Source organism: Salvelinus sp. IW2-2015, linkage group LG6.1 (assembly GCF_002910315.2).
Source record: "Salvelinus sp. IW2-2015 linkage group LG6.1, ASM291031v2, whole genome shotgun sequence".
NCBI lineage: Eukaryota > Metazoa > Chordata > Actinopteri > Salmoniformes > Salmonidae > Salvelinus > Salvelinus sp. IW2-2015.
Window position 1 is genome coordinate 9,028,580 of NC_036845.1, and position 51,561 is coordinate 9,080,140.

General features: G+C 42.7%; 2 protein-coding genes and 1 long non-coding RNA gene across 3 annotated transcripts; 2 read left to right on the forward strand and 1 right to left on the reverse strand.

Moving 5' to 3' along the window:
• Window positions 1-4,294: 4,294 nt before the first annotated feature.
• On the reverse strand, window positions 4,295-9,238 carry LOC111964637 (mothers against decapentaplegic homolog 4-like). Its single transcript, XM_070443809.1, has 5 exons — window positions 9,116-9,238; window positions 5,211-5,385; window positions 5,032-5,055; window positions 4,427-4,512; window positions 4,295-4,303 (listed from the first exon to the last, which is right to left on the reverse strand). Exons 1-5 carry the CDS (start codon window positions 9,209-9,211, stop codon window positions 4,295-4,297), a joined length of 390 nt encoding a protein of 129 aa, XP_070299910.1. The 5' UTR covers window positions 9,212-9,238.
• A 1,804-nt stretch (window positions 9,239-11,042) lies between these two features.
• On the forward strand, window positions 11,043-43,943 carry LOC111965011 (uncharacterized). The gene is made up of 4 exons (XR_011480031.1): window positions 11,043-11,132; window positions 21,556-27,041; window positions 42,821-43,094; window positions 43,204-43,943. It is a non-coding gene; the product is annotated as an uncharacterized lncRNA (long non-coding RNA).
• Window positions 27,033-31,583, forward strand: LOC111965001 (thioredoxin-interacting protein-like). Its single transcript, XM_023988931.2, has 6 exons — window positions 27,033-29,244; window positions 29,650-29,725; window positions 29,834-29,981; window positions 30,295-30,654; window positions 30,770-31,084; window positions 31,239-31,583. The coding sequence occupies exons 1-6, from the start codon at window positions 28,989-28,991 to the stop codon at window positions 31,296-31,298; spliced, it is 1,215 nt and encodes a 404-aa protein (XP_023844699.1). The 5' UTR covers window positions 27,033-28,988; the 3' UTR covers window positions 31,299-31,583.
• Window positions 43,944-51,561: the final 7,618 nt, after the last annotated feature.

Genomic DNA, 51,561 nt, shown 5'->3' on the forward strand with positions numbered 1-51,561 from the left:
GAAGTATATTTGATCAACAACCACACTATTTCTGTGTAGTGATGAAGAGAAAGAAAAGTGTTTCATTATTGAAGTAATTCATGACTTACATTCAACAGTTTTACACTTGAGATGCCTGTGGATATGCGATTTTAGTGACACGTATTTAAGTGATGGTGAAAGCTATATATGAGAACTGTACTGCTCTATTATCTCTGTTCAGGATTACGTATTGTGTGTTGTCAGATGTTTGCTGTAATTGGCTGGCCACACTCTGCCGAGCTCTGACTCTTTGTACAGAAGGTCACATGTTTCAGAAGAAAGATTAATACAAAAAAAAAGTGTATAAACTGTACAGATATCCATTCTGCTTCTCTTGCTGTTGAGTGCAGAAAGGTATGTGGATGATCCCAAATACTGATCTGCTGCACCCACACACAAACACACACACCACAGCACACCACACACACACACACAAGCACACACACACAACACACACACAACACACCCAACACACTACACACACACAGCACACACCACACACCACACACGACAACCACACAACACAGAAAAGTGAGACAATGTCACTCCTCTTCAGCTTCAGCTCTGCTTGACGTCAACCCATACACCACTCTTCTCTTTGTCACACTCACACTCATTCCTCAATGAGCAAAATACTCAGACAACTCCTGTAACACACTGTGAAGCTGACAGCACCACAATACAAGGACAGGTAACATTGGTATTCCTCAAGAACATGGATAAGCCTAACCACCATTGAATACTCATTAGTCGACTATTTTTGTGCATCACTCTGTCTATGGTAATTTAATGCTCCATAGGCTTATTCCTCCCGCACCCAGGATGGTGCCTGGGAGGGGTGCTGTTTAACAAATTGATGACATTTCCATTCATGACCACCGTTTCTCGACCACCTCCCCTGTCTACCAGCTCCCTACTTGCAATCTCTCCTTCCTCAATCCTCCCTCTCCCATCTTTCCTCTGCTTCATTTACCCTTTTCCCTGTCACTTAGATCCCACAGTTCCCACTCCCTCCCCGATTTGTCTCAAATTCCACCCTCATGCCTCCGAGTGAGTGTCCCCCATTTCCTATCCTGAGACTCACTCATCCGTAAATCATTCATCCTCGTAGAAAATGCCCGATGATAGGATGTTCGAAAGGATACCTTCCATGCCTTTGCTCCATTCTCTCTCCTATCGTCCCTCACGACGATAGGCTGGGATAGAAAGGTCATCCCCATTTATTCTATGCCTAGGCATCTGGCGCTGGCCCAGACCCCACCAAGATTTGATACGAGCACGTCAGTTCCTGCCAGTTCGCCTTTGCCTAAGTATGCAGACGTGATGTGTCAACACCCTACCACTCACGCAGGAGGTACGCCAGGCATCGTTGCTCTGTTTCACACTTTCACCTCTCCTTCTAGATGAAAACGAGCACAAATGCGGAGGAGATGAATGAATTTTTTTAACCAGGCTCTTTGGTCACAGGACTTTTCATAATACCAGCTGTGTTCTAACTGTTCCCTTTCTCCCTCTCCTCACATTGGGTCTCAGCAGTCAAAATGCATTTAGAGCGAAAACACTATTTTCCAGACTCCATCAAACATCAATCAAAAGGTATAAGCAATAGCAGCTCATTCTACATCCGGTTTTTATCGCTTCTCCCAAAGTGCACACCCAATACCTACTGTATTGTAAAGATTAATTGACTGCTGATGTGCTCTTGGCAATCTGACCGAACAAATTTGCGAATGCAGAGCTTCCAACCAGCCAGATTCAACCTTGCTGAGCTAGTCTACACTACAAGAAGGAACACCTCAATCAAATTGCAAGAAGGTGTCACAGCTGCATGACAGGGCAAAAATCACTCCCACTTGGACAATCAATGCCATCCATCAATTTGATCATAAATACAAGTAAAATTCCCCGGAACTATATCAAAATGTTACCATTTATGAATCGAAAATATAATAAATATGATACTGACTTCATGCCTGATATTCTCCCGCCTCGGCCTGTCTCTCTCTCTCCTCTGTCTCTCTCCCTCCCTCCTCTCTCCTCCCACCTCTGTTCTCTCCTCGCCCCTCCCTCATCAAAAGGTCCTCCAGGTCGACTGATCAAAGAAGTACTCCATGACTGTATTTGAGATGGACCTCCCCCATCCAGGATCCCCCCCAGCACAGCGCTACAACCAGCCCTCCCCCTCTGCAGATGCCCCCCGAGCACACCCACGCCCATCCTCCTCAACCTCTACCTCAGCGATCGCTCCTCTCGCCCGCCACTGAGATCCGAACTCTAAAGCTGAACTGTAATAAGAATACTACGTCCAAGCATTTCACTGAGAACGAACGCAGACTCTTTTTCATGATCTAACTACTCATCCCTTATCAATTCCCATACCTTCTATCTCCAACTTCCACCCACTCCCTCCTCCAAAGTAGCAGCGTCCAGAATGAGGGGCCCATGTCTGGCCACGCGAGGCTGCTCCAGATCCGCCTCTCCCCAGACAGCGCTGCCCCACGCCGCCCCCCACACCCCCAACAACGACCACCCCCAGCCCCCCTACCCCTCACAGCCAGATGATACAGCAGCAGCTCCAAACAACCACCACAGACTCTTATCACCATGAGTACTAACAACCAGTTTGCATGTCACAGAAGATGCGTCAATTCCATGTTCAGATGTCAACTCTGTTTTTCTTTCCTCACAATTCTGCACACTGACAGCACCAGACGCCTCTATCCCCTTGCTAGGACCCAGCAGAATGCGCCACCACAACCACCACTAACACACCTCAACCACTTCTGTATGTCAATCACCGTTCATCATCTTTCTACTTCAGAATGCAGGACTGACTATTGGTATATGTAGGTTTCATATTTGCTAATTAGTCCTTAAAAGGTCAGCAATCACGCGCATCCGCCTTCCTCACCAGTCTCCAACCATCCATTCACAACCACACGAACACCCAATCCACACACACAGGATGTAGCATCTCACCCCAATCCATCCACCAATGTTACATACCCACCATGAGACACATGCAGCCATTTGCAGTGTTCATATATATTCATGTCTTGTGTTTCCAGCCAGATCTGGCTCCATTCCTACTTTGAGAGGACATCCAATTTGGAATGTTCAAGTCTGCTGAGCCCCGTTGTACATGGAACGATACGTTACGCCCTCGGGGAGCGACCGCTTCTGCCTAGCCCGCTCACATGTGCACCACCCCTCCAGGAAGCCAGTGCTAATCAAGACTTCCCCTAAATACCCACCTAACGCTAGCTATTGGAAACTTTGGTTGCAGAATTAACACAAATATATTTTGCGCCTCGATATAGAAGTTAAAATACAACCCAGCTGTTATTTCTCTCACAAGATGAACCCTATCTCACTTCCAGGTCACACTGAAGAGTTCAATTAGAGAGTCATCGTGAGGGAGTGGATCGTGCCTTACACCATGCACTGTTCTATCCAAGAGCTAAAATACTGACGGAGCAGGCGAGCCACCAGGAGACACAGCTTCACAAGATCTACCTAGGCGCTACCATGAAGGCTCGTTTGACCTGCTCCATGCCACACGGCAGATGACAGCATCAGGCAGCCACACTCACGGCTGCAGCAGCAATATCAGGCTGCTCAAGTGCAGGCAACATCCCAGGAACCTGGGCAGTTGGGGAATCGCCCGCAGTCAGTGAGGTGCTTCTTGTCCTCTCTCCTCCTTCGCTCTTCTCTTTCTTTCTCTCTCTTCTCTTTCTCTCTCTAGAATCGCATAAATCTCATTTATCCCAGGTTCTGCGCGGCCGGGAATTGACGACCTGCGCGCGGATCGCGGCTCAGCTTTGAAGGCTGGGCACGACCCCCGAATCAAGCACACCCCTGCTGGAAGTCACTGCACCGCCAGCAGCTGCTGGATGAGTGACACACATGCACCTGCTACTAGGGACACTATTTAAGCTAATCATGTGGGATGTGAGATATGGCTTGTCTCAGTTGCTTGTTGTATATAACTGCCCCTTTCATGACACTACAGTATTGATTGGATACCTTGTTCCCCCACACCGAAACAAAGACGTAGCTTTAATAACTTGTATCCCTTTATGAAAAGGATTTATGCTGTTATTATATTTTCCTGTTTGATCGCCTATTTTCCTGAAGCAGTTAGACTGCCAAAATTACTTGTCACAACATCTTCACAACACGACTTCCAACTAAAGATCAATGTTCCTATTGTAGAGAACTTGTAAGGGAATGGACTGTGTCACAACATGGAAACTGCCTGCACCCCAATGACCTAGGTAACCTGCTGGATAAAACACTTTGGAATTGTCTCAGAAAGTCAGAATTAACATTGATCAATGGATTCTCACTTAACAGTGTTAAATACCTTGATTAAGCTGCAGCAACTAACAGAGGATATGCATACTGGAGATGCACGGGGCATCCTGGAGGGGAGGTCCATCTCAAAACAGTCATGGATGTACTCCTCTTTGATCAGCCGACCTGGAGGACCTTGTAATGAAGGGAGGGGGAGAGAGAGAGACAGAGTGGGAGGGAGAGAGAGGGAGGGAGAGAAACAGAGAGAGAGAGAGACAGGCAGGCGGGCAGAAATCAGGCATGAGTCATATCATATTATTATATTTTCGATTCATAAATGGATACATTTTGAATAAATTCCGGAATTTACTGTAATTTAGATCAAATTGATGGATGGCATTTATTGTCCAAGTGGGAGTGATTTTTGCCCTGTCATGCAGCCTGTGACACCTTCTTGCAATTTGATTGAGGTGTCCTTCTTGTAGTGTAGACTAGCTCAGACAGGTATGAATCTGGCTGGTTTGGAAGCTCTGCATTCCAAATTTTTCGTCAGATTGCCAAGAGCACATCTACAGTATATCTGTATCAAAACAGTAGTATTGCCTGTGCACTTTGGGAAATGCGATAAAAACAGATTGGTTAGAATGACTCGCTATTGCTTATTACCATTTTGATGATGTTTGATGATGCTGAAAATAGTGTTTTCCTCCTCACCTGCATTTTGAATGCTGAGACCAACTTGAGGAGAGGGACAGAAAGGGAAACAAAGTTAGAAACAGCATGGTAGTTCTGAAAAAGCCTGTGACCCAAAGAGCCTGTTAACAACTTCATATTCTCCTTCCCCATTTGTGCTTCTGTTTCATTAGAGGAAGTGAAATTGTGAACAGACGCACCGATGCCTGGCGATACCACTCGCTCGTAGTGGTAGGGGTTGACACACACGTTGTCATACTTCAGGTCAAAGGCGAACTGGCAGAACTTGACGTGCTTCAGTTCATTCTTGTGGAGGTCTGGCCAGCGCCAGAGCCTAGCATAGATCACATGGGGGAACCCTTTCCTTCCAGCTACCTGGAGGGACAAAGGAGAGAGAATGGAGAAGGCATGGAGGTATTCCTTTCCAACATCCATCCGGGGCTTTTAGGGTGATTATTTACAGTAGGATGGTGAGTCTCAGGAAGGGAATGGGGGACAGTATGGAGGCCATGATGGGGTTGGAATTTGAGCATGGAGGGAGTGGAACTGTGGGGAATCTAAGTGCAGGGAAAAGGGGAAAGAAACAGAGAGAAAAGATGGGAGAGGGAGGATGAGAAGGAGGAGAGCAAGAGGGAGCTGGTAGACAGGGAGTGGTCGAGGAAACGGGTCATGAATGGAAATGTACATCAATGTTAAACACACTCTCTCCAGGCACACACTCTGGGTGGGGAGGAATAGCCTTGGAGCCATTAAAACATCTCAGACAGAGCTGAATAGCACAAATAGTCGACTAATCTGAGTCATCAATGGTGGTTAACGCTTATCCCATGTGTCTTGAGGAAATACCAATGTTAACTTCTGTCCTTGTATGTGTGCTGCTCACTGTACACAGTGTGTACAGGAGTTGGTCTGAGTATTTTGCTCATTGAGGAAAGTGTGAGTGGGACAAAAGAAGAGCTGGTGTAGGGTTAACTCAAGCAAGCTGAAGCTGAAGAGGAAGTGACATTGTCTCACCTTTTCTGTGTTGTGTGGTTGTCGGTGTGTGTGTGTGTGTGTGTGTGCTGTGCTGTGTCGGTTAGTGTGTGTGTGGTGTGTTTGTTGTGTGTGTGTGTGTGTTGCTTGTTGTGTGGTGTGTGTGGTGTGTGTGTGTGTGTGTTGTGTGTCAGAGATCAGTATTTGGGATCATCCACATACCTTTCTGCACTAACAGCAAGAGAAAGCCAGAATGGATTCTGTACACTTTTACACTTTTCTTTTTTATTAATTCTTTCTTCTGAAACCAAATGTGACCTTCCTCAGACAAAGAGTCAGAGCTGGCAGAGTGCCAGCCCAATTACAGCCAACATACTGACAAACACACACACAGCCTACAGTCCTGAACAGAGAATAATGCAGTACATTCTCATATATAGTTCTCACACATCACATTAATACGTGTCACTAAAATCCGCATATCCACAGGCAATCTCAAATGTAGAAACTGTTGATGTAAGTCATAACTTACATTCAATAATAAACACTTTTCTCTCTCTCTCACACACACACACACAGAAAATACTGTGGTATGTCTGAGATTACAAATATACTTCCACAAACTTTAACACTGGAAAAACTCCAGACACAAACACACACGCACGTACGCACACACACACCAGAGACAGACAGGCTTAACTTAACCCTGCCCCTTTCCTGTGTCTCAGACAAAACAACCCGCGCTACCCCTCCAGTACTCCCTCCCTCTCTCTCTCTCCCTCACAAGAGCTGGGGGAGGGGAACTCCCTCTGTCTCCTTCTCTCTCATTCCCTTGCTCTCTCTGTAAGCAACTCGTGGGTTACACTTCTAAGTATTCGATACTACCTTCATTCTCTAGAAGTTAGCCTATAGGGAGACCTAAACCCCTTTACTTTTTTCTCCCGTTTCTCCTCCCTGAAGTGTGTAAGTAACCCATGTGTTGAATGATTCACTTGTTGAGTTCGAATCTCATCACGGACAACTTAGCTAATTAGCAACTTTTCAACTACTTACTACTTTTTTGCTACTTTGCAACTACTTAGCATATTAGCTAACCATTCCCCTAACCCTAAACCTTTTAGCTAACTCTTCCCCTAAACTTAACCCTAACATTAACCCTAACCCCTAGCCAAGCTAACGTTAGGCCAGCTAGCTAACGTTAGCCACGTAGCTAGAATTCGAAACATATAAGTTAATCAAATTCATAACATATTGTACATTTTGCAAATTCGTAACATATAAGAATTGTAATTCGTAACATATCATACGGAATGGGTGATAGACATCCACAAATTAACACATACCATACGAAACGTTACATATTATACTAAATGGAGTGTCTCGGATTTACGTACAGAATAATATGAAATCCTCTGACACCAGGTTGCACACACATGGTATGGGCTTTTTAAAAAAGTACAACACCTGTACCAAGTCAGATTTAGAGTTGAAATGTATTCAGTTTTGATTTTGCGTCACAATATTACACTTTATACACATCATAGAAGACTGAAATATGACAAAACCGTTTGACATAGAAACACCGGATTTTTGCACAAACAAGCGTGTCTCTGTGAAATGTCAACGGAGCACTGAGCGTATAACAAGCTTTTTATTTTCAAAGCGTTTTACATTTAATTCATCTTGTGTCATGAGAACTTTGCGACCAGCAGAAACAACTTTGAAGACGACGACCTCAAAATGTAAAATCCTCAAAAGTTGTTACAAGAAACAAGCTAGCAACAAAACAAAACATTGTCAGAAAGTTGCTTTTAGTTGCCTGGCTTGCTAGATTTACATATTCTAAATACATTTTTTAACGAATAGGTTTTTTGGAGAAAAAAATAAGAGCAGGTAACGTTGCTGCATGCAGACTGACGTTTTGTTTATACTTTTTCTTTATGACAAGGACAAGTTTGATGTCTGAGAACAACAATAGAATGTTCATGATTTTATGTGTTCCAAAACCAGTAAAATGATTAGGGACGTTTACTGAGGGGTTGGCAGGACTCATAAACATACACTATGTATACAAAAGTATGTGGACACCCCTTCAAATTAGTGTTGGGCTATTTCAGCCACACTGTTGCTTACAGGTGTATAAAATCCCACAGCCATAGACAAACATTGGCAGTAGAATGGCCTTACTGAAGAGCTCAGTGACTTTCAACATGGTCAGTTCGTCAAATGTCTTCCCAGCTAGAGCTGCTCCGGTCAACTATAAGTGCTGTTATTGTGAAGTGGAAACGTCTAGGAGCAACAGGGCTCAGTCGTTGCATAGTGCCAACTGTAAAGTTTGGTGGAGGAGGAATAATGGTCTGGCGCTGTTTTTCATGGTTCGGGCTAGGCCCCTTAGTTCCAGTGAAAGATAATCTTAATGCTACTGCATACAATGACATTCTAGACAGTTCTGTGCTTCCAACTTTGTAGCAACAGTTTGGGGAAGGCTGTTCCTGTTTTAGCATGACAATGCCCCCGTGCACAAAGCAAGGTCCATACAGAAATTATTTGCAGAGATCGGTGTGGAAGAACTTCACTGGCCTGCACAGAGCCCTGACCATAAACCCCATCGAACACCTTTGGGATGAATTGGAACGCTGACTGCGAGCCAGGCCTAATCACCCAACATCAGTGCCTGATCTCACTATTGCTCTTGAGGCTGAATGGAAGCAAGTCCCCGTAGCAATGTTCCAGTGGGAAAGCCTTCCCAGAAGAGTAGAGGCTGTTATAGCAGCAAAGGGGGAACCAACTCCATTTTAATGTCCATGATTTTGGAATGAGATGTTCGACAAGCAGATGCCCTACAACCTACTTTGGCTACATGCTGTGATATTACACAATCATGACTGTCTGAAATAAAAGTATAGGCTTTGTTGCTGGCGAGTACCGCAAAGGTGTATTAGTCAGTCATCAAAAGCCGACCAGCTATTGTCCTAATGTTGACAGAGTCTTTGTGCCATACCACCAATAACAATTCACAGTGAATAATTTATTAATGAGACCACTGATTCATAAACACTATACTCTACGTCCCTCTATAATCAGTGATACTACCGGCCTAGGCCTCATTCAACCCAACATAACAGTAGACTACCTGCAGGCGTCCATCAAGCGTCCTCTGGATGGTGACACACCTGCTGGGGTGAACCCCTGTTGTGGTGATGGCAGGTGATGAGCGAGTCCAGCTCATCCTTCTTCTCCTTCAGCTTCTTTACAGGCCTCTCTATGGCACGCTTGGCAATCTACTCTATGCCGCCTGCGTGCTACATGACTGCACGCTGCCAATGCTGAGATGAGCGCGGTGCCATGAGGCTCTGCACGATGCTCAGCAGGCATCGTTGTGGTGGGGGTGTCACTGACATCTCCCTGGGTTGAGGGGGTTGGGAGGAGGAGTGGAGAGACCACTATGTGAAGAACCAAATGCAATTGATTTATTTTGATTGATTTGTTTGATCACTGACAAACACTGAAGTCTGGACCTGAATGGTACTTAGTCAAGGTTCAAGTCATAGGCTATCAGCAACCAAGGTCCTATAACAACCAATAACAACTTTACCAGTATTAACAACACACAATGTATGGGACTTTACAGAGCAGAAGATACAAAGCAGCCATGTAAAACAGAATTGAGTAGGCCCAAAATACTTTAACCTTAAATAGTATTTACTACTTATTGAAAATTACATTACATTAACCTAAAGAAAATTGACATTTATGATCCATGTTGAAGTGTAGCGCGGCAGGTAGCCCTAGCGTTTAAGAGCTTTGGGCAGCTAACCAAAGCGGCACTGGATTGATCCCAAGCCGACCAGGTGAAAAATCTGTCGATGTGCCCTGACCATGGCACTTAACCCAATGCTCTTGTAAGGTGCCGCGTTCCTGACTAAATTATGTAAATGTAGGACTAGGGTGTGACATATGTTGTTTACAAACATCCCTCCATGTGTGTCATACTAGTGATGAAGTTGAAGTTGTTTTGCTTTGCACAACTAGCTCGAAAAAACAATAATGCAGAAAAGTTGCTGATTCTAAAGTAGAATAATTTAAGCGATATATTACAATCCACTTTGATAACAATAATACAACTGTAATAAACTATAATAAACATACATGCTCCACTCAAGAAATTSTAAGAGCATTTAGGAGGTCAAARGTAATTTGTTTACATSTTTACAAAAGCATGTAGGCCTACTGGGGGAAAACACAATCACCTCTACAAGCAAAGCAACTATGTGTAGGCTACTTGTAGGCTACAGTGTACACAGTACTTTGACAGAGGATAAACACATTGACTTGAGAGTAGTTGGATTGGGAGGGGGGGGCTCTGTCTGGCTGTCTGTCTGTCTCACTATGTTGACCTAACTGTAGGCTATAGGTCTGTCAACAATCCATGTGACTCAGACTGGTTTGGTCAGCTAAAAAATCCCTATGGGAATAATCAATACCAAAATKTAGTTTACTTACAAATCAACAGGAGAACTGGACAAATAAGTAGAGGGAGATCTGAAGCAGTATTCCAAATGTATTTCCCCCTTTACCCCTCTCTCTGTGGAGCTGTCTGTCTCGACTGTTATCAGTCTATCGCCCTCTCTCGCTCCCTTCGTTCATCCTGCTGCTCCCTCGGCTCTTCTCCAGTTTGCTTGCAATTACAAAAGCGGAGAGAGAGTGAGTTGTCTAGGGCAAAAAGTCGAGCCAATCGCTGCGCCCGTTTCATTCCAGACGGTGGGGCTCTCCGCCAACTATGACGCTGCTCTCTTACAGCTCACAGCCAGCCACCGGGGGCTGATGTCTGTCTGGGTTGCTTGTTGATTGACAGGTCTGTGCGGCTGCTTTTTTTTATTAAGGTGGCGCCGGTGAGATTACCCCGCCCATTCTCGCTCCCCCCTCGGAGCAGGGGGGAGCTGAGTGCCTGTGTGACCAAAACTGAGTGCCTGTGTGACCAAACTCTGGGCGCCGTTTCCCGATAGCTAAACAACCGTGTGTATGTAGAATGAAGTTTTTAACAAACAATACGGATTGCAGCACAGAACAAATTAAGTGTTTAACTAAAACCACAGATTGCAGCACCAAAATAAAAAAACGCAGTTACACTGGACAAACATGCGTACAAGGTAAGCATTAACGAATGGACATTTTTAAAGTATCGACTGATTGACTCGATGGTACACTCCGCCAACACTCATCGCAGTTACATAAAATAACACAAGATTAACGCAAGACATTAACGCAAGATTAACATCATTTTATCGGTAAATTATGCAATTTAAATTTGACTTCCGCTTGAAACCCAACCCCTCCAAAAAGACACGCATATAAAGGTTTCACATTTTTCCAGTTGCTGGCTCGCCTCTAACCGCTAGGCTACCTGCCACCCTGTATGCCCAACACACCCGTATGGTTTTCTTAGCTAACCAGAGGTGGTAAAGGAACAGTACTCTTGTGAATTTCAATAATGTGTTGTCTGTCCATCAAATCGTGCGGTGTTGTCCTGAATCCTCTACCTGATTCCAGGTTACAAATGACTTGTCATTGACGGCCATTTCCGCTGGAGGGTAACTGTCAGATAGTAGTATAGACAGATGTCGTAAGTATGGACCCATCACCTGTAGGTGTTTTTCTGTATATCAATGGCTCTGGATCTTATGGTCTGTTGCTGCTCTCTAGTGGCTAGTCCTGGCACTACCACGGACCGCGCGCGCGTGTGTTTTCAGATCAAATTGCCATGTAAAAATGTGTATGTTTCTTAGGTCTGAATCACATTTGTATGTAATGGAAAGACTGAAAACCAGCAGACACTCAAGCCTAGAGTAGTTGACTTTGCTAACAGCCTGTTTAGCTGCTTGGGGCAGACTGCACTAACAGCTGAGTGAGGTAGTGTGAGTGTCATGAGGTGTGGCCTTATGCTTGTAGATTACTTGGCAATGGTCTTATGGGGGGTGATAAGTGCTAGAATTAAGCCTTACCACCATGTGGCTGTCGCCTACCATTGAACGTCTGACTGACACCATCACCTTACTAACGTTTACATATTAATGAAAGCCATAAGATGCATAGTTTATATTTATATTAATTAAATCTCAACCATAAATGTTAGAAATGCAAGCCGACATTCTGATTTAGCCACCTTGAACTATAGTGTAGCCTATGGCTTGTGTGTTTCCTGTTATCACTATAGGTAATCTGTCTTTCCCTCAACACCTCATGGAATGGTATGTTATCTTATCTCGCTGTATACAGATCTAAATGTTGTTAGCCAATCACAGACTGTGTTGTTCCCAGTATCAGTCGACCAATAAGAATTGTGTCCGTGGCTTTCAGTTGAATAGAGGAGTTCATAGGCTTTCCCAGAGGGTCCGTGCTATTCGGGTTCCTTGATGTCCCTAACTCAATCAAGTATAAATGTAAAATAGTTACGTTTAGTGTTAGTTAAGGGTTATAGTTTAGGGTTCAAGGTATGGATGTAACAAGGAATCCAGATAGCTGTGACCGTTCATAGAGTGAGAGACAGGCACGATATTTGAGAGCTCGGCGGCGAAACAGACATACATTTTTTTACAAGCGGCAGAAGTGATTTCCGAGAGTGTCTGCCCCAGATAGTTTCCTTAGAGACAATGAAAATAATTTCCAAAATGTCCTTGATCCGATTGAGGAGTAAGTAGGCAATATTTAAGTTGTGATATTGTTAGGAAATATTTAGTCCTACTGTGTTAAGGTAAAATTGTTTTATTTGAAAATAACTTTTTGTTGATAACGAGTTGTACGAAAGACTATTGAGAGTAAATATTAGTTAATCAGAGGAGAGCTGTAGCTCCGCTCACCGGTGATGTGGCGCAGAGCATGCTGGGCGATCTCTAACTAAGGAGAAGGAAGTAACTCGAGAAATTACACAAGCCAAGTGATAAGTTCCACCCATCTTCTGTGATTACCTTTAGTTGGCATTCTTTGTTTTAGCCAATGCCAGTGTGCGTCTGTAACAGTATAACTTTAGACCGTCCCCTCGCCCCGACACGGGCGCGAACCAGGGACCTTCTGCACACATCAACAACGGTCGCCCACGAAGCATCGTTACCCATCGCTCCACAAAGGCCGCGGCCCTTGCTGAGCCAGGGGAAACACTACTTCTAGGTTTCAGAGCAAGTGACGTAACTGATTGAAACGCTATTTGCGCGTACCCACTAACTAGCTAGCCATTTCACATCCGTTACACGTCTTTCAGAAATGTGTGTTCATATTTCTTATTATTCATGTATTGTGGACGCACTCCACGTTGTTATGCTAATTAGCGTTTTTGCCGTGAGCTAGCAACTGTAAGCTTGCTAACCCTGTTTCTGTTATCTCATTTCAGACATTTAGCATTTCAGTCCAACCTGTGTCTAGTCTTATATGCGCTGTGGTTGTATGGATGTATACTCTATATATTATGTGTGTATTTTGTTAGCAATGAGCCTTGTGCATGTAGCTATATACACTGCTCAAAAAAATAAAGGGAACACTAAAATAACACATCCTAGATCTGAATGAATGAAATATTATTATTAAATACTTTTTTCTTTACATAGTTGAATGTGCTGACAACAAAATCACACAAATGATCAATGGAAATAAAATGTATCAACCCATGGAGGTCTGGATTTGGAGTCACACTCAAAATTAAAGTGGAAAACCACACCACACTTGGCTGATCCAACTTTGATGTAATGTCCTTAAAACAAGTCAAAATGAGGCTCAGTAGTGTGTGTGGCCTCCACGTGCCTGTATGACCTCCCTACACAAGCTGGGTCATTGCTCAAATCACGCGAGCGTGCGGGTTGAGTCCTCCTAGGGATTCCTCCAGACCTGGACTAAAGCATCCGCACAACTCCTTGGACAGTCTGTGGTGCACACGTGGCGTGGTGGTAGGAGCGAGACATGATGTCCCAGATGTGCTCAATTGGATTCAGGTCTGGGAACGGGCGGGCCAGTCCATAGCATCAATGCCTTCCTCTTGCAGGAACTGCTGACACACTCCAGCCACATGAGGTCTAGCATTGTCTTGCATTAGGAGAACCCAGGGCCACCGCACCAGCATTGGTCTACAGGGTCTGAGTGATCTCATCTCACGGTACTAATGGAGCAGTCAGGCTACCTCTGGCGAGCACATGGAGGGCTGTGCGGCCCCCCAAAGAAATGCACCCCACACCATGACTGACCCACCGCCAAACCGGTCATGCTGGAGGATGTTGCAGGCAGCAGAACGTCTCTCCACGGCGTCTCCAGACTCTGTCACGTGCTCAGTGTGAACCTGCTTTCATCTGTGAAGAGCACAGGGACCAGTGGCGAATTTGCCAATCTTGGTGTTTCTCTGCAAATGCCAAACGTCCTGCACAGGTGTTGGGCTGTAAGCACAACCCCACCTGTGACGTCGGGCCCTCATACCACCTCATGGAGTCTGTTTCTGACCGTTTGAGCAGACACATGCACATTTGTGGCCTGCTGGAGGTCATTTTGCAGGCTCTGGCAGTGCTCCTCCTGCTCCTTCTTGCACAAGCAGGGGAGGTAGCGTCCTGCTGTGGTTGTTGCCCTCCTACGCCTCCTCCACGTCTCCTGATGTACTGGCCTGTCTCCTGGTAGCGCCTCCATGCTCTGGACACTACGCTGACAGACACAGCAAACCTTCTTGCCACAGCTCGCATTGATGTGCCATCCTGGATGAGCTGCACTACCTGAGCCACTTGTGTGGGTTGTAGACTCCGTCTCATGCTACCACTAGAGTGAAAGCCCAGCCGCAGCATTCAAAATGACCAAAACATCAGCCAGGAAGCATAGGAACTGAGAAGTGGTCTGTGGTTACCACCTGCAAAACCACTCCTTTATTGGGGTGTCTTGCTAATTGCCTATAATTTCCACCTGTTGTCTATTCCATTTGCACAACAGCATGTGAAATTTATTGTCAATCAGTGTTGCTTCCTAAGTGGACAGTTTGATTTCACAAGAAGTGTGATTGACTTGGAGTTACATTGTGTTGTTTAAGTGTTCCCTTTATTTTTTTGAGCAGTGTATTTTGAAACCTGCATATTTAGTTAATATTGCCTGCTAACATGAATTTCTTTTAACTAGGGAAATTGTGTCACTTCTCTTGCGTTCTGTGCAACAGAGTCAGGGTATATGCAGCAGTTTGGGCCGCCTGGCTCGTTGCGAACTGTGTGAAGACCATTTCCTCTTAAAAAAGACAGCCAACTTCGCCAAACGGGGGATGATTTAACAAAAGCGCATAGGTGAAAAAAGCACAATCGTTGCACGAATGTACCTAACCATAAACATCAATGCCTTTCTTAAAATCAATACACAGAAGTATATATTTTTTAAACCTGCATATTTAGTTAAAATAAATTCATGTTAGCAGGCAATATTAACTAGACAAATTGTGCCACTTCTCTTGCGTTTATTGCACGCAGAGTCAGGGTATATGCAACAGTTTGGGCCGCCTGGCTCGTTGCGAACTAATTTGCCAGAATTTTACATAATTATGACATAACATTGAAGGTTATGCAATGTAACAGCAATATTTAGACTTATAGATGCCACCCAATACGGAACGGTTCCGTATTTCACTGAAAGAATAAACGTTTTGTTTTCGAAATGATAGTTTCCGGATTTGACCATATTAATGACCTAAGGCTCGTATTTCTGTGTGTTATTATAGTTAAGTCTATGATTTGATAGCGCAGTCTGACTGAACGGTGGTAGGCAGCAGCACACTCGTGAGCATTCATTCAACTTTCCTGCGTCAGCCAGCAGCTCTTCGCAATGCTTCAAGCATTGCGCTGTTTATGACTTCAAGCCTATCAACTCCTGAGATTAGACTGGAAATACTATAGTGCCTATAAGAACATCCAATAGTCAAAGGTATATGAAATACAAATGGTATAGAGAGAAATAGTTGACGCGTCATAATTCCTATAATAACTACAACCTAAAACTTCTTAACTGGGAATATTGTAGAACTGGGAATATTGAACCAACAGCTTTCATATGTTCTGAGCAAGGAACTTAAACGTTAGCTTTTTTACATGGCACATATTGCACTTTTACTTTTCTTGCTTCTTACGGAGCCACTCCTTAGTTGCCCTGGCTGTGTGTTTCGGGTCGTTGTCATGCTGGAAGACCCAGCCACGACCCATCTTCAATGCTCTTACTGAGGGAAGGAGGTTGTTGGCCAAGATCTCGCGATACATGACCCCATCCATCCTCCCCTCAATACGGTGCAGTCGTCCTGTCCCCTTTGCAGAAAAGCATCCCCAAAGAATGATGTTTCCACCTCCATGCTTCACGGTTGGGATGTTGTTCTTGGGGTTGTACTCATCCTTCTTCTTCCTCCAAACACGGCGAGTGGAGTTTAGACCAAAAAGCTCTATTTTTGTCTCATCAGACCACATAACCTTCTCCCATTCCTCCTCTGGATCATCCAGATGGTCATTGGCAAACTTCAGACGGCCCTGACATGTGCTGGCTTGAGCAGGGGGACCTTGCGTGCGCTGCAGGATTTTAATCCATGACGGCGTAGTGTGTACTAATGGTTTTCTTTGAGACTGTGGTACCAGCTCTCTTCAGGTCATTGACCAGGTCCTGCCGTGTAGTTCTGGGCTGATCCCTCACCTTCCTCAGATCATTGATGCCCACGAGGTGAGATCTTGCATGAGCCCCAGACCGAGGGTGATTGACCGTCATCTTGAAATTCTTCCATTTTGAATAATTGCGCCAACAGTTGTGCCTTCTCACCAAGCTACTTGCCTATTGTCCTGTACCCATCCCAGCCTTGTGCATGTCTGCAATTTTATCCCTGATGTCCTTACACAGCTCTCTGGTCTTGGCCATTGTGAGAGGTTGGAGTCTGTTTGATTGAGTGTGTGGACAGGTGTATTTTATACAGGTACGAGTTCAAACAGGTGCAGTTAATACATAATGAGTGGAGAACAGGAGGGCTTCTTAAAGAAAAACTAACAGGTCTGTGAGAGCCAAATTCTTACTGGTTGGTAGGTGATCAAATACTTATGTCATGCAATAAAATGCAAATTAATTACTTAAAAATCATACAATGTGATTTTCTGGATTTAAAAATTCTGGATAAAAATTACAGACCTCTACATGCTTTGTAAGTAGGAAAACCTGCAAAATCGGCAGTGTATCAAATACTTGTTCTCCCCACTGTATATATTAATTGGTATCGGCTTTTTTTGGGCCTCCAATAATCGGTCGACCTCTAATCAAAAGCTTTCCTTAGGTCTAGACATACAGCCCCAACAACGCCCCCTCTGTCCAGCTTGGACTTCACATTTTCCAGAAGAAAGCAGTTGGCTGTTTCTGTGGAGTATTTTGCTCTGAAGCCAAACTGCATGGAGTGTAATGTGAAGGGGCTGTTGTTGAGTTGGGCTATCAGTTGCTCTGCTACACACTTTTCAGCAACCTTCGACACCACAGGTAGTATATTAATGGGCCTGTAGTTACTCATGTCAGTAGGGTCACCTGATTTAAAGATGGACATTATTATGGCTGACTTCCAGGTCCTTGGAATCACCCCCTGACCAATAAATGTGTTGGTAACTTTAGTAATGGTGCCAATGAGTGAGTCTTGGTAGTTATTAAGAAAGGTAGAGTCCAGCCCAAACACATCTTTGGCTTTAGAGTTCTTTAGTGAGTTAATCACCTTGTTCACCTCTCACCTCCCTTATGATGAAGACAGGTTGAGTGTCATTCACTAGCACTGAGCCCAAGAAACCAGTAGAGGGGTTTTGTGTCAGTACCCTGACAGAGTAAACAAAGTAGGAATTGAAAGCTATTGCTATTTTGACTGCATCCTGTGTAAGATTGTAATTCACCATGATTTCTAGACTTTTTGCAGTGTTACTATGGTATTTCCCTGTTAACTTTTTTCGATTATCCCAGATCAATTTAGAATTTCCCTTTGCTTCACTAATTATGTTGCTAAAAAAGTTTGCCATGGCCTGTCTGATTTCTTTCATCACCTTATTTCTCAACATGGTAAACCTACGTCCGTCATGCTCTAATTCGGACTTTGGGGCTGTTTTTAGAGCATGATCTCATTCATCAGTTTCCAGATTTCTCCATTTAGCCAAGGAAGAGTGCTCTTTTGGCCAGGTTTGGATTTGATTGTCTTTAGGAAGCCATTTATTGTAGTCTGGATTGTGGATAGTCAGGTTTTTCTATCAGCTTCCACATCTGTATAGGACAAGAGATCATTCGAGTTAATTCCCTTAATTGCGTTTTCATAATAATTGAATTCACTCCTAGGTATTCTGAGCTGATCAGGCTTTCTAACAGTAGAGAGTAGCCTAACCTGTTCCTGGAAAGCTTTCTGGCTATAAGTGTCAGATTATGATCAGACAGCCCAGTAACCATATTGAATGATTTAGTCACTCTCTGGTTTATTATTGAACAGCAGATCAATCTGTGTTTTAGAGCAACAAGTCACCCTGGTTGGCTTTTTAACTAGCTGTGTATGGTCAAAGGTATTAGTGATCCATTTGAGGGTTTTCCTACAAGACTTGTCTTCATAATTAATATTAAAATCTCCCATTAAGATGACCTCTTTCCCAAAATCACATTCCCTAAGCATGTTATTAAACTGATCAAAAAACACACTTTTGGTGGAAGGTGGTCTATACATTCCAATACGGGTAAAATACATTTTGGGAGACAGTGTAATGTTTAGGTCAATACATTCTAGTTATTTATCACATGAACACTCAATTTGTTTACATCGGATATGTTCTTTAATGTAAATCATCAGAACCCCTACTCTTCCTTCAAACCTGTCTCTCCTGAAAACATTGTAGCCAGGCATAATCAAAGCAGCAGATGGAGAGTTTTTATGGAGCCAAGTCTCTGAAAGGCAGAGGAAGTCAAGGTTGGAGTCTGAAAAGATGTTGAATTTAATCACTTTTTGGAATGACACTGCGAATGTTCAAGTGCCCCCCTAGTAGTCCCTTGGCCTTAGCTTGTGGGTCCCAGATGAATCGAGTGATTGACACATTGAAAAAAGTAAAATTTTCTGTTTGCTGGGTTTATGACATTTTTTGTATCGTTTTGATTAGGAGCAGTTCGGTAGTGCAATTGACAATCCCTTCCGCTTGCACTGGATGCGGGGAACTAATTAAAACAGCTTGCGTGCCAGAAGCAGAGTCAGGGTTTTCTTATTGCGACTTAGATATGCTTCGACTTAGATATGCTTGGAGAGTCAAATTCCATCCTGGAGCGGGGTGACTCAAGAGAAACCATGGAACCATAGCACTCATCCACTTCCAAGGGGACGACAATCAGTGGACGAGGCCATCCACTGCTTTCCACTCCAGTGAGTATCGCTGGCTCGGTGATGTTAGGCCCAGGGTTGAGTTGCACATCCCCGGAGAACAGGAGGGTAGTGAACAGGTAGTTTAGCAGTTTCCAATAAATGTTGGACTTGTGTTTGTTACTCCTTAGCGGTTCAGTCGAATAGGGAGCCAGGTAGACTTGGCCATTATTCAGAACATTATGGTATGCTGTGTACTGTCCGCTCCCGTGGAACTGCAAACCAATGTGTTTGTCTGGGGTGTTGGCATTCTCCGGCAGTAGATTGATTGTGTCATCACAGCAAGGACTCACTGAGATGACCAGTAAAGCAACTACATAACTGACAATCGTGGGAATGTACTGGAGATAAAACGCATAATAGCGCTTTAAATCTTTGCATGAGTTACTTAGCTGGGGTCGGCGTACACCTGGTGTTTTAGATAAAATAGCATCTGGAAGAGAAGCGGCACTTGCCGCACGACCCACCCTTCCGTCTGCCATTGGTAGTGAGGGGTTGGGTTAAATGCAGAAGACGCGTTCCGTTTCCTGCTAGCTAGGAAGATAGTCAAAAATACTTTGAAACATCCCCACTTGAGTCGTGTGATCACTGAACATCGACAGGACCGACAAAAAGACATGATCACATGCATGCAAACAAAAAATAACGTAACTTGCACCGTTATTGAATTAAGAGATACAAATAACTAATCCTGGCTACCAATGTTCTAGCATTAATTTATTGAGGCAAGCAGATCACAGATGTCAAGGTGGTACCCAAACATATGCCATGTGTATATGTGACACATACAAATATGTATGGTCATATTTGTGATGTTTTATTTAATTTGTTATTTTATGGAGCCATCCCTTGTATCATTTTCTAGTCCTCCTAGGTATTTACATTTAAGTAATGTATATGATTACTGTCGCAAGGGGGAGCTGTGACATCAATGGAGTGCGTTAGTGAGATCGTGAGGTCTTGGAGGCAGTGTTGCCAATTTAGCGAGTATTCAGACCCCTCTAGCGACACACTTTAAAAAAAACGACTAGCGACAAATCTAGCTACTTTTTCTGGTATTTTTGGAGACTCTGACGTGAAAGCACGTATCGTTCTTACTCTGCTTAACGAGCAGCGGGTGCTGCCGTGGGCCCCACCCCCGTCCCAAAGCACTCACAGGCTGCCCAGTCCTCACACAGCAGTCAGAGCAGGAGATGTTCACCCCTCCGCGTCCAGACTGCAAATGAATCGCGCATGCGGGAGGCCGCCGCTGGCTGATCCCGCCCTGGCTTACATTAAGGGCGGGATGTAAATGTAAAAAACTAAACTAAAAAAACTGAGCCAGAGTGTCTCATTTGGGTCACTTTTGCCGGTCCCAAGCCCGGATAAAGGAGGAGGATTGGAATTGTGATATAAAAAAAAACAAGAATCGACAGAAGAAAGTTCATTTGTAGTTCCAAACATATTTAGGGTGTTTTTTTACTCACTTTTTGTCTCTCCCACGACATTATTCCTCTCCTACAGCGTCCATCACAATTACATGCACATGGCCAATTATGCAAATTACGTGATGACGTCATTTAGCGACTTCTAGCGACTTTTAGGACAGCCAATAGCTTCCTGAAGAAGGACAAAATCTGCGTTACTGCGTTTACAGTATAAAAATAAAGCTTTCCTTTTTGTAGGATTTCTCAAACCCATCCGGGCGAATGACTTGGCTTGGAAGAAAGCTCCTAGCTGGGGTCACCATTCGTTAGGTGAATATAAAAATCTCAGATAACTATTTGCATTTGCCTCCTTGTGGTGGCGGCATCGCCATGCTGTCAGCAGTACCAACACTGGCCCAGGGGTTTCTCCAAATAGTCAATCTCAAGGCTAACAACTGGGTCACGTTAAGTAACCTCCACTTCCACGTAGCTAGTGTTAAGGTGTTTGACTCTAGTGGCCATGACACCATCCTGGAGTTTCTCTCACAACTCATCTCTTATTTTTTTCCAGGAACCATCCCTTACCTCCCTCATCAACCCCACTGACATAAACAATTACAGACCTTTTCTGTCTGCCATTAACATTATTGCATGTCTAATTAAACATTTCAATTAAATCATTCAATAACTATTTGTACATACCTGATCAACCTGTAACCTGTGTGTTTGCTTGTGTACATCTGTCTCCTAACCTGTTCCCTTTACTCTGCTCCTGTTTTCCAGGACCTAGGGGTTCTGCCTAACACTCAGACATGGATCCACCTGATGTCCTTCATTACCAACCACCCTCCAACTTTTCATTACATCATCTACAGCTACGGTTATTGTCATGTTGTCATTATCTGCTAAGAAAGAGCAAGAAAACGATCATACTGGGCACATAATGTGAGATACACAGATTAGCTAAAAACACTAGCAATGCAAACACTCAGAACAAAGATGGCAGCAGTGCCTGGACTTTGCAGTCTCCCTCTTCGAGTCCCCTTTCAAAGACTGTTGAGAACAAGTGACAGGCAGAACCTCCCATCCACACAGCACGCACCTCCTCTCTATTCCACACGACAGAATTCAGTATTTGTCTATGATGGCCATGTGAGTGTACAAAACATCTGTGAAAGTCAATTGACACACATCTACCAAAACAAATCTAAATTTATATATTTAAATCTTAAATCTAAAAAATTGCCAGATTTGTTTTCACAGCTGTTTCACAAGGTGTTCATTATTGTAAATTGTAACATATCCCTTGATGGTATTTGTTAGTTTAACATTATTCATTGTTGTATCCTAGCACCTACTATATATTTTTTTTTTAATTAATAGCTCATTAGTATGAGCTATGAGCTATTAATAAAAATAAATCCTAATAGAGGACTACTGAAATATTATTTCAGTGTAGATAAGGGAAGGCCAGTTTTAAATAAAAACATGCCAGACAGATAAGCCAGTGTACAAATCAAATGTATATGAATGTAGTGTAAATTAGCTGGCTTTGTGATCTGTAAGGTAACAATGTGTGTGTGTGGGTGGGCATAGAAATTATATATTTTTAACCCAATGCCTGTTTATTCATAAAAAGTGGAAGATGGTAAATAACATTAATTGCAATGGTTAGCCTATGCAAATGAATAGGAAAACATTAAAAGCTTACTAATAGAACTACATTTAGCCTAATTGGGAACAAATATAACGTGGGGAAAAGTCAGGATCCTAGTCAGGCTATTGTTTGTCAAATCCAGATTAAATATAGGTCTTCGTGTGTATCAAATCTGTAGGCGGTTGTGGGCTAAATCAATGACAAACAGCTGAAATGTTCAGGCTTTATGATCTTTGATCAAAACAGGCTGGGGTGTTTTCGGTTCCGTTTAGGCTAAGGTTATTCGTAAGGATGCAACTGCACTGAAATTAATAGCCTGATTCAATGCGATTCTCCTGAAATAGAAAAGTGTTTATCTGTTTGGTCTATGGATAGACTCATACCAATTCTATCTTTTAGGTCTTTTGTGGTAGGCATAGCCTACCGCTAATATTCTGAATTGTGGAGCTTTTTAATAAAGCAACCACATTTTCCTGTGATGTTGAGGCTGAGCAAGACCTTCGGTAGACTATGCAGAAATAATCGTGGAGTTAATCATTGTTATAGCCTAGATCGCTTTATATAATCTGGACCGTTGTTTTTCTATGGCTAAGTAAACAAGGGGTAGCATATGCTTTTTGCCCATTTCTATAACACGGGTTAGGCCTATATCCTCAATTCAAGCCCTGCTTTTAACCATAAAACATCTCCACAGAAATGTATAGCCTAAGGATTGCATGGTGACAGTGATTGTGTCTGTTAAATCGGTAAACTGGGAACTCTGGGGAGGAAAACGAGGTTGAATCATGACATCAGTGATTTTTAGGTCAGAGAAAGATGCCAGAGTTTCTGAATTGGAATTCTGAGTTGGATGACCGTTCAAAATAATTTTTCCCAGTTTGAGCTCGTTTTTTCCAGAGTTCCCAGTTGTCTTGAACGCACTGACGTCAAGTCAGAGATTGACAAGTTCTGAGTTGTTTTGAATACATCACTAGAGACCTAGGCTACCTCCAACAAAGAAGCCCTTGTGTCCATATTGATTTGAGAAATAATTTATTTATATAGCCCTTCTTACATCAGCTGATATCTCAAAGTGCTGTACAGAAACCCAGCCTAAAACCCCAAACAGCAAGCAATGCAGGTGTAGAAGCAAGTATTGAGGTGATATGCCTATTTTAGCTAAATCGACAAATTAAATTGATTAGATTACTCTGGCAATGAAAAATATTTTTAATAAAATCATGTACATGTAGACGTTTGTAAGGCGTTCATGGTGAGATCTTTTAATAATAAACTAAACAGACACAAACTAACACGTGACGCGTAAGTGTCACGTGTACATGATGTGAAAGCATGATGTAGATGTCATGTAGAAGTTAAGGCATTCATGGTGAGTTCTTTCATAGTAAACTTATAAGCAAACTGACATGTCACGTGTCAGTGCCACGTGACGTGAACATGACATGAGCGCGATGGCAGTTTGACGCCATAGGAAAAAAACTTGTCTCCATTGACAATGCAAGTTAATTCATGGCAGTATTTTATGGCGCTAGGAAAACGTTAGGTGACTTGGTGAGAGGTATCAGTAGCTTCAAGATGCTTAATTCTGGCACGAATCACCCCCCCATAGGTCTAATTCCTGCCCAACTAAATGTGCAGGCATTGCATCAACCCGTCTGCATCAACCATTGGTTGTGTCACATCATCGACTGTGCAGGGCAGCGCCCAGAAGAGGAACAGGGTTAGAACACTGGTCTTGTTAATCAGGGTTTGGAAGTTCAATTATCACTGGGGCCTTCCTTGAGGGGGTTACATGTTTTGGCCCAGCTGATGTGTGTGACCCAGGCAACACCCTTCATGGTCAGAGTCTCTGTCACAATCCAATTTGTTTGAATCTTTATTGCTTTTCACCGGTATTACACCAAACAACATGTATGTGTACAAAATGTCTATGTAGTGGACATGAGTCAGGCTCATGGTCTCGTTATGAGGTAGCCCTGCCTGCGACTTCAAAATCAGTGTCACCCTCAGCCCAAAGGGAATCTCCTCTTGGTCTAATGGTCAAGATGTTGGTTTCTTCCATGGGAGACCAGGGTTTAGATCCGTCCCGCTACAATGGCACCCAACGTGGGACAGTCTCTCGTGGGGGAGGAGGTACAAGGGGGGTGATGTAGCGGACATTAATCAGTGTTATAGGCTCATGATGAGGATGCCTTGCCCTAGGGGGTCTATTTTTAGGACTGATAGCCAAAGTAATAGTATTTAAACCGAAGTCTATTCAACAATATCAGATTTTTAAAATAACTGCAGTAGGTGCAGACAGACAGTTGTGGTAATTGTGTGGCTGCTTTAACTGACAAGTCGAGCGCTGAACTTTAATTCTGAACACCAAACCATAATTAATCTAACCATTAGATGGCGCCATACCGTAACAAGCCCATTTCCTCTACCTCAGCAGTCACTCATCAAACGTTACTTGGTCTGACTAATGCTATGCAGCAGACACAAGTGGTTTCAGAACATTATACATCCATAGAGACCACCACTCTCCAGTAGTCTACTCTCAAAATCCATAGAAAGGACTGGACCATAGTCAGCCACTGGCAAGTTTTGATTGAATTGGCAAGAATTTGCACAGGTGCCATCCCACTAGGCACAAACTGGTTAAATCAACGTTTCCACTCCATTTCAACCCCCAGAAATGTATGTGATGACATTGAATCAACGTGAAACTGATTGCATTTGCTTGGGGTCTGCTCAGGAAGGAGACACGTTCTGTCTCCTAGAGATGAACGTACTTTGCTGCGAAAAGTGCAAATCAATCCCAGAACAACAGCAAAGGACCCTGTGAAAGATGCTGGAGGAAACGGGTACAAAATTATCTATATCCACAGTAAAACGAGTCCTATATTGACATATCCTGAAAGGCCGCTCAGCAAGGAAGAAGCCACTGCTCCAAAACCGCCATAAAAAAGCCAGACTATGGTTTGCAACTCCACATGGGGACGAAGATTGTACTTTTTGGAGAAATGTCCTCTGGTCTGATGAAACAAAAATAGAACTGTTTGGCCATAATGACCATCGTTATGTTTGGAGGAAAAAGGGGGATGCTTGCAAGCCGAAGAACACCATCCCCAAACGTGAAGCACGGGCGTGGCAGCATCATGTTGTGGGGGTGCTTTGCTGCAGGAGGGACTGGTGCACTTCACAAAATAGATGGCATCATGAGGGGGGGGAAATTGTGGATATATCTCAAGACATCAGTCAGGAAGTTAAAGCTTGGTCGCAAATGGGTCTTCCAAATGGACAATGACCCCAAGCATACTTCCAAAGTTGTGGCAAAATGGCTTAAGGACAGCAAAGTCAAGGTATTGGAGTGGCCATCACAAAGCCCTGACATCAATCCTATAGAAAATTTGTAGGCAGAACTGAAAAAGCGTGTGCGATCAAGGAGGCCTACAAACCTGACTCAGTTACACCAGCTCTGTCAGGAGGAATGGGCCAAAATTCACCCAACTTATTGTGGAAGGCTACCTGTACGGCAATGTAACCGATGTGAAATGGCTAGCTAGTTAGCGGGGTGCGCGCTAATAGCATTTAAATCGGTGACGTCACTCGCTCTGAGACCTTGAAGTAGTTGTTTCCCTTGCTCTGCAAGGGCTGCGGTTTTTGTGGAGCGATGAGTAACGATGCTTCGACGGTGGCTGTTCTCAATGTGTGCAGAGGGTCCCTGGTTCGAGCTCGGGTAGGGGCAAGGAGAGGGACAGAAGCTAAACTGTTACACTCAATTAGTATTTGGTAGTGTATGTAAACTTCTGACCCAGTGGGAATGTGATGAAAGAAATAAAAGCTGAAATTAATCTACTATTAATTATTCTGACATTTCATATTCTTAAAATAAAGTGATGATCCTAACTGACCTAAGACAGGGATTTTTTACTAGGATTAAATGTCAGGAATTGTGAAAAACTGAGTTTAAATGTATTTGGCTAAGGTGTATGTAAACTTCCCACTTCAACTGTATTGTTATTTTACTGCTGCTGTTTAATTATTTTTCTTTTATTTTCATTATTTTTTACATATCTATTTTTTTACTTAACACGGTTCTCTTCTTAAATTCTAAAAGCATTGTTGGTTAAGGGCTTGTCAGTAAGCATTTCACTGTCTACATCTGTTGTATTCGGCGCATTTGACAAAGCGTTTGATTAGATTTTTCATTTGACTGTGGTATTTGACCTAGTAAATGCAGAATAACTACAGTTATACTGCAAAATTACTGCAGTTTAAAAAACAGTGTTATTTTGGATGCAGTATTTGCAGCATACTGCAGTTATACTGCAATCCGACTGCAATCTTTTTTCGTAAAGGGATTCAGGGGAAAATGTCGGTAGTCAGAGGCTTACCAACATTTTAGGCAAGGCAGACCGTCATTCAGTGCGATGTGTTTTCTCCTTTAAAAAATCTAGGTAGGTGTCTGACTGCTGACATTTTCAGCCCGTTTCTAAATATACAATGGGTTTGTTCTTGGTTTGCAAAATACAGCCTGCACTCTGTTCAAAAGGTGCCAAGTAGACAACTCTCTGCCAAGTACACTCTGCCGGCAAACGCTACAGGTCTGTCCGTGCATTTGAAGGTTGTTACTTGTTACCTCAGCGCTGTGTAATTATTATGTCTATGTTTAACCTCTGATTTGTGTAGTGAAAAATAGTATTTCACTGTTCCAGATAGCAACCAGGATTTATGACCATGCCTTGCAAATGGAACCACAGGAGCTTTATGAATGCGTTAAAATATTTAAATCAGCAACCCCCTCATTATCCAGACTGGTCTTATAGACTAGACGTAACATAGTAAATGTAAATCCGGGACACTCAAATTAGTATGATATACCTATGGTTACATAAGATAGAAAGTTACTTAAAACAAAAACAAAAGGAGGGTGGTTGGTCGGGGTGGGCATATAACAAGAAAGTCTAGCAACCTAAAGGTTATTTGTTCTTATCTCATCACGGACAATTTGAGCTAATTTGCAACTACTGTCTACTTTTTAGCTACTTTGCATGTTAGATAACCCATAACCGTTTTAGCTGACCCAAACACTAGCCTTAACCTTTTAACCTAACCCCTAGACTCTAGAGCTAGCAAACGTTAGCGTTAGCCACCTAGCTAACGTTAGCCAGAACAAATTGGAATTCCTAATTTGTTTCGCAAATTCGTAACATATTGTATATTTTGCAAATATGTAACATATTGTACAAATTGCAATTTGTAGCATATCATACGAATTGTAATTCGTAACATATCATAAGAAATGGATGATGGACATCCAGAAATTAATAAATGGAGTGTCTCAGATAAATTTACAGAATAAAACTGTAATGACCTGGCTAGATCATAAACGAACAAATGTCCAGACAGGGTTGACTTTACGAATTCCCGGTTTATTAACCCAACTCAACACAGGCTACTGTTTGGCCGTAGCCCGCGCCAAATAAATCAAGGATCACAGTATAAAACAACTGTGACCATCTCTTGTTAAGACAAAGCGTAAGAGCGAGAACAATGGCTAAGCATGGTCTTAAATTTACGGTGCTCCACCCCCTGCCAAATCCCCCCGGCCGTTCCACCAACCACAAGGATGCCCGCAGCGGAACATTCCAGGCATTCCTGTGGTTGGCAGATAGCAGGTTGACTGGCACGTCGGACCCAGTGAACACTAGGTACTGGTAAATACAACACAACAAACGAACAGCATAACTCATAATACACAGCTGTCTGTGCGGGTCGCTACAGTACGAAATGCTCTGAGACCATGTTGCAACATCCTGTCACATCCCACCAGATCTTCCCGTCAGATTTGGGATTTGAACCTGACTCTACCCTATAGGCTACCTACACTTTTTTGAGTGTTGACAGTCAGCAAGCATAGCCTACCATCAGAGACAGATTTTGCTACCTACCCAAATGTAAGGTGTTTGTTGGAAGTAACAAACTTGTTCATGCTTGCGTTAAATCAAAATTGTATTATTAGAGATTGAGATAACATATTATGTTAACACGTGTATGTTGGGTATAATGATTGGTTGACTCATTTGGGGGATCTAGATGGATCTAACCCCTGAACCACGCCTTTACATGCGATAGATATACTCCTCTTCGTTACTTTACCATGAGGTGTCCACGCGGTCTTTCTGTGTGCTGATTGGCAAGGAGGTGCACAAACAATATGTTTTACCAATGAGAGGGCTGTACATGCAGCAGTTCAGACGGTGCATTCACCGAAAGCATGCACAGTCCGGTAACGGGATAGTGAGTATGCGGCTGGCGAGACTGGGTTGGGATGTCTACTCGCCATCCATATAAAACCAATGCGGGGACTTGCTGTTTACAGTCAGCTCCGAATTGTACGGTTGATGATAATAAGTAGCTAACACTGTGACAGCATAGTGATTGGAATGCAATCAAACTGTTGGACATTTGTTCATCAGTAGAATTCAATAGGCTTAACTAGCTAATAATAGCGGTCGGCTATTTTCCACTTATATTTTCTTAACCACAGGGACACTGAACAAATATTAAAATGGTCATCATTACAAAGAAATTGAAGACCTTTGAGGTCGTTTTCCATGATCCTACTAAGGCTTTCTACTCCAGTGGTGATAAGGTAGCCGGGAATATTGTGGTTGAGGTGTCCGAGGTGACCAAGGTGTCCGCTATGAGAGTGTTTGGAATTGGATGCGCAAAAGTGGAGTACGCGAAAGGAAAGCACAGATGCCGTGAAGACATTGAATATCTGAAATACGAAGATACCGTTTATCTGGACCACCAGCCTAGAGGTAATATTACAAACCTAAAATATTCAAAAAGTACATGTCTTTGTCTCGAATGTGAATATAGCCATTCAAAGCAGTCGGCAGGCTACACCCGGTGTCATCCAGCTTTTATGCACTGTCACTAGTTGGCTACTGCAGTCTGCGAGTACAGTGCACTGCGCAAAAATGGAGAATGAGAAATTATGCTTTATAGACTAGCTATATGTTTTATTTACATACGTCTATGTTTATGGATGATCAAATGCGCCAGTGGTGGTTGTTATTGGCCCATAAGCACTAGAAGTGGACCAATGGTGTCCTGTGGTCTACAGTGGATTGCACAAATAGACCAAAATATATTAACCTAAGAGAGATTGGCTAAATTCATAGTTTAATGAATGGACCATAATGTTTTTCTCTCGTCCTCAGATTCCAATGGCTCGGTCACTCTCAGACCAGGGAACAGATATGAGTTCATGTTTGGTTTTGAGCTGCCACATCCTGGGTAAGCATCAAGGACTGTAAAACCTTGTTGTTTGTTTCCTATAAAGGCATAGCATTATGTGGTAATGACAGCATCCCACAATTAAAATTCCTCCTGCTTTTGTCACAGGCAACTGGTGTCGTCGTACAAGGGGAAGTTTGGCTGTGTACAGTATTATGTCAGGGCCGTGATGGAGAGGCCTTCCCAGCCTGCCTTGCAGTGCGAGAAACACTTTGAGGTGGAGGAGCCCTTGGACGTCAACACCCCTGACCTCCTGGTACATAACAGCTCATTCACATCATCATCATTATCACCACAAGGAATAATGCCACTTGATAGTTATTACATTATACACATTGCTACTTGACAGTGATTGTATTATACACCTTGTTCTCCTGAATGAGCCATGTAATGATGATGCGTGGCTTAATAATGTTAATGACAATTGTATAACTTTGCCATAACTAGCTATACATGACAGATTATAAGGTGTGGGTGGATGGTGTTAGGCTTGATGGTTGACTTGCAATCAACATGCTTGGTGATTTATGTTTAACTCATGTTAATGTTTCTCATTGTTTCTCATCCAGGCTCCAGCTGCAGGTACGAAGGAGAAGAAGCTCACCTGCATGTTCATCCCAGATGGACATGTGTCCATCAGTGCCAAGATCGACCGCAAGGGCTTCTGCGAGGGCGAGGACATCTGCATCAATGCCAAGTTTGAAAACACCTGCTCACGTATCGTGGTGCCCAAGGCAGCCATCATGGTCAAGCACACCTACCAGGCCAATGGCAGGACCAAGGTCCTGGGGCAGAAGCTCTCAGTCGTGAGGGGCAACCATATCATCTCGGGCATGTGTGACATGTGGCAGAGCAAGACCATCCGAGTGCCTAGGCTCAAGCCCTCACTCCTGGGGTGCGACATCATTCACGTGGACTATGCCCTCAGGGTGAGTCATAAACTTGAGACAACTTGTTGCTTGATATAGGCTAATACCATAAACCTCACATTGAAAATGATTGAAAGGACTTGTGACCTAGGAATGACATCTATCTATCCATCAGATCTATGTCCATATTCCCGGCAGTGACAAGGTGTTCCTAGAGTTGCCCCTGGTCATCGGGAACATCCCCTTCAATGGCTTTGGCAGCCGCACCAACAGCATGAGCAGCCAGGCAGAGTCCCTGAACACCCCCTTCAGTAGCTTTGGGTCGCTGCGCCTCCCGTCACAACCCCCCAGCTACAGCAACATCTCCCGCGACTGCCGTATCGACTCCCCCCTCACACCGCTGCTGGTCAACTACGACGCAGATGAGGATGAAGGACTGTTCATGCGCGCCCCCGAGATTTGGTACCCTCCTCCCCCTGCCTACTCCGAGGTAGGGAGATGGAGAATAAAAGATAGACATTTAACAGATATAGTCAGTTACTAGTGAAAAGTGAAGCAGATAGCACTGAGTTTGCACTGTTGCAAATGTGGTCTAATTGTTTTCTTTCCAACTTTCTCTTTCTTTCTTTCCAACTTTCTCTTAGGTCGATGAGGATCTCAAACAGCAAGGGCCATGTTCTTCGGGTCTGCTGAACCACGAGTAAGAGTTGCAATTAATCCCCGTTGTAGTCTAAGCACTGGTGGTTAGCCTTAGTGAGATCGGGGAACGGACTTGTGACTGGTTAAAGAGCAGCACAGCTGTGAAGCTGAAGACTCTTTCATGGAACAGAACTGAGATGTGGACTTGAGAGTCAAGTTGAAGTGAAATTCAGGTTGAATGAGTATGGATTGTAGATGTTGGCGTCCACTCCACATTCACTATCACCATTGCAGTCTTCAGAAACTGATCGTTCTACAGTTGAAGTCGAAAGTTTACATACACTTAGGTTGGAGTCATTAAAACTCGTTTTTCAACCACTCCACAAATTTCTTATTAACAAACTAGTTTTGGCAAGTCGGTTAAGACATCTACTTTGTGCATGACACAAGTCATTTTTCCAACAATTGTTTAGAGAGATTATCTCACTTATAATTCACTGTATCACAATTCCAGTGGGCCAGAAGTTTACATACACTAAGTTGACTGTGCCTTTAAACAGCTTGGAAAATTCCAGAACATTATGTCATGGCTTTAGAAGCTTCTGATAGGCTAGTTGACATAATTTGAGTCAATTGGAGGTTTACCTGTGGATGTATTTCAAGGCCTACCTTCAAACTCAGTGCCTCTTTGCTTGGCATCATGGGAAAATAAAAAGAAATCATCCAAGATCTCAGAAACAACATTGTAGACCTCCACAAGTCTGGTTCATCCTTGGGAGCAATTTCCAAATGCCTGAAGGTATCACGTTCATCTGTACAAACAATAGTACGCAAGTATAAACACCATGGGACCACGCAGCCGTCATACCGCTCAGGAAGGAGACGTGTTCTGTCTCCTAGAGATGAACGTACTTTGGTGCGAAAAGTGCAAATCGATCCCAGAACAACAGCAAAGGACCTTGTGAAGATGCTGGAGGAAACGGGTACAAAAGTATCTATATCCACAGTAAAACGAGTCCTTCATATCGGACATAACCTGAAAGGCCGCTCAGCAAGAATAAGCCACTGCTCCAAACGCCATAAAAAAGCCAGACTACGGTTTGCAACTGCACATGGGACAGAAGATCATACTTTTTGGAAAATTCCTCTGGTCTGACAAAAATAGAACTGTTTGGCCATAATGACCATCGTTATGTTTGGAGAAAAAGGGGGAGGTTGCAAGCCCGAAAGAACAACATCCCAACCGTGAAGCACGGGTGGCAGCATCATGTTGTGAGGGTGCTTTGCTGCAGGAGGGACTGGATACTTCACAAAATAGATGGCATCATGAGGGGGGAAATTATGTGAATATATGAGCACATTTCAAGACATCAGTCAGGAAGTTAAAGCTTGTCACAAATGGGTCTTCAAATGGACAATGACCTCCAAGCATACTTCCAAAGTTTGACAAATGGCTTAAGGTAACAAAGTCAAGGTATTTAGTGGCCATCACAAAGCCTGACTCAAATCCTATAGAAAATTTAGGCAGAACTGAAAAAGCATGTCGACAAGGAGCCTACAAACCTGACTCAGTTACACCAGCTCTGTCAGGAGGATGGGCCAAAATTCACCCAACTTATGAGGAGCTGTGGAAGCTACTGTAACGTTTGACCCAAGTTCAACAAATTTAAAGGCAATGCTAACCAAAATACTAATTGATTGAGTAAACTTCTGACCACTGGAATGTGATGAAAGAAATAAAGCTGAATAAATATCTCTACTATTATTCTGACATTTCACATTCTTAAAATAAAGTGGTGATCCTAACTGACGTAAAACAGGGAATTTTTACTAGGATTAAATGTCAGGAATTGTGAAAACTGAGTTTAAATGTATTTGGCTGAGGTGTATGTAAACTTCCGACTTCAACTGTATGTCTGTCTGTAACCCTCTAGTCATTCCATGGTAGTTCTGTACTTCAGTGTGTTCGAGCATTTTGACAGTTGACATTCTCTCAGAGGAATGAAACAATGTTAGAATTCACATCCATACATTGAGTGTGCACAGCTATCATTTTAGGTCAGACAGATACAATGCTGTGACCATGCAAAAGTAGTGAAGGGATAGAAAGTTTCAATTTTATATTCTGTTGCACTTTATGTTAATATAATTGGCTCTTAATTAGATCATAAAAAATGACATATTTTTGTATTCATAAAAGTCTTCCAGATTATACTAGGTCATTTTACAATAATGTTAACTCAGTGGTTTATGGAAGAAGAGAGTGACTTTTCATGGTAATGACCAAGCTTGCCGAATTGGAATGATTAAATGGGAGATCTACATTATGTTTTGAATTTGGGTATGTGAAAATGCGAGAAGTATTTTATATGAGGAGAACCTATTGGTAGGTTTTCTATGCAAAGAGAAAATATACAATTCTGAATTGTTTTCCTGTCTCTTTGCCTTTCTTATATTTGCTTATTTTCAAAGTCTGAAAAATTATTTGTCTCCAAAGACTCTAGATTTGACCTTAGGTAAATGAACAAATTGGAATGTGTTCTGGTTCTATTCCAGCAAGGTTGTCAATGCATTTGACCAGAAAGTAAGCCTTGTCCAAGCCAGAATGGCAGGAGCCTATCTCCTGTTTCTGTAGCATGAGGCAGCTTGATGTAGAAGTACATCTCGGACAGGACGCTAGTCTGTTACAGGGCCATACCCCAAATCCATCTCCTTAACACTGAGTACCAAGCAAGGAGGCATCAGGTCCCATTTTTTGGCGTCTTTAGTAAGACTCAAACCCCCAACCTTCCAATATCAGGGTCGACACTAACCACAATGCCACTGCAGTTTACCAATGGCCCTTCATAAATTACCTCTCAGCAGAGGGGCTGCATATTGACACTGTCATTGTCACGCCCTGATCTGTTTCATCTGTCTTTGGGCTTGTCTCCACCCCCCTCCAGGTGTCACCCATCTCCCCCGTTTTCCATTGTGTATACAGTGGGGAGAACAAGTATTTGATACACTGACAATTTTGCAGGTTTTCCTACTTACAAAGCATGTAGAGGTCTGTAATTTTTATCATAGGTACACTTCAACTGTGAGAGAAGGAATCTAAAACAAAAATCCAGAAAATCACATTGTAGGATTTTTAATTAATTAATTTGCATTTTATTGCATGACATAAGTATTTGATACATCAGAAAAGCAGAACTGAATATTTGGTACAGAAATCTTAGTTTGCAATTACAGAGATCATACGTTTCCTGTAGTTCTTGACCAGGTTTGCACACACTGCAGCAGGGATTTTGGCCCACTCCTCCATACAGACCTTCTCCAGATCCTTCAGGTTTCGGGGCTGTCGCTGGGCAATACGGACTTTCGGCTCCCTCCAAAGATTTTCTATTGGGTTCAGGTCTGGAGACTGGCTAGGCCACTCAGGATTGAGAAAAAAAAAATTTGCCCCCCCCCCTTTCGCTTTTTTTAGGAGCCACTCTTATGCCCTGGCCTGTTGTGTTTGGGTCGTTGTCATGCTGGAAGACCAGCACGACCACTTCAAATGCTCTTATGAGGAAGGAGGTTGTTGGTCAAGATCTCGCGATACATGGCCATCATCTCTTCAATACGGTGCAGTCGTCTGTCCTTGGCGAAAAGCATCCCCAAAGAATGATGTTCCACTCCATGCTTCACGGTTGGGATGGTGTTCTTGGTTGTACTCATCTCTTATCCTCCAAACGGCGAGTGGAGTTTAGAGCAAAATATCTATTTTGTCTCATCAAACCATGATTCTCCCATTCTCTCGGATCATCCAGAGTCATGGCAAACTTCAGACGGCCTGGACATGCGTGCTTTGAGCAGGGGGACCTTGAGGCTGCAGATTTAATCCATGACGCGTAGTGTGTTACTAATGTTTTCTTGAGACTGTGTCCGTCTCTTCAGTCATTGACCAGGTCCTGCGTGTAGTTTATCTGGCTGATCCTCACATTCCTCATGATCATTGATGCCCCACGAGTGAGATCTTGCATGGAGCCCCAGACGAGGGTGATTGACCGTCATCTTGAACTTCTTCCATTTTCTATAATGTGCAAAGTTGTCCTTCTCACCAGCTGCTTGGCTATTTCCTGTAGCCATCCAGCCTTGTACAGGTCTACAATTTATCCCTGATGTCCTTCACAGCTCTCTGTCTTGGCATTGTGGAGAGTTGAGTCTGTTTTGATGAGTGGTGTGGACAGGTGTCTTTTTACAGGTAAGAGTTCAAACAGTGAGTTAATACAGGTAATGAGTGAGACAGGAGGCTTCTTAAAGAAAACTAACAGTCTGTGAGACCGAATTTCTTACTGGTTGGTAGGTGATCAAATACAATATGTCATGCAATAAAATGCGATTAATTATTAAAAATCATACAATGTGATTTTCTGGATTTTTGTTTAGATTCCGTCTCTCAAGTTGAAGTTACCTATGATAAAAATGACAGACCTCTACATCTTTGTAAGTAGGAAAACCTGCAAAATCGGCAGTGTATCAAATACTTGTTCTCCCCACTGTATATATATATATATTTTTTTACATTTTAAGTCATTTAGCTGACGCTCTTATCCAGAGCGACTTACAAATTGGAAAGTACATACATTTTCATCCTGGTCCCCCCGTGGGGAATGAACCCACAACCCTGGCGTTGCAAGCGCCATGCTCTACCAACTGAGCCACACGGGACCATTTATACCTGTCTTCTCTGTTTGTCTGTTGCCAGTTAGTTTTGTTTCATCAAGCCTACCAGCGGTTTTCCCTATGTTCCTGTCTCTTTGTTTTTCCCGGTTTTGACCTTTTCTGCCCGCCATGATCCTGAGCCTGCCTTCTGTCCTGTACCTTTGCCCCACTATTCTGGATTATCGACCTCTGCCTGACCTGAGCCTACCTGTAATCCTGTACCTTTTCCCCACTACTCTGGATTATCGACAATGGGAAGCAGAGAGCAACACTTTAGTAAATAAGTCACTTATTCATCCTTACTAAACAGTAACTCATGGAAAATTATATAATTATTGAGCTGACAGCAGGGAATCTGATGATACAAACATACCTGCTGTGAATGACCTGTTAGGTTAGGTGAACCACAGTTCATCAGCAGAATGAAATGTTGATGAGGTGTTATTGTTGTAGTTCACTGACCATGAACTGTAACTCATGACCAAATTACATACATTGATACATTGAAATGTCATAAATTCAAACTGCTCAGATGTTTTTCACATGGAAAACAAACATCGCTTTATTATTGACTACATAAAAAATGTTCAAATGATAGAACACTTTTTTATTCCCATAAAGTTGTTACAGTTTCTGTAAATATCAAAGAGCAAGAGAATATAAATTGCGCTTATTCAAATACCCCAGAATATATTAAGGAAGTATAAGTGCACTACATGACCAAAAATATGTGGAAACCAGTTGTCGAACATCTCATTCCAAAATCACAGGCAATAATAAGGAGTTGGTCCCTCTTTTGCTGCTATAACAGCCTACACTCTTCTGAGAAGGCTTTCTACTAGATGTGGGAACATTACTGCGGGGACTTACATCCATTCAGCCACAAGAGTGTTAGTGAGGTTGGTCACTGATGTTGGGCGATTAGGCCTGGCTCGCAGTCGGCATTCCAATTCATCCCAAAGGTGTTCGATGGGGTTGAGGTCAGGGCTCTGTGCAGGCTAGTCAAGTTCTTCCACATTGATCTCGAACAACCCATTTCTGTATGGACGTCGCTTTGTGCACAGGGGCATTGTCATGCTGAAACAGGAACGGGCCTTTCCCAAACTGTTGCCACAAAGTTGGAAGCACGGAATCGTCTAGAATGTCATTGTATGCTGTAGCATTAAGATTTCCCTTCACTGGCCCAAACCATGAAAAACAGCCCCAGACCATTTTGGAACTTGCAAGTGAGTGTTGCAACTGGGGACAGACAATTTTTACACGCTGTGCGCTTCAGCACTCGATGGTCCTGTTCTGTGAGCTTGTGTGGCCTACCACTTCGTGGCTGAGCCGTTTTTGCTCCTAGACGTTTCCATTTCACAATGACAGCACTTACAGTTGACCAGGGCAGCTCTAGCAGGGCAGGAATTTGACGAACTGACTTGTTGGAGAGGTGGCATCCTATGACTGCCACATTGAAAGTCACTGAGCTCTTCAGTAAGGCCATTCTACTGCCAATGTTTGTCTATGGAGATTGCATGGCTGTGTGCTCGATTTTATACACCTGTCAGCAACGGGTGTGGCTGAAATACTTTTGTATGTATAGTGTTTGAAAATAAAGATCTCAAGAAGAATTAGGGGAAAGGTTGATCAGCAGATACTGTATATAAAGGAGAGTGATGGAAATGAACAGATAGGCTGACCAAAATAACCCAGTGCATCAATCTGTCTCTCTCGCTCTCACACAGACACACGCACACACAGTTTCTGATTAGCTGGAAACAATTTGGGACCAACCCTATGTGAGTTGACTTCATGTGGCACAGAAGATCCAGTGTTACTCTTAGGTATTAGCTAGGTTGTGGATGGCATTGAGGTGATGTAACACACTAACTGGACAGGACAAACGTGATAGGCTCTGTACACTATAAACCATGGTTATGATGAGCAGGGAAAACATGGATACTTATGGGTCATCTGGAAACAACACTCAGTAGTCCTAACATAAGATAATATATTGTTTATTAGTCCACATGAGATGGACATTTGTCTTCTGCTTTTATCCAACCCCCGACACACACACACACACACACACACACAGAAACACACATTAGGTTGGAGAGGCTGGAGGAGAGGACAGCCGCAGTGCAGTTCCCAATGAGCAGTTTAGGGGGTTCCTTGCTCAAGGGAATATCAGCATTAGGTTGCCCGGCTCATTCCCCCCTCCCATCGAGGCTACTGCTGCTCCCATTACAGACAGGATTGTAAAGTGGCATTCATGTAGCACTCTCTATGCATGCGTTAGCCTGCAGAGCAGGGGGCTGGGGTGGTGGTTAATGACAACCACACCAAGTTGGGTAGCTGGCAGCAAGCCACCAGAAACCCAATGCTGTTGTTTACTTACTTCTACAGCTGTTCGCAAAGAGCAACCCCTCTCAAAAAAGCATCTGTGTCACTCTCTCTCTCTACTTCCTAGCTGCTCTGCTATCTGTCTGTTGAGGGCCCACCAACTCAATGCTATCCCAAAGGATCTTGCCAAGTAGGTCGTTGTCACAACCCCCATCTACCTCTAGAGCATGGCTGATGCCGACCTAAACCCTACACCACTAGGATTTGTTTTAAATTGTATTTATTTATTGAACCTGTATTTAACTAGGCAAGTCAGTTAAGAACAAATTCTTATTTACAATGACGGCCTACCGAAAGGCAAAATGCCTCCTGCGGGGACGGGGGCCTGGGATTTAAAAAGTAAATACAATATAAATATAGGACAAAACACACATCACAACAAGAGACACAACACTACATAAAGAGAGACCTAAGACAACACCATCACAAGGCAGCAAAACATGACAAAACAGCATGGTAGCAACACAACATGACAACATGGTAGCAACACAACATGGTAGCAGCACAAAAACATGGTACAAACGTTATTGGGCAAAGTCAACAGCACAAAGAAGGTAGAGACAACAATACATCATACAAAGCAGCCACAACTGTCAGTAAGAGTGACCATGATTGAGTCTTTGAATGAAGAGATTGAGATAAAACTGTTCAGTTTGAGTGTTTGTGTTTGAATCTCAACGCATGATTTGGCACCAGCCGCCTTTTGATCAAATATGGAACTACATTATTTTTGGAAACCTGAATGCATCAAAACAATTATATTACACACAGAGAGACACACATACGTACTAAAAAAGTTAATTCAATTTCCCTTGAACTGTTAGTATGAGTTGCAGCATAATGACACACTTCTCATATCAACGAGTACATCCCACTGTGATAAAATGATAAGCTGACACCTCTCGATATAGCACAAGCACAGAAGATCAAACTTAGTTGGGGTCTAATAATATCGCACTAACTTTTGCTCCCATGGTGAAAAAGTCCTCTGGGGTCCGTTGGATAGTGTGTTTATATAACCAGCTAAGCTTCGAACAGCGCCCTAACTTGCCTCATTGTGACAGGTCTCCCGGCTCGTCCATGTTGCCCACTTGAACCACTGCTCAATCATAGCCGTACTGTGCAACACAATGAAAATCAGTTGCTCTGACAAAGACAATTTGTTGAAACGCTTTAGTTTGTGTGCTTTTAATCTCACTTATATCTTGTATCAATTGTCATTCAGTACTGTTGCAGTCTATATGGCCGAAAATCAACCTTCCATCCATTTTGCATTTTAAGTGGGTTTGACTTATTCACTCACACTTAACATCTGCCCTATATGATTTAAAGGTTTTGGCTTGTTACAGATATAGGACAGTATGCATGCACTCTAGCGTACTTCTATTTCAGCTACCCTGAAAGCAAAGAGAAAGAGATGGTCAACAAACCCGTTAAATATAGGCTAACTTCTGCAACTTCGTCCAAAGGTTTAACATGAACTTCGAAAAAAGCAACAGCTCTTCAAAGGCCAACCATTTCATTCAGGGTCCCTTTGAGAGAGCTGGGTTGATTTTGCTTTGACCTGGCTTTGCCTTCGTACAATGCCCCTCCCCACTCTTTTCAAGCGCACTCTATTTCCCCCTCACCCATGATATCACCTTTCTGTGATCATGAGCCGTCCTCATTACCCTATTGGCCATTAGTTACAGTCACGTAGTCTATGATTGATGGATGTCTAATTTACATGAATTCAGTGTGGGATGATGATGACGTGTGCTAGAGGTCATGAAATGGTATCACAAGTATGTGGTAACATTTCACAACTCATAGTACAAAATTCAAAACAGATCATCAAAAAGGCTGTTTTTTTTCTAAACTTTAAGCACATCAATTGACTAAGTACAACACACAAAATCACACAGTAACTTTTTCACCAAACCTGAATCAGTTTCATCTACACCGAAATACCTTTCATATAAGGTAATTGCCTTTCACAATGCAATGCTCACAATACTTCTCATATGATTCTCTTCTCATTTGTTTAATTTAACCTGTTTGGGCTGCAATCCCCACACAGGTACACCTATGACAACTGCCATTTCAAGTGCAAGGCGCGAAATTCAAAATCTATTTTTTTTAAATATTTAACTTTCACACATTAACAAGTCCAATACAGCATATGAAAGGTAGACATCTTGTGAATCAAGCCAACATGTCCGATTTTTAAAATGTTTTACAGGGAAGACAAAATATGTAAATCTATTCGCTAACCACGTCAGCAAAAGAGAGCACTTTTCTAACTCCATCAGTTTTTTACTCCGTCACTAGCTATCACTAATTCGACCAAATAAAGTATATATAGCCACTAACCAAGAAACCACTTCATAAGATGACAGTCTGATAACATATTAATTGTATAGCATATGTTTTTTTTGAAAAATGTGCATATTTATGGTATAAATCATAAATTACATTTCAGCTACAATCAGAAATTGCACCGAAAGCAGCCATAACATTTACAGACACCAACGTCAAATAACTAATTACTCATCATAAAACATATCTGAGAAATACATACTGTGCAGCAATTGAAAGACAGGATTCTTGTGATTCCAGACAATATTTCCGATTTATTAAATGTTTTACAGCGAAAACAAAATGTAGCGCCTGTCTCTTATACACATCTAGATGTGTATAAGAGACAGGCATTGGCACTGGTCGACTGGCACGGATTTGTCCAACGTTAAAAAAATCAGAGACCGAAACACGGCAAAACTCCCGAAAAAAATTCAAATAATCTGATTAAACTATATTGAAAAAACATACATTACGATGATATGGTCTCATTTATCAAATAAAAACCCAGCCGGAGATTGTTCCCGTCCAAAACAGCAGCAAAACAGAACRCAATATCACTCCCAAGDCGCGSGCTTCAGACTTCCGGAAGTGGTCGGTCACGTCAAAGAAATAGCTCTTATTCAACCTCTGAACAAGATATTCACTAAATTTCTTCTCTCATACCCTCTTGACACCCAGAGCAAGGCGTAYGGAGTVTACGTAGGGTCTTACGTATAATGACCATGTATAGGCATAACGTTGAAGCGAGCATAGATTTCTGACATTCTACTTCTTGGTCAGGGAAAGTGCTGCCAAATGACTTCTGTACAACTCAGAGAAAAAATTAGAACGGTTTTAGAAACTAGAGATTGTTTTCTATCCAATATTAATATTAATATGCATATTGTAAGAGCAAAAATTGATTAAGAGGCCGTTTGAAAATTGGCACATATTTTCCAGTTTTTCCAATACGCCCCCTGCAGCCATAACAGGTTTTAAATAAATTTGACCATCACTTAATCCAACTGCGTTTAATGGCTAATCACTTAACCGTTTGGTAAACCTATAGACTTTAAACTGGTTTGTCTACTATATATGGATTTTGAGAACTACAGAAATAAAATGTGTGTTTGTAATGTATAAACATCTAAATGATATGTAAGATACATGATAACCATACATAATGACTACTCGTTATTGCTAATTGATTTCACATAGTGGTAACCACAGTTGGTCACTTATGAATTTTATGTATAATGACTAAATTATGTATACATTTAAAGTAATGATAGGACTATATCTAACAGAATTCTACCCTGTCTCTGTATAATGATGAAGAATGTTTGTCCATAAGAAAGAGGGACTGTTAGCAGGCAAGGAACTGTGGCAGACAACTTGTGACCACTGTGAAACTGATAACAGGGAAGGAAGTCTCCCCACCTAGGGAGGGGAGAAACCTTGGGCTTGCAGTAGATTGTGTAACATGTTGCGGGATGTGATAAGCAATGTATACATAGGAGAAGACTTGTAAACTATATTGTCATTGTCTGAGAGGAGGGACATTTATGACGAAATAAGAGGTATATAAACCAATGTACATGTAATGATTGGCAGAGCTCTCGTAAATAAACCTGCTGACTATTGTAGACTGGCCTCTGTCTGTTTCATTTCAACAAGAATCTTACAAATTCTTGGTAACAGACCGAGTAGTTTAATTGAAGTTCAGTTTATGAACATTGAGAACATAATTCTCGTGACAGTCACCATATAAAAGGGTGTGAAAACATGCAATTTCTTTCAACATAGAGCATGATAGACAGGAATGGAGAGGAAGAAATCAAAGAGCGCGTGGACAAGGGGCCCATCAGAGAGGTCAAAGAGGTGGACATGGGCCCCGTCATAGAGGTGGACACCAGAGAGAAGGAGGCAGACGGCTGGGAACTGTTGTGTCTAATGAAGTTCGGGCCATCGTTGTTGACCATGTGGTAAACAGAGGTCTTAACATGGCAGAGGCTACCAGATTAGTTCACCCAATCTGAAAAGATCAACTGTCAATTCGATCATGAGAACATTTAGCCAAGAAAACGGTTAAGTCTGCAGGATATGCACTATGCTTTACCATTATTTACAGTAAATTACATATTGTAATGCATGTGAATTCACAAAACATGTTACTCTGTTCTACCCTCAGAATTGACAGAAGACCCCATGGTGGTGGCCGTGTGCTGACCGACCAGCAGGAGTGGGCAGTGGTGGAAATGGTGAGGACCAGGAATGACATACGGCTGTCTGAAAAAAAGCAGGCCACAGAAGAACGGTGACACCTTTGCCAATGTGGCATCCATCCAGCCTACCGACAATCGCCTGCCTCTTGAAGAGGCACCAGGTCTCTATGAAACACATTTACCTGGTGACTTATGAGAGAAACAACAACCGGGTGAAACAACTGCGGGCCGAGTGTTCAGGTATATCACTATATACTGTATTACTGTTACTATTTGATGTACATGCTACTTCACAATATCATATTGAAACTACACTGTAAAAATAACTAACCAAAATATATTTTTACAGGGTGATGGGGCTTGATGCTGCTGTGAACCATCACAAGTATATCTTATTTGATGAAGTGGGCTTCAACCTGGCCAAACCTTGACGCCATGGGCGGAACCTCATTGGCCTACTGGCGCCCGTCCAAGTACCTTGACAACATGTGCGCAGTTATCTCTGAAGATGGTGTGGTAGGACGTAGGTCATTACTTGGATCCTATAACGCTGCACACCTCATTGGGTTTTCCCTGAAATCGAGCAGGCCTGTCAAGGTGAAGGGGTCACCTATGTCATTGTGTGTGACAATGTCAGGTTCTACCATGCAGAGGTGGTTCAGACATGGTTTTGGGCCCATCCCTGATTCGTGACCCTATATCTGCCCCCATACTCTCCTTTCCTCAACCCTATTGAGGATTTATTTTCAGCATAGAGGTGGAAGGTGTACGATTGCTTTACCGATGAGTGTCACCCTCCTTCTGGCCATGGATGAGGCATATTGTGGGAAGCTTGTGGAAGGCTACCCGAAACGTTTGACCCAAGTTAAACWATTTAAAGGCAATGCTACCAAATACTAATTGAGTGTATGTAAACTTCTGACCCACTGGGAATGTGATGAAAGAAATAARAGCTGAAATAAATCATTCTCTCTACTATTATTCTGATATTTCACATTCTTAAAATTAAGTGGTGATCCTAACTGACCTAAGACAAGGAATTTTTACTATGATTAAACGTCAGAAATGGTGAAAAACTGAGTTTGAATGTATTTGGCTAAGGGGTATGTAAACTTCCGACTTCAACTGTATATAAGGTTATTTTTTATCCTGGCCAGTGCCTTGCAAAAGTATTCACCCTCCTTGGCATTTTTCCTATTTTGTTGTAAACTGTTGAAACGTCCTCTCACTGTCAACTGCGTTTATTTTCATCAAACTTAACGTGTAAATATTTGTATGAACATAAGATTCAACAACTGAGACATAAACTGAACACGTTCCACAGACATGTCACTAACAGAAATGGAATGATGTGTCCCTGAACAAAGGGGGGGGGGTTAAAATCAAAAGTAACAGCCAGTATCTAGTGTGGCCACCAGCTGCATTAAGTACTGCAGTGCATCTCCTCCTAATGGACTGCACCAGATTTGCCAGTTCTTGCTGTGAGATGTTACCCCAATCTACCACCAAGGCACCTGCAAGTTCCCGGACAATTCTTGGGGGAATGGCCCTCCGATCCAACAGGTCCCAGAAGTGCTCAATGGGATTGAGATCCGGGCTCTTTGCTGGCCATGGCAGAACACTGACATTCCTGTCTTGCAGGAAATCACGCACAGAACGAGCAGTATGGCTGGTGTCATGCTGGAGGGTCATGTCAGTATGAGCCTGCAGGAAGGGTAGCACATGAGGGAGGGGGATGTCTTCCCTGTAACGCACAGCATTGAGATTGCCTGCAATGACAACAAGCTCAGTCCGATGATGCTGTGACACACCGCCCCAGACCATGACGGACCCTCCACCTCCAAACCAATCCCGTTCCAGAGTAAAGGCCTCGGTGTAACGCTCATTCCTTCGACGATAACCGCGAATCCGACCATCACCCCATGTAAGACAAAACCGCAACTCGTTAGTGAAGAGCATTTTTTGCCAGTCCTGTCTGGTCCAGCGACAGTGGGTTTGTGCTCATAGGCGACGTTGTTGCCAGTGATGTCTGGTGAGGACCTGCCTTACAACAGGCCTACAAGCCCTCAGTCCAGCCTCTCTCAGCCTATTGCGGGAGTTTGTGTTTGAATCTCAACGCATGATTTGGCCCAGCCCCTTTTGATAAATATGAACTACATTATTTTGGAAACCTGAATGCATCAAAACAATTATATTACACACAGAGGCACCAATACGTACTAAAAAGTTAATCAATTTCCTTGTACTGTTAGTATGAAGTGCAGCCATATGACACACACTCTCATATCAACGAGTACATCCCACTGTGTGATAAAATGATAAGCTGACACCTCTCGATATAGCACAAGCACAGAAGATCAAACTTAGTTGGGGGTCTAATAATACGCCACTAACTTTTGCTCCCATGGTGAAAAAGTCCTCTGGGGTCCGTTGGATAGTGTGTTTATAACCAGCTAAGCTTCGAACAGCGCCTAACTTGCCTCATTGACAGGTCTCCCGGCTCGTCCATGTTGCCCCACTTGAAGCACTGCTCAATCATTAGCGTACTGTGCAACACAATGAAAATCAGTTGCTCTGACAAAGACAATTGTGGAAACGCTTTAGTTTGTGTGCTTTTAATCTCACTTATATCTATGTATCAATTGTCATTCAGTACTGTTGCAGTCTATATGGCCAAAATCAACCTTCCATCCATTTTGCAATTATTAGTGGGTTTGACTTATTCACTCACACTTAACATCTGCCCTAGAATTTAAAGGTTTTGGCTTGTTACAGATATAGGACAGTATGCATGCACTCTAGCGCTACTTCTATTTCAGCTACCCTGAAAGCAAAGAGAAAGGATGGTAACAAACCCGTTAATATAGGCTAACTTCTGCAACTTCGTCCAAAGGTTTAACATGAACTTCGAAAAAAGCAACAGCTCCTTCAAAGGCCACCATTTCATTCAGGGTCCCTTTGAAGAGCTGGGTTGATTTTGCTTTGACCTGGCTTTGCCTTCGTACAATGCCCCTCCCCACTCCTTTTTCAACGCACTCTATTTCCCCCTCACCCATGATATCACCTTCTGTGATCATGAGCCGTCCTCATTACCCTATTGCCATTAGTTACAGTCACGTAGTCTATGATGATGGATGTCTAATTTACATGAATTCAGTCGTGGGATGATAATGACGTGTGCTAGGAGTCATGAATGGTATCACAAGTATGTGGTAACATTTCACACATCATAGTACACAAATTCAAACAGATCATCAAAAAGGCTGTTTTTTTTCTAAACTTTAAGCACATCAATTGACGAGTACAACACACAAAATCACACAGTAACTTTTTCACCAACCTGAATCAGTTTCATCACACCGAAATACCTTCATATAAGGTAATTGCCTTTCACAATGCAATGCTCACAATAACTTCTCATATGATTCTCTTCTCATTTGTTTAATTTTAACCTGTTTGGGCTGCAATCCCACACAGGTACACCTATGACAACTGCCAATTTCAAGTGCAAGGCGCGAAACATTCAAATCTATTTTTTTAAATATTTAACTTTCACGCATTAACAAGTCAATACAGCATATGAAAGGTAGACATCTTGTAATCAAGCCAACATGTCCGATTTTTAAAGTGTTTAACAGGGAAGACAAAAATATGTAAATCTATTCGCTAACCAGTCAGCAAAAGAGAGCACTTCTAACTCCATCAGTTTTTTACTCCGTCACTAGCTATCACTAATTCGACCAAATAAAGTATATATAGCCACTAACCAAGAACCACTTCATAAGATGACAGTCTGATAACATATTAATTGTATAGCATATTGTTTTTTTTGAAAAATGTGCTATTTATGGTATAAATCATAAATTACATTTCAGCTACAATCAGAAATTGCACCGAAAGCAGCCATACTTTTACAGACACCAACGTCAAATAACTAATTACTCATCATAAAACATATCTGAGAAATACATACTGTGCACAATTGAAAGACAGGATTTTGTGATTCCAGACAATATTTCCGATTTATTAAATGTTTTACAGCGAAAACAAAATGTAGCGCTATGTTAGCATAGCACCACAATAGCCAGACACACTTGGGCGCGCACGACCAGTTGACATGCACGACAGATATATGAAATAACATTTTAAATTGGGTCTTACTTTGGTGATCTTTCATCAGAGATTTGATCAGAGGTGTCTTTGTCCAGATGAGTCGTTGTTTGGAGTCAGAAGATGAACTGTCCTTCTCACTTTAGCATTGGCACTGTCGACTGGCACGGTTTGTCCAACGTTAAAAAATATCAGAGACCGAAACCGGCAAACTCCCGAAAAATAATTCAAATAATCTGATGTAAACTATATTGAAAAAACATACATTACGATGATACTGGTCTCATTTATCAAATAAAACCGCAGCCGGAATGTTTCCCGTCCAAAACAGCAGCAAAACAGAACACAATATTCACTCCAAGACGCGCGCTTCAGACTTCCGGAAGTGGTCGGTCACGTCAAAGAAATAGCTCTTATTCAACCTCTGAACAAGATATTCACTAAATTTCTTCTCTCATACCTCTTGACACCCAGAGCAAGGCGTAGGTGGTGTACCGTAGGGTCTTACGTATAATGACCATGATAGGCATAACGTTGAAGCGAAGCATAGATTCTGACATTCTACTCTCTTGGTCAGGGAAAGTGCTGCCAAATGACTTCTGTACACTCAGAAAAAATTAGAACGGTTTAGAAACTAGAGATTGTTTTCTATCCAATTTAATATTAATATGCATATTGTAAGAGCAAAAAATTGATTAAGAGGCCGTTTGAAAATTGGCACATATTTTCCAGTTTTTCCAATACGCCCCTGCAGCCATAACAGTTTTAATAAATTTGACCATCACTTATCCAACTGCGTTTAATGGCTAATCACTGTAACCGTTTGGTAAACCTATAGACTTTAAACTGGTTTGTCTACATTATGATGGATTTTGAGCACTACAGAATAAAATGTGTGTTTGTAATGTATAACATCTAAATGATATGTAAGATACATGATTACCATACATAAGACTACTCGTTATTGCTAATTGATTTCACATAGTTGTAACCACAGTTGGTCACTTATGAATTTTATGTATAATGACTAAATTATGTATACATTTAAAGTAATGATAGGACTATATCTAACAGAATTCTCCCTGTCTCTGTATAATGATGAAGAATGTTTGTCCATCAGAAAGAGGGACTGTTAGCAAGGCAAGAACTGTGGCAGACAACTGTGTACCACTGTGAAACTGATAACAGGGAAGGAATCTCCCACTAGGGAGGGGAGAACCTTGGGCTTGCAGTATGTGTAACATGTTGCGGATGTGATAAGCATGTATACATAGGAGAAGACTGTAAACTATATTGTCATTGTCTGAGAGGAGGGACATTTTCAGACGAATAAGAGTATATAAACCAATGTACATGTAATGCTGGCAGAGCTCTCGTAAATAAACTGCTGACTATTGTAGACTGGCCTCTGTCTGTTTCATTTCAACAAGAATCTTACAAATTCTTGGTAACAGACCGAGTAGTTTCATTGAAGTTCAGTTTGATGAACATTGGAACATAATTTCTGTGACAGTCACCATATAAAAGGGTGTGAAACATGCAATTCTTTCAACATAGAGCATGATAGCACAGGATGAGAGGAGAAGAAATCAAAGAGGCGCGTGGACAAGGGGCCCATCAGAGAGGTCAAAGAGGTGGACATGGGCCCCGTCTAGAGGTGGACACCAGAGAGAAGGAGGCAGACGGCTGGAACTGTTGTTCTAATGAAGTTCGGGCCATCGTGTTGACCATGTGGCTAAACAGAGGTCTTAACATGGCAGAGGCTACCAGATTAGTTCACCCATCTGAAAAGATCAACTGTCAAAGTTCGATCATGAGACACATTTAGCCAAGAAAACGGTTAAGTCTGCTGGATATGCACTATGCTTTCCATTATTTACAGTAAATTACATATTGTAATGCATGTGAATTCACAAAACATGTTACTCTGTTCTACCCCAAGAATTGACAGGAAGCCCCATTGGTGGGGTGGCCGTGTGCTGCCGACCAGCAGGAGTGGCAGTGTGTGAATAGTGAGGACCAGGAAGACATACGGCTGTCTGAAAAAGCAGGCCACAGAGAACGGTGACACCTTTGCCAATGTGGCATCCATCCAACCCTACCGACAATCGCCTGCCTCTTGAAGAGGCACCAGGTCTCTATGAAACACATTTACCTGGTGACTTGAGAGAAACAACAACCGGGTGAAACAACTGCGGGCCGAGTGTTCAGGTATCACTATATACTTATTACTTTACATATTGATGTACATGCTACTTCACAATATCATATTGAAACTACACTGTAAAAATAACTAACCAAAATATATTTTTACAGGTGATGGGGCTTGATGCTGCTGTGAACCATCACAAGTATATCTTATTTGATGAAGTGGGCTTTCAACCTGGCCAAACCTTGACGCCATGGGCGGAACCTCATTGGGCCTACTGGCGCCCGCCCAAGTACCTTGACAACATGTGCGCAGTTATCTCTGAAGATGGTGTGGTAGGACGGAGGTCATTACTTGGATCTATAACGCTGCACACCTCATTGGTTTTCCCTGAAATCGGAGGCAGGCCTGTCAGGTGAAGGGGTCACCTATGTCATTGTGTGTGACAATGTCAGGTTCTACCATGCGAGGTGGTTCAGACATGGTTTTGGGCCCATCCCTGATTCGTGACCCTATATCGTGCCCCCATACTCTCCTTTCCTCACCCTATTGAGGATTTATTTTCAGCATAGAGGTGGAAGTGTACGATTGCTTTACCGATGAGTGTGTCACCCTCCTTCTGGCCATGGAATGAGCATATTGTGGAGCATTGTGGAAGGGTACCGAACGTTTGACCCAGTTAAACTATTTAAAGGCAATGCTACCAATACTAATTGAGGTATGTAAACATTCTGACCACTGGGAATGTGATGAAAGAAATAAAACTAAATAAATCATTCTCTCTACTATTATTCTGACATTTCACATTCTTAAAATAAAGTGGTGATCCTAACTGACCTAAGACAGGGAATCTTTACTAGGATTAAATGTCAGGAATTGTTGAAAAACTGAGTTTAAATGTATTTGGGCTAAGGTGAATGACTTCAACTGTATATATATACAGTGGGGAGAACAATATTTGATACACTGCCGATTTTGCAGGTTTTCCTACTTACAAAGCAATGTAGAGGTCTGTAATTTTTATCATAGGTACACTTCAACTGTGACGAGACGGAATCTAAAACCAAAATCCAGAAAATCACATTGTATGATTTTTAAGTAATTCATTTGCATTTTATTGCATGACATAAGTATTTGATTCACCTACCAACCAGTAAGAATTCCGCTCTTCACAGACCTGTTCGTTTTTTTTAAGAAGCCCTCCTGTTCTCCACTCATTACCTGTATTAACTGCACCTGTTTGAACTCGTTACCTGTATAAAAGACACCTGTCCACACACTCAATCAAACAGACTCCAACCTCTCCACCATGGCCAAGACCAGAGAGCTGTGTAAGACATCAGGGATAAAATTGTAGACCTGCACAAGGCTGGGATGGGCTACAGGACAATAGGCAAGCAGCTTGGTGAGAAGGCAACAAACTGTTGGCGCAATTATTAGAAATAGAAGAAATAGAAGAAGTTCAAGATGATGCGTCACACCCTCGGTCTGGGGCTCCATGCAAGATCTCACCCGTGGGGCATCAATGATCATGAGGAAGTGAGGGATCAGCCCAGAACTACACGGCAGGACCTTGTCAATGACCTGAAGAGAGCTGGGACCACAGTCTCAAAGAAAACCATAGTAAACAACTACGCCGTCATGGTAAAATCCTGCAGCGCACACAAGGTCCCCCTGCTCAAGCAGCGCCATGTCCAGGCCCGTCTGAAGTTTGCCAATGACCTCTGGATGATCCAGAGGAGGATGGAGAAGGTCATGTGGTCTGATGATTCAAAAATAGAGCTTTTTGGTCTAAACTCCACTCGCCGTGTTTGGAGGAAGAAGAAGGATGAGTACAACCCCAAGCACCATCCCAACCGTAAGCATGGAGGTGGAAACATCATTCTTTGGGATGCTTTCTGCAAAGGGGACAGGACGACTGCACTGTATTGGGGAGGATGGATGGGGCCATGTATTGCGAGATCTTAGCCAACAACCTCCTTCCCTCAGTAAGAGCATTGATGATGGGTCGTGGCTGGGTCTTCCAGTAGACAACGACCCGAAACACACAGCCAGGGCAACTAAGGAGTGGCTCCGTAAGAAGTATCTCAAGGTCCTGGGAGTGGCCTTAGCCAGTCTCCAGACCTGAACCCAATAGAAAATTTTGGAGGAGCTGAAAGTCCGTATTGCCCAGCGACAGCCCCGAAACCTGAAGGATCTGGAGAAGTCTGTATGGAGGAGTGGGCCAAATCCCTGCTGCAGTGTGTGCAAACCTGGTCAAGAACTACAGGAACGTATGATCTCTGTAATTGCAAACAAAGGATTCTTGTACCAAATATTAAGTTCTGCTTTTCTGATGTATCAAATACTTATGTCATGCAATAAATGCTAATTAATTACTTAATCATACAATGTGATTTTCGGGGATTTTGTTTTAGATTCCGTCATCTCACAGTTGAGTGTACCTAT

Coding starts and splice junctions, on each gene's coding strand:
- LOC111964637 (XM_070443809.1), bottom strand. CDS start 9,211: ATGAGCTGGACTCGCTCATCACCTGCCATCACCACAACAGGGGTTCAC. Junction 5,056..5,210: donor AGTGGTATCGCCAGGCATCG/GTGCGTCTGTTC, acceptor CCTCTCCTCAAG/TTGGTCTCAGCATTCAAAAT. Junction 4,513..5,031: donor TCTCAGCATTCAAAATGCAG/GTGAGGAGGAAA, acceptor CTTCATTACAAG/GTCCTCCAGGTCGGCTGATC.
- LOC111965001 (XM_023988931.2), top strand. CDS start 28,989: ATGGTCATCATTACAAAGAAATTGAAGACCTTTGAGGTCGTTTTCCAT. Junction 29,245..29,649: donor TCTGGACCACCAGCCTAGAG/GTAATATTACAA, acceptor TCTCGTCCTCAG/ATTCCAATGGCTCGGTCACT. Junction 29,726..29,833: donor TTTGAGCTGCCACATCCTGG/GTAAGCATCAAG, acceptor CTTTTGTCACAG/GCAACTGGTGTCGTCGTACA.